Genomic DNA, 72089 nt, shown 5'->3' on the forward strand with positions numbered 1-72089 from the left:
TAATCAGGGCTCAGCTTCTCTCCCAGCACAAAGCCCCTGCACATACAGATACTGACAATACAAAACCAAACACACAAATACCTTCTCCTCCAACAGAACTCCCACTCAAACTCCCCTGTTTACAGCTCTGTTTGCTAGCTCCTGTGCCGCTGCAGCTGTCTGTTCCGCTGCCTGACTGGCTGCTTCCATTATAGGACCCCTAGTCAGTGAAGCCCCGCCCCCTAATCAGGGCTCAGCTTCTCTCCAAGCACAAAGCCCCGCCAAACCCCTACACATACAGATACTACCAATACAAAACCAAACACACACAAATACCTTCTCCTCCAACAGAACTCCAACTCAAACTCCCCTGTTTACAGCTCTGTTTGCTAGCTCCTGTGCCGCTGCCTGACTGGCTGCTACCTTTATAGGACCCCTAGTCAGGAAAGCCCCGCCCCCTAATCAGGGCTCAGCTTCTCTCCCAGCACAAAGCCCCTCCAAGCCTCTACACATACAGATACTACCAATACAAAAAAACACACAAATACCTTCTCCTCCAACAGAACTCCCACTCCAACTCCCCTGTTTACAGCTCTGTTTGCTAGCTCCTGTGCCGCTGCAGCTGTCTGAGCCGCTGCCTGACTGGCTGCTACATTCATAGGAACCCTAGTCAGTGAAGCCCCGCCCCCTAATCAGGGCTCAGCTTCTCTCCCAGCACCTAGCCACTCCAAGCCTCTACACATACAGATACTACCAATACAAAAACACACACAAATACCTTCTCCTCCAACAGAACTCCCACTCAAACTCCCCTGTTCACAGCTCTGTTTGCTAGCTCCTGTGCCACTGCCTGACTGGCTGCTACCTTCATAGACCCGTAGTCAGGGAAGCACCGCCCCCTAATCAGGGCTCAGCTTCTCTCCCAGCACGAAGCCCCTGCACATACAGATACTGACAATACAAAACCAAACGCACACAAATACCTTCTCCTCCAACAGAACTCCCACTCAAACTCCCCTGTTTACAGCTCTGTTTGCTAGCTCCTGTGCCGCTTCAGCTGTCTGTGCCGCTGCCTGACTGGCTGCTACCTTTATATGACCCCTAGTCAGTCAAGCCCCGCCCCCTAATCAGGGCTCAGCTTCTCTCCCAGCACCTAGCCCCACCAAGCCTCTACACATACAGATACTACCAATACAAAAACACACACAAATACCTTCTCCTCCAACAGAACTCCCACTCAAACTCCCCTGCTTACACCTCTGTTTGCTAGCTCCTGTGCCGCTGCCTGACTGGCTGCTACCTTTATAGGACCCCTAGTCAGGGAAGCACCGCCCCCTAATCAGGGCTCAGCTTCTCTCCCAGCACAAAGCCCCTGCACATACAGATACTGACAATACAAAACCAAACACACACAAATACCTTCTCCTCCAACAGTACTCCCACTCCAACTCCCCTGTTTACAGCTCTGTTTGCTCGCTCCTGTGCCGCTGCAGCTGTCTTTTCCGCTGCCTGACTGGCTGCTACCATTATAGGACCCCTAGTCAGTGAAGCTCCGCCCCCTAATCAGAGCTCAGCTTCTCTCCAAGCACAAAGCCCCGCCAAACCCCTACACATACAGATACTACCAATACAAAACCAAACACACACAAATACCTTCTCCTCCAACAGAACTCCAACTCAAACTCCCCTGTTTACAGCTCTGTTTGCTAGCTCCTGTGCCGCTGCCTGACTGGCTGCTACCTTTATAGGACGCCTAGTCAGGGACCCCCGCCCCCTAATCAGGGCTCAGCTTCTCTCCCAGCACAAAGCCCCTCCAAGCCTCTACACATACAGATACTACCAATACAAAAAAACACACAAATACCTTCTCCTCCAACAGAACTCCCACTCAAACTCCCCTGCTTACAGCTCTGTTTGCTAGCTCCTGTGCCGCTGCCTGACTGGCTGCTACCTTTATAGGACCCCTAGTCAGGGAAGCACCGCCCCCTAATCAGGGCTCAGCTTCTCTCCCAGCACAAAGCCCCTGCACATACAGATACTGACAATACAAAACCAAACACACACAAATACCTTCTCCTCCAACAGAACTCCAACTCCAACTCCCCTGTTTACAGCGCTGTTTGCTAGCTCCTGTGCCGCTGCCTGACTGGCTGCTACTTTTATAGGACCCCTAGTCAGTGAAGCCCCGCCCCCTAATCAGGGCTCAGCTTCTCTCCCAGCACAAAGCCCCTGCACATACAGATACTGACAATACAAAACCAAACACAAACAAATACCTTCTCCTCCAACATAACTCCCGCTCCAACTCCCCTGTTTACAGCTCTGTTTGCTAGCTCCTGTGCCGCTTCAGCTGTCTGTGCCGCTGCCTGACTGGCTGCTACCTTTATAGGACCCCTAGTCAGTCAAGCCCCGCCCCCTAATCAGGGCTCAGCTTCTCTCCCAGCACCTAGCCCCACCAAGCCTCTACACATACAGATACTACCAATACAAAACCAAACACACAAATACCTTCTCCTCCAACAGAACTCCCACTCAAACTCCCCTGTTCACAGCTCTGTTTGCTAGCTCCTGTGCCGCTGTCTGACTGGCTGCTACCTTTATAGGACCCCTAGTCAGTGAAGCTCCGCCCCCTAATCAGGGCTCAGCTTCTCTCCAAGCACAAAGCCCCGCCAAACCCCTACACATACATATACTACCAATACAAAACCAAACACACACAAATACCTTCTCCTCCAACAGAACTCCAACTCAAACTCCCCTGTTTACAGCTCTGTTTGCTAGCTCCTGTGCCGCTGCAGCTGTCTGCGCCGCTGCCTGACTGGCTGCTACCTTTATAGGACCCCTAGTCAGTGAAGCCCCGCCCCCTAATCAGGGCTCAGCTTCTCTCCCAACACAAAGCCCCTGCACATACAGATACTGACAATACAAAACCAAACACAAACAAATACCTTCTCCTCCAACAGAACTCCCACTCTAACTCCCCTGTTTACAGCTCTGTTTGCAAGCTCCTGTGCCGCTGCAGCTGTCTGAGCCGCTGCCTGACTGGCTGCTACCTTTATGGAATCCCTAGTCAGTGAAGACCCGCCCCCTAATCAGGGCTCAGCTTCTCTCCCAGCACAATGCCCCTCCAAGCCTCTACAAATACTGATACTACCAATACAAAAAAACACACAAATACCTTCTCCTCCAACAGAACTCCCACTCAAACTCCCCTGCTTACAGCTCTGTTTGCTAGCTCCTGTGCCGCTGCCTGACTGGCTGCTACTTTTATAGGACCCCTAGTCAGTGAAGCCCCGCCCCCTAATCAGGGCTCAGCTTCTCTTCCAGCACAAAGCCCCTCCAAGCCTCTACACATACAGATACTACCAATACAAAACCAAACACACACAAATACCTTCTCCTCCAACAGAACTCCAACTCAAACTCCCCTGTTTACAGCTCTGTTTGCTAGCTCCTGTGCCGCTGCAGCTGTCTGTTCCGCTGCCTGACTGGCTGCTACCATTATAGGACCCCTAGTCAGTGAAGCTCCGCCCCCTAATCAGGGCTCAGCTTCTCTGCAAGCACAAAGCCCCGCCAAACCCCTACACATACATATACTACCAATACAAAACCAAACACACACAAATACCATCTCCTCCAACAGAACTCCCACTCAAACTCCCCTGTTTACAGCTCTGTTTGCTAGCTCCTGTGCCGCTGCCTGACTGGCTGCTACCTTTATAGGACCCCTAGTCAGGGAACCACCGCCCCCTAATCAGGGCTCAGCTTCTCTCCCAGCACAAAGCCCCTGCACATACAGATACTGACAATACAAAACCAAACACACAAATACCTTCTCCTCCAACAGAACTCCCACTCAAACTCCCCTGTTTACAGCTCTGTTTGCTAGCTCCTGTGCCGCTGCAGCTGTCTGTTCCGCGGCCTGACTGGCTGCTTCCATTATAGGACCCCTAGTCAGTGAAGCCCCGCCCCCTAATCAGGGCTCAGCTTCTCTCCAAGCACAAAGCCCCGCCAAACCCCAACACATACAGATACTACCAATACAAAACCAAACACACACAAATACCTTCTCCTCCAACAGAACTCCAACTCAAACTCCCCTGTTTACAGCTCTGTTTGCTAGCTCCTGTGCCGCTGCCTGACTGGCTGCTACCTTTATAGGACCCCTAGTCAGGAAAGCCCCGCCCCCTAATCAGGGCTCAGCTTCTCTCCCAGCACAAAGCCCCTCCAAGCCTCTACACATACAGATACTACCAATACAAAACCAAACACACACAAATACCTTCTCCTCCAACAGAACTCCAACGCAAACTCCCCTGTTTACATCTCTGTTTGCTAGCTCCTGTGCCGCTGCCTGACTGGCTGCTACCTTTATAGGACGCCTAGTCAGGGACCCCCGCCCCCTAATCAGGGCTCAGCTTCTCTCCCAGCACAAAGCCCCTCCAAGCCTCTACACATACAGATACTACCAATACAAAGAAACACACAAATACCTTCTCCTCCAACAGAACTCCCACTCCAACTCCCCTGTTTACAGCTCTGTTTGCTAGCTCCTGTGCCGCTGCAGCTGTCTGAGCCGCTGCCTGACTGGCTGCTACATTCATAGGAACCCTAGTCAGTGAAGCCCCGCCCCCTAATCAGGGCTCAGCTTCTCTCCCAGCACCTAGCCACTCCAAGCCTCTACACATACAGATACTACCAATACAAAAACACACACAAATACCTTCTCCTCCAACAGAACTCCCACTCAAACTCCCCTGTTCACAGCTCTGTTTGCTAGCTCCTGTGCCACTGCCTGACTGGCTGCTACCTTCATAGGACCCGTAGTCAGGGAAGCACCGCCCCCTAATCAGGGCTCAGCTTCTCTCCCAGCACGAAGCCCCTGCACATGCAGATACTGACAATACAAAACCAAACACACACAAATACCTTCTCCTCCAACAGAACTCCCACTCAAACTCCCCTGTTTACAGCTCTGTTTGCTAGCTCCTGTGCCGCTTCAGCTGTCTGTGCCGCTGCCTGACTGGCTGCTACCTTTATATGACCCCTAGTCAGTCAAGCCCCGCCCCCTAATCAGGGCTCAGCTTCTCTCCCAGCACCTAGCCCCACCAAGCCTCTACACATACAGATACTACCAATACAAAAACACACACAAATACCTTCTCCTCCAACAGAACTCCCACTCAAACTCCCCTGTTCACAGCTCTGTTTGCTAGCTCCTGTGCCGCTGCCTGACTGGCTGCTACCTTTATGGGATCCCTAGTCAGTGAAGACCCGCCCCCTAATCAGGGCTCAGCTTCTCTCCCAGCACAAAGCCCCTCCAAGCCTCTACACATACAGATACTACCAATACAAAAAAACACAAATACCTTCTCCTCCAACAGAACTCCCACTCAAACTCCCCTGCTTACACCTCTGTTTGCTAGCTCCTGTGCCGCTGTCTGACTGGCTGCTACCTTTATAGGACCCCTAGTCAGTGAAGCCCCGCCCCCTAATCAGGGCTCAGCTTCTCTCCCAGCACAAAGCCCCTCCAAGCCTCTACACTTACAGATACTACCAATACAAAAAAACACACAAATACCTTCTCCTCCAACAGAACTCCCACTCAAACTCCCCTGCTTACACCTCTGTTTGCTAGCTCCTGTGCCGCTGCCTGACTGGCTGCTACCTTTATAGGACCCCTAGTCAGGGAAGCACCGCCCCCTAATCAGGGCTCAGCTTCTCTCCCAGCACAAAGCCCCTGCACATACAGATACTGACAATACAAAACCAAACACACACAAATACCTTCTCCTCCAACAGAACTCCAACTCCAACTCCCCTGTTTACAGCGCTGTTTGCTAGCTCCTGTGCCGCTGCCTGACTGGCTGCTACTTTTATAGGACCCCTAGTCAGTGAAGCCCCGCCCCCTAATCAGGGCTCAGCTTCTCTCCCAGCACAAAGCCCCTGCACATACAGATACTGACAAGACAAAACCAAACACAAACAAATACCTTCTCCTCCAACATAACTCCCGCTCCAACTCCCCTGTTTACAGCTCTGTTTGCTAGCTCCTGTGCCGCTTCAGCTGTCTGTGCCGCTGCCTGACTGGCTGCTACCTTTATAGGACCCCTAGTCAGTCAAGCCCCGCCCCCTAATCAGGGCTCAGCTTCTCTCCCAGCACCTAGCCCCACCAAGCCTCTACACATGCAGATACTACCAATACAAAACCAAACACACAAATACCTTCTCCTCCAACAGAACTCCCACTCAAACTCCCCTGTTCACAGCTCTGTTTGCTAGCTCCTGTGCCGCTGTCTGACTGGCTGCTACCTTTATAGGACCCCTAGTCAGTGAAGCTCCGCCCCCTAATCAGGGCTCAGCTTCTCTCCAAGCACAAAGCCCCGCCAAACCCCTACACATACATATACTACCAATACAAAACCAAACACACACAAATACCTTCTCCTCCAACAGAACTCCAACTCAAACTCCCCTGTTTACAGCTCTGTTTGCTAGCTCCTGTGCCGCTGCAGCTGTCTGCGCCGCTGCCTGACTGGCTGCTACCTTTATAGGACCCCTAGTCAGTGAAGCCCCGCCCCCTAATCAGGGCTCAGCTTCTCTCCAAGCACAAAGCCCCGCCAAACCCCTACACATACATATACTACCAATACAAAACCAAACACACACAAATACCTTCTCCTCCAACAGAACTCCCACTCAAACTCCCCTGTTCACAGCTCTGTTTGCAAGCTCCTGTGCCGCTGCCTGACTGGCTGCTACCTTTGTAGGACCCCTAGTCAGGGACCCCCGCCCCCTAATCAGGGCTCAGCTTCTCTCCCAGCACAAAGCCCCTCCAAGCCTCTACACATACAGATACTACCAATACAAAAAAACACACAAATACCTTCTCCTCCAACAGAACTCCCACTCCAACTCCCCTGTTTACAGCTCTGTTTGCTAGCTCCTGTGCCGCTTCAGCTGTCTGTGCCGCTGCCTGACTGGCTGCTACCTTTATGGAATCCCTAGTCAGTGAAGACCCGCCCCCTAATCAGGGCTCAGCTTCTCTCCCAGCACAATGCCCCTCCAAGCCTCTACAAATACTGATACTACCAATACAAAAAAACACACAAATACCTTCTCCTCCAACAGAACTCCCACTCAAACTCCCCTGCTTACAGCTCTGTTTGCTAGCTCCTGTGCCGCTGTCTGACTGGCTGCTACCTTTATAGGACCCCTAGTCAGTGAAGCCCCGCCCCTAATCAGGGCTCAGCTTCTCTCCCAGCACAAAGCCCCTCCAAGCCTCTACACATACAGATACTACCAATACAAAAAAACACACAAATACCTTCTCCTCCAACAGAACTCCCACTCAAACTCCCCTGCTTACAGCTCTGTTTGCTAGCTCCTGTGCCGCTGCCTGACTGGCTGCTACCTTTATAGGACCCTAGTCAGGGAAGCACCGCCCCCTAATCAGGGCTCAGCTTCTCTCCCAGCACAAAGCCCCTGCACATACAGATACTGACAATACAAAACCAAACACACACAAATACCTTCTCCTCCAACAGTACTCCCACTCCAACTCCCCTGTTTACAGCTCTGTTTGCTAGCTCCTGTGCCGCTGCCTGACTGGCTGCTACTTTTATAGGACCCCTAGTCAGTGAAGCCCCGCCCCCTAATCAGGGCTCAGCTTCTCTTCCAGCACAAAGCCCCTCCAAGCCTCTACACATACAGATACTACCAATACAAAACCAAACACACACAAATACCTTCTCCTCCAACAGAACTCCAACTCAAACTCCCCTGTTTACAGCTCTGTTTGCTAGCTCCTGTGCCGCTGCAGCTGTCTGTTCCGCTGCCTGACTGGCTGCTACCATTATAGGACCCCTAGTCAGTGAAGCTCCGCCCCCTAATCAGGGCTCAGCTTCTCTCCACGCACAAAGCCCCGCCAAACCCCTACACATACATATACTACCAATACAAAACCAAACACACACAAATACCATCTCCTCCAACAGAACTCCCACTCAAACTCCCCTGTTTACAGCTCTGTTTGCTAGCTCCTGTGCCGCTGCCTGACTGGCTGCTACCTTTATAGGACCCCTAGTCAGGGAAGCACCGCCCCCTAATCAGGGCTCAGCTTCTCTCCCAGCACAAAGCCCCTGCACATACAGATACTGACAATACAAAACCAAACACACAAATACCTTCTCCTCCAACAGAACTCCCACTCAAACTCCCCTGTTTACAGCTCTGTTTGCTAGCTCCTGTGCCGCTGCAGCTGTCTGTTCCGCTGCCTGACTGGCTGCTTCCATTATAGGACCCCTAGTCAGTGAAGCCCCGCCCCCTAATCAGGGCTCAGCTTCTCTCCAAGCACAAAGCCCCGCCAAACCCCTACACATACAGATACTACCAATACAAAACCAAACACACACAAATACCTTCTCCTCCAACAGAACTCCAACTCAAACTCCCCTGTTTACAGCTCTGTTTGCTAGCTCCTGTGCCGCTGCCTGACTGGCTGCTACCTTTATAGGACCCCTAGTCAGGAAAGCCCCGCCCCCTAATCAGGGCTCAGCTTCTCTCCCAGCACAAAGCCCCTCCAAGCCTCTACACATACAGATACTACCAATACAAAACCAAACACACACAAATACCTTCTCCTCCAACAGAACTCCAACGCAAACTCCCCTGTTTACATCTCTGTTTGCTAGCTCCTGTGCCGCTGCCTGACTGGCTGCTACCTTTATAGGACGCCTAGTCAGGGACCCCCGCCCCCTAATCAGGGCTCAGCTTCTCTCCCAGCACAAAGCCCCTCCAAGCCTCTACACATACAGATACTACCAATACAAAAAAACACACAAATACCTTCTCCTCCAACAGAACTCCCACTCCAACTCCCCTGTTTACAGCTCTGTTTGCTAGCTCCTGTGCCGCTGCAGCTGTCTGAGCCGCTGCCTGACTGGCTGCTACATTCATAGGAACCCTAGTCAGTGAAGCCCCGCCCCCTAATCAGGGCTCAGCTTCTCTCCCAGCACCTAGCCACTCCAAGCCTCTACACATACAGATACTACCAATACAAAAACACACACAAATACCTTCTCCTCCAACAGAACTCCCACTCAAACTCCCCTGTTCACAGCTCTGTTTGCTAGCTCCTGTGCCACTGCCTGACTGGCTGCTACCTTCATAGACCCGTAGTCAGGGAAGCACCGCCCCCTAATCAGGGCTCAGCTTCTCTCCCAGCACGAAGCCCCTGCACATACAGATACTGACAATACAAAACCAAACGCACACAAATACCTTCTCCTCCAACAGAACTCCCACTCCAACTCCCCTGTTTACAGCTCTGTTTGCTAGCTCCTGTGCCGCTTCAGCTGTCTGTGCCGCTGCCTGACTGGCTGCTACCTTTATAGGACCCCTAGTCAGTCAAGCCCCGCCCCCTAATCAGGGCTCAGCTTCTCTCCCAGCACCTAGCCCCACCAAGCCTCTACACATACAGATACTACCAATACAAAACCAAACACACAAATACCTTCTCCTCCAACAGAACTCCCACTCAAACTCCCCTGTTCACAGCTCTGTTTGCTAGCTCCTGTGCCGCTGTCTGACTGGCTGCTACCTTTATAGGACCCCTAGTCAGTGAAGCTCCGCCCCCTAATCAGGGCTCAGCTTCTCTCCAAGCACAAAGCCCCGCCAAACCCCTACACATACATATACTACCAATACAAAACCAAACACACACAAATACCTTCTCCTCCAACAGAACTCCAACTCAAACTCCCCTGTTTACAGCTCTGTTTGCTAGCTCCTGTGCCGCTGCAGCTGTCTGCGCCGCTGCCTGACTGGCTGCTACCTTTATAGGACCCCTAGTCAGTGAAGCCCCGCCCCCTAATCAGGGCTCAGCTTCTCTCCCAGCACAAAGCCCCTGCACATACAGATACTGACAATACAAAACCAAACACAAACAAATACCTTCTCCTCCAACAGAACTCCCACTCCAACTCCCCTGTTTACAGCTCTGTTTGCAAGCTCCTGTGCCGCTGCAGCTCTCTGAGCCGCTGCCTGACTGGCTGCTACCTTTATAGGACCCCTAGTCAGGAAAGCCCCGCCGCCTAATCAGGGCTCAGCTTCTCTCCCAGCACAAAGCCCCTCCAAGCCTCTACACATACAGATACTACCAATACAAAACCAAACACACACAAATACCTTCTCCTCCAACAGAACTCCAACTCAAACTCCCCTGTTTACATCTCTGTTTGCTAGCTCCTGTACCGCTGCCTGACTGGCTGCTACCTTTATAGGACCCCTAGTCAGGGACCCCCGCCCCCTAATCAGGGCTCAGCTTCTCTCCCAGCACAAAGCCCCTCCAAGCCTCTACACATACAGATACTACCAATACAAAAAAACACACAAATACCTTCTCCTCCAACAGAACTCCCACTCCAACTCCCCTGTTTACAGCTCTGTTTGCTAGCTCCTGTGCCGCTGCAGCTGTCTGAGCCGCTGCCTGACTGGCTGCTACATTCATAGGAACCCTAGTCAGTGAAGCCCCGCCCCCTAATCAGGGCTCAGCTTCTCTCCCAGCACCTAGCCCCTCCAAGCCTCTACACATACAGATACTACCAATACAAAAACACACACAAATACCTTCTCCTCCAACAGAACTCCCACTCAAACTCCCCTGCTTACAGCTCTGTTTGCTAGCTCCTGTGCCGCTGTCTGACTGGCTGCTACCTTTATAGGACCCCTAGTCAGTGAAGCCCCGCCCCCTAATCAGGGCTCAGCTTCTCTCCCAGCACAAAGCCCCTCCAAGCCTCTACACATACAGATACTACCAATACAAAAACACACACAAATACCTTCTCCTCCAACAGAACTCCCACTCAAACTCCCCTGCTTACAGCTCTGTTTGCTAGCTCCTGTGCCGCTGCCTGACTGGCTGCTACCTTTATAGGACCCCTAGTCAGGGAAGCACCGCCCCCTAATCAGGGCTCAGCTTCTCTCCCAGCACAAAGCCCCTGCACATACAGATACTGACAATACAAAACCAAACACACACAAATACCTTCTCCTCCAACAGTACTCCCACTCCAACTCCCCTGTTTACAGCTCTGTTTGCTCGCTCCTGTGCCGCTGCAGCTGTCTTTTCCGCTGCCTGACTGGCTGCTACCATTATAGGACCCCTAGTCAGTGAAGCTCCGCCCCCTAATCAGAGCTCAGCTTCTCTCCAAGCACAAAGCCCCGCCAAACCCCTACACATACAGATACTACCAATACAAAACCAAACACACACAAATACCATCTCCTCAAACAGAACTCCCACTCAAACTCCCCTGTTTACAGCTCTGTTTGCTAGCTCCTGTGCCGCTGCCTGACTGGCTGCTACATTTATAGGACCCCTAGTCAGGGAAGCACCGCCCCAAAAACAGGGCTCAGCTTCTCTCCCAGCACAAAGCCCCTGCACATACAGATACTACCAATACAAAACCAAACACACACAAATACCTTCTCCTCCAACAGAACTCCAACTCAAACTCCCCTGTTTACAGCTCTGTTTGCTAGCTCCTGTGCCGCTGCCTGACTGGCTGCTACCTTTATAGGACCCCTAGTCAGGGACCCCCGCCCCCTAATCAGGGCTCAGCTTCTCTCCCAGCACCTAGCCCCTCCAAGCCTCTACACATACAGATACTACCAATACAAAAACACACACAAATACCTTCTCCTCCAACAGAACTCCCACTCAAACTCCCCTGTTCACAGCTCTGTTTGCTAGCTCCTGTGCCGCTGCAGCTGTCTGTTCCGCTGCCTGACTGGCTGCTTCCATTATAGGACCCCTAGTCAGTGAAGCCCCGCCCCCTAATCAGGGCTCAGCTTCTCTCCAAGCACAAAGCCCCGCCAAACCCCTACACATACAGATACTACCAATACAAAACCAAACACACACAAATACCTTCTCCTCCAACAGAACTCCAACTCAAACTCCCCTGTTTACAGCTCTGTTTGCTAGCTCCTGTGCCGCTGCCTGACTGGCTGCTACCTTTATAGGACCCCTAGTCAGGAAAGCCCCGCCCCCTAATCAGGGCTCAGCTTCTCTCCCAGCACAAAGCCCCTCCAAGCCTCTACACATACAGATACTACCAATACAAAACCAAACACACACAAATACCTTCTCCTCCAACAGAACTCCAACTCAAACTCCCCTGTTTACAGCTCTGTTTGCTAGCTCCTGTGCCGCTGCCTGACTGGCTGCTACCTTTATAGGACCCCTAGTCAGGGACCCCCGCCCCCTAATCAGGGCTCAGCTTCTCTCCCAGCACAAAGCCCCTCCAAGCCTCTACACATACAGATACTACCAATACAAAAAAACACACAAATACCTTCTCCTCCAACAGAACTCCCACTCCAACTCCCCTGTTTACAGCTCTGTTTGCTAGCTCCTGTGCCGCTGCAGCTGTCTGAGCCGCTGCCTGACTGGCTGCTACATTCATAGGACCCCTAGTCAGTGAAGCCCCGCCCCCTAATCAGGGCTCAGCTTCTCTCCCAGCACCTAGCCCCTCCAAGCCTCTACACATACAGATACTACCAATACAAAAACACACACAAATACCTTCTCCTCCAACAGAACTCCCACTCAAACTCCCCTGCTTACACCTCTGTTTGCTAGCTCCTGTGCCGCTGTCTGACTGGCTGCTACCTTTATAGGACCCCTAGTCCGTAAAGCCCCGCCCCCTAATCAGGGCTCAGCTTCTCTCCCAGCACAAAGCCCCTGCACATACAGATACTGACAATACAAAACCAAACACACAAATACCTTCTCCTCCAACAGAACTCCCACTCAAACTCCCCTGTTTACAGCTCTGTTTGCTAGCACCTGTGCCGCTGCAGCTGTCTGAGCCGCTGCCTGACTGGCTGCTACCTTTATATGACCCCTAGTCAGTCAAGCCCCGTCCCCTAATCAGGGCTCAGCTTCTCTCCCAGCACAAAGCCCCTCCAAGCCTCTACACATACAGATACTACCAATACAAAAAAACACACAAATACCTTCTCCTCCAACAGAACTCCCACTCAAACTCCCCTGCTTACAGCTCTGTTTGCTAGCTCCTGTGCCGCTGTCTGACTGGCTGCTGCCTTTATAGGACCCCTAGTCAGTCAAGCCCCGCCCCCTAATCAGGGCTCAGCTTCTCTTCCAGCACAAAGCCCCTCCAAGCCTCTACACATACAGATACTACCAATACAAAACCAAACACACACAAATACCTTCTCCTCCAACAGAACTCCCACTCAAACTCCCCTGTTTACAGCTCTGTTTGCTAGCTCCTGTGCCGCTGCAGCTGTCTGTTCCGCTGCCTGACTGGCTGCTTCCATTATAGGACCCCTAGTCAGTGAAGCCCCGCCCCCTAATCAGGGCTCAGCTTCTCTCCAAGCACAAAGCCCCGCCAAACCCCTACACATACAGATACTACCAATACAAAACCAAACACACACAAATACCTTCTCCTCCAACAGAACTCCAACTCAAACTCCCCTGTTTACAGCTCTGTTTGCTAGCTCCTGTGCCGCTGCAGCTGTCTGTTCCGCTGCCTGACTGGCTGCTGCCATTATAGGACCCCTAGTCAGTGAAGCTCCGCGCCCTAATCAGGGCTCAGCTTCTCTCCAAGCACAAAGCCCCGCCAAACCCCTACACATACATATACTACCAATACAAAACCACACACACACAAATACCTTCTCCTCCAACAGAACTCCAACTCAAACTCCCCTGTTTACAGCTCTGTTTGCTAGCTCCTGTGCCGCTGCAGCTGTCTGCGCCGCTGCCTGACTGGCTGCTACCTTTATAGGACCCCTAGTCAGTGAAGCCCCGCCCCCTAATCAGGGCTCAGCTTCTCTCCCAACACAAAGCCCCTGCACATACAGATACTGACAATACAAAACCAAACACAAACAAATACCTTCTCCTCCAACAGAACTCCCACTCAAACTCCCCTGTTTACAGCTCTGTTTGCAAGCTCCTGTGCCGCTGCAGCTGTCTGAGCCGCTGCCTGACTGGCTGCTACCTTTATAGGAACCCTAGTCAGTCAAGCCCCGCCCCCTAATCAGGGCTCAGCTTCTCTCCCAACACCTAGCCCCTCCAAGCCTCTACACATACAGGTACTACCAATACAAAAACACACACAAATACCTTCTCCTCCAACAGAACTCCCACTCAAACTCCCCTGTTTACAGCTCTGTTTGCTAGCTCCTGTGCCGCTGCCTGACTGGCTGCTACCTTTATAGGACCCCTAGTCAGGAAAGCCCCGCCCCCTAATCAGGGCTCAGCTTCTCTCCCAGCACCTAGCCCCTCCAAGCCTCTACACATACAGATACTACCAATACAAAAACACACACAAATACCTTCTCCTCCAACAGAACTCCCACTCAAACTCCCCTGTTCACAGCTCTGTTTGCTAGCTCCTGTGCCGCTGCAGCTGTCTGTTCCGCTGCCTGACTGGCTGCTTCCATTATAGGACCCCTAGTCAGTGAAGCCCCGCCCCCTAATCAGGGCTCAGCTTCTCTCCAAGCACAAAGCCCCGCCAAACCCCTACACATACCGATACTACCAATACAAAACCAAACACACACAAATACCTTCTCCTCCAACAGAACTCCAACTCAAACTCCCCTGTTTACAGCTCTGTTTGCTAGCTCCTGTGCCGCTGCCTGACTGGCTGCTACCTTTATAGGACCCCTAGTCAGGAAAGCCCCGCCCCCTAATCAGGGCTCAGCTTCTCTCCCAGCACAAAGCCCCTCCAAGCCTCTACACATACAGATACTACCAATACAAAACCAAACACACACAAATACCTTCTCCTCCAACAGAACTCCAACTCAAACTCCCCTGTTTACAGCTCTGTTTGCTAGCTCCTGTGCCGCTGCCTGACTGGCTGCTACCTTTATAGGACCCCTAGTCAGGGACCCCCGCCCCCTAATCAGGGCTCAGCTTCTCTCCCAGCACAAAGCCCCTCCAAGCCTCTACACATACAGATACTAAAAATACAAAAAAACACACAAATACCTTCTCCTCCAACAGAACTCCAACTCCAACTCCCCTGTTTACAGCTCTGTTTGCTAGCTCCTGTGCCGCTGCAGCTGTCTGAGCCGCTGCCTGACTGGCTGCTACATTCATAGGACCCCTAGTCAGTGAAGCCCCGCCCCCTAATCAGGGCTCAGCTTCTCTCCCAGCACCTAGCCCCTCCAAGCCTCTACACATACAGATACTACCAATACAAAAACACACACAAATACCTTCTCCTCCAACAGAACTCCCACTCAAACTCCCCTGCTTACACCTCTGTTTGCTAGCTCCTGTGCCGCTGTCTGACTGGCTGCTACCTTTATAGGACCCCTAGTCCGTGAAGCCCCGCCCCCTAATCAGGGCTCAGCTTCTCTCCCAGCACAAAGCCCCTGCACATACAGATACTGACAATACAAAACCAAACACACAAATACCTTCTCCTCCAACAGAACTCCCACTCAAACTCCCCTGTTTACAGCTCTGTTTGCTAGCACCTGTGCCGCTGCAGCTGTCTGAGCCGCTGCCTGACTGGCTGCTACCTTTATATGACCCCTAGTCAGTCAAGCCCCGTCCCCTAATCAGGGCTCAGCTTCTCTCCCAGCACAAAGCCCCTCCAAGCCTCTACACATACAGATACTACCAATACAAAAAAACACACAAATACCTTCTCCTCCAACAGAACTCCCACTCAAACTCCCCTGCTTACAGCTCTGTTTGCTAGCTCCTGTGCCGCTGTCTGACTGGCTGCTGCCTTTATAGGACCCCTAGTCAGTCAAGCCCCGCCCCCTAATCAGGGCTCAGCTTCTCTTCCAGCACAAAGCCCCTCCAAGCCTCTACACATACAGATACTACCAATACAAAACCAAACACACACAAATACCTTCTCCTCCAACAGAACTCCCACTCAAACTCCCCTGTTTACAGCTCTGTTTGCTAGCTCCTGTGCCGCTGCAGCTGTCTGTTCCGCTGCCTGACTGGCTGCTTCCATTATAGGACCCCTAGTCAGTGAAGCCCCGCCCCCTAATCAGGGCTCAGCTTCTCTCCAAGCACAAAGCCCCGCCAAACCCCTACACATACAGATACTACCAATACAAAACCAAACACACACAAATACCTTCTCCTCCAACAGAACTCCAACTCAAACTCCCCTGTTTACAGCTCTGTTTGCTAGCTCCTGTGCCGCTGCCTGACTGGCTGCTACCTTTATAGGACCCCTAGTCAGGGACCCCCGCCCCCTAATCAGGGCTCAGCTTCTCTCCCAGCACAAAGCCCCTCCAAGCCTCTACACATACAGATACTACCAATACAAAAAAACACACAAATACCTTCTCCTCCAACAGAACTCCCACTCCAACTCCCCTGTTTACAGCTCTGTTTGCTAGCTCCTGTGCCGCTGCAGCTGTCTGAGCCGCTGCCTGACTGGCTGCTACATTCATAGGAACCCTAGTCAGTGAAGCCCCGCCCCCTAATCAGGGCTCAGCTTCTCTCCCAGCACCTAGCCCCTCCAAGCCTCTACACATACAGATACTACCAATACAAAAACACACACAAATACCTTCTCCTCCAACAGAACTCCCACTCAAACTCCCCTGTTCACAGCTCTGTTTGCTAGCTCCTGTGCCACTGCCTGACTGGCTGCTACCTTCATAGGACCCCTAGTCAGGGAAGCACCGCCCCCTAACCAGGGCTCAGCTTCTCTCCCAACACGAAGCCCCTGCACATACAGATACTGACAATACAAAACCAAACACACACAAATACCTTCTCCTCCAACAGAACTCCCACTCAAACTCCCCTGTTTACAGCTCTGTTTGCTAGCTCCTGTGCCGCTTCAGCTGTCTGTGCCGCTGCCTGACTGGCTGCTACCTTTATGGGATCCCTAGTCAGTGAAGACCCGCCCCCTAATCAGGGCTCAGCTTCTCTCCCAGCACAATGCCCCTCCAAGCCTCTACAAATACTGATACTACCAATACAAAAAAACACACAAATACCTTCTCCTCCAACAGAACTCCCACTCAAACTCCCCTGCTTACAGCTCTGTTTGCTAGCTCCTGTGCCGCTGTCTGACTGGCTGCTACCTTTATAGGACCCCTAGTCAGTGAAGCCCCGCCCCTAATCAGGGCTCAGCTTCTCTCCCAGCACAAAGCCCCTCCAAGCCTCTACACATACAGATACTACCAATACAAAAAAACAAACAAATACCTTCTCCTCCAACAGAACTCCCACTCAAACTCCCCTGCTTACAGCTCTGTTTGCTAGCTCCAGTGCCGCTGCCTGACAGGCTGCTACTTTTAGAGGACCCCTAGTCAGTGAAGCCCCGCCCCCTAATCAGGGCTCAGCTTCTCTTCCAGCACAAAGCCCCTCCAAGCCTCTACACATACAGATACTACCAATACAAAACCAAACACACACAAATACCTTCTCCTCCAACAGAACTCCCACTCAAACTCCCCTGTTTACAGCTCTGTTTGCTAGCTCCTGTGCCGCTGCCTGACTGGCTGCTACCTTTATAGGACCCCTAGTCAGGGAAGCCCCGCCCCCTAATCAGGGCTCAGCTTCTCTCCCAGCACAAAGCCCCTCCAAGCCTCTACACATACAGATACTACCAATACAAAACCAAACACACACAAATACCTTCTCCTCCAACAGAACTCCCACCCCAACTCCCCTGTTTACAGCTCTGTTTGCTAGCTCCTGTGCCGCTGCAGCTGTCTGAGCCGCTGCCTGACTGGCTGCTACATTCATAGGAACCCTAGTCAGTGAAGCCCCGCCCCCTAATCAGGGCTCAGCTTCTCTCCCAGCATCTAGCCCCTCCAAGCCTCTACACATACAGATACTACCAATACAAAAAAACACACAAATACCTTCTCCTCCAACAGAACTCCCACTCAAACTCCCCTGTTTACAGCTCTGTTTGCTAGCTCCTGTGCCGCTGCCTGACTGGCTGCTACTTTTATAGGACCCCTAGTCAGTGAAGCCCCGCCCCCTAATCAGGGCTCAGCTTCTCTTCCAGCACAAAGCCCCTCCAAGCCTCTACACATACAGATACTACCAATACAAAAAAACACACAAATACCTTCTCCTCCAACAGAACTCCCACTCAAACTCCCCTGCTTACACCTCTGTTTGCTAGCTCCTGTGCCGCTGTCTGACTGGCTGCTACCTTTATAGGACCCCTAGTCAGTGAAGCCCCGCCCCCTAATCAGGGCTCAGCTTCTCTCCCAGCACAAAGCCCCTCCAAGCCTCTACACTTACAGATACTACCAATACAAAAAAACACACAAATACCTTCTCCTCCAACAGAACTCCCACTCAAACTCCCCTGCTTACAGCTCTGTTTGCTAGCTCCTGTGCCGCTGCCTGACTGGCTGCTACCTTTATAGGACCCCTAGTCAGGGAAGCACCGCCCCCTAATCAGGGCTCAGCTTCTCTCCCAGCACAAAGCCCCTGCACATACAGATACTGACAATACAAAACCAAACACACACAAATACCTTCTCCTCCAACAGAACTCCAACTCCAACTCCCCTGTTTACAGCGCTGTTTGCTAGCTCCTGTGCCGCTGCCTGACTGGCTGCTACTTTTATAGGACCCCTAGTCAGTGAAGCCCCGCCCCCTAATCAGGGCTCAGCTTCTCTCCCAGCACAAAGCCCCTGCACATACAGATACTGACAAGACAAAACCAAACACAAACAAATACCTTCTCCTCCAACATAACACCCGCTCCAACTCCCCTGTTTACAGCTCTGTTTGCTAGCTCCTGTGCCGCTTCAGCTGTCTGTGCCGCTGCCTGACTGGCTGCTACCTTTATAGGACCCCTAGTCAGTCAAGCCCCGCCCCCTAATCAGGGCTCAGCTTCTCTCCCAGCACCTAGCCCCACCAAGCCTCTACACAAACAGATACTACCAATACAAAACCAAACACACACAAATACCTTCTCCTCCAACAGAACTCCAACTCAAACTCCCCTGTTTACATCTCTGTTTGCTAGCTCCTGTACCGCTGCCTGACTGGCTGCTACCTTTATAGGACCCCTAGTCAGGGACCCCCGCCCCCTAATCAGGGCTCAGCTTCTCTCCCAGCACAAAGCCCCTCCAAGCCTCTACACATACAGATACTACCAATACAAAAAAACACACAAATACCTTCTCCTCCAACAGAACTCCCACTCCAACTCCCCTGTTTACAGCTCTGTTTGCTAGCTCCTGTGCCGCTGCAGCTGTCTGAGCCGCTGCCTGACTGGCTGCTACATTCATAGGAACCCTAGTCAGTGAAGCCCCGCCCCCTAATCAGGGCTCAGCTTCTCTCCCAGCACCTAGCCCCTCCAAGCCTCTACACATACAGATACTACCAATACAAAAACACACACAAATACCTTCTCCTCCAACAGAACTCCCACTCAAACTCCCCTGCTTACAGCTCTGTTTGCTAGCTCCTGTGCCGCTGTCTGACTGGCTGCTACCTTTATAGGACCCCTAGTCAGTGAAGCCCCGCCCCCTAATCAGGGCTCAGCTTCTCTCCCAGCACAAAGCCCCTCCAAGCCTCTACACATACAGATACTACCAATACAAAAACACACACAAATACCTTCTCCTCCAACAGAACTCCCACTCAAACTCCCCTGCTTACAGCTCTGTTTGCTAGCTCCTGTGCCGCTGCCTGACTGGCTGCTACCTTTATAGGACCCCTAGTCAGGGAAGCACCGCCCCCTAATCAGGGCTCAGCTTCTCTCCCAGCACAAAGCCCCTGCACATACAGATACTGACAATACAAAACCAAACACACAAATACCTTCTCCTCCAACAGTACTCCCACTCCAACTCCCCTGTTTACAGCTCTGTTTGCTCGCTCCTGTGCCGCTGCAGCTGTCTTTTCCGCTGCCTGACTGGCTGCTACCATTATAGGACCCCTAGTCAGTGAAGCTCCGCCCCCTAATCAGAGCTCAGCTTCTCTCCAAGCACAAAGCCCCGCCAAACCCCTACACATACAGATACTACCAATACAAAACCAAACACACACAAATACCATCTCCTCAAACAGAACTCCCACTCAAACTCCCCTGTTTACAGCTCTGTTTGCTAGCTCCTGTGCCGCTGCCTGACTGGCTGCTACATTTATAGGACCCCTAGTCAGGGAAGCACCGCCCGAAAAACAGGGCTCAGCTTCTCTCCCAGCACAAAGCCCCTGCACATACAGATACTACCAATACAAAACCAAACACACACAAATACCTTCTCCTCCAACAGAACTCCAACTCAAACTCCCCTGTTTACAGCTCTGTTTGCTAGCTCCTGTGCCGCTGCCTGACTGGCTGCTACCTTTATAGGACCCCTAGTCAGGGACCCCCGCCCCCTAATCAGGGCTCAGCTTCTCTCCCAGCACCTAGCCCCTCCAAGCCTCTACACATACAGATACTACCAATACAAAAACACACACAAATACCTTCTCCTCCAACAGAACTCCCACTCAAACTCCCCTGTTCACAGCTCTGTTTGCTAGCTCCTGTGCCGCTGCAGCTGTCTGTTCCGCTGCCTGACTGGCTGCTTCCATTATAGGACCCCTAGTCAGTGAAGCCCCGCCCCCTAATCAGGGCTCAGCTTCTCTCCAAGCACAAAGCCCCGCCAAACCCCTACACATACAGATACTACCAATACAAAACCAAACACACACAAATACCTTCTCCTCCAACAGAACTCCAACTCAAACTCCCCTGTTTACAGCTCTGTTTGCTAGCTCCTGTGCCGCTGCCTGACTGGCTGCTACCTTTATAGGACCCCTAGTCAGGAAAGCCCCGCCCCCTAATCAGGGCTCAGCTTCTCTCCCAGCACAAAGCCCCTCCAAGCCTCTACACATACAGATACTACCAATACAAAACCAAACACACACAAATACCTTCTCCTCCAACAGAACTCCAACTCAAACTCCCCTGTTTACAGCTCTGTTTGCTAGCTCCTGTGCCGCTGCCTGACTGGCTGCTACCTTTATAGGACCCCTAGTCAGGGACCCCCGCCCCCTAATCAGGGCTCAGCTTCTCTCCCAGCACAAAGCCCCTCCAAGCCTCTACACATACAGATACTACCAATACAAAAAAACACACAAATACCTTCTCCTCCAACAGAACTCCCACTCCAACTCCCCTGTTTACAGCTCTGTTTGCTAGCTCCTGTGCCGCTGCAGCTGTCTGAGCCGCTGCCTGACTGGCTGCTACATTCATAGGACCCCTAGTCAGTGAAGCCCCGCCCCCTAATCAGGGCTCAGCTTCTCTCCCAGCACCTAGCCCCTCCAAGCCTCTACACATACAGATACTACCAATACAAAAACACACACAAATACCTTCTCCTCCAACAGAACTCCCACTCAAACTCCCCTGCTTACACCTCTGTTTGCTAGCTCCTGTGCCGCTGTCTGACTGGCTGCTACCTTTATAGGACCCCTAGTCCGTGAAGCCCCGCCCCCTAATCAGGGCTCAGCTTCTCTCCCAGCACAAAGCCCCTGCACATACAGATACTGACAATACAAAACCAAACACACAAATACCTTCTCCTCCAACAGAACTCCCACTCAAACTCCCCTGTTTACAGCTCTGTTTGCTAGCACCTGTGCCGCTGCAGCTGTCTGAGCCGCTGCCTGACTGGCTGCTACCTTTATATGACCCCTAGTCAGTCAAGCCCCGTCCCCTAATCAGGGCTCAGCTTCTCTCCCAGCACAAAGCCCCTCCAAGCCTCTACACATACAGATACTACCAATACAAAAAAACACACAAATACCTTCTCCTCCAACAGAACTCCCACTCAAACTCCCCTGCTTACAGCTCTGTTTGCTAGCTCCTGTGCCGCTGTCTGACTGGCTGCTGCCTTTATAGGACCCCTAGTCAGTCAAGCCCCGCCCCCTAATCAGGGCTCAGCTTCTCTTCCAGCACAAAGCCCCTCCAAGCCTCTACACATACAGATACTACCAATACAAAACCAAACACACACAAATACCTTCTCCTCCAACAGAACTCCCACTCAAACTCCCCTGTTTACAGCTCTGTTTGCTAGCTCCTGTGCCGCTGCAGCTGTCTGTTCCGCTGCCTGACTGGCTGCTTCCATTATAGGACCCCTAGTCAGTGAAGCCCCGCCCCCTAATCAGGGCTCAGCTTCTCTCCAAGCACAAAGCCCCGCCAAACCCCTACACATACAGATACTACCAATACAAAACCAAACACACACAAATACCTTCTCCTCCAACAGAACTCCAACTCAAACTCCCCTGTTTACAGCTCTGTTTGCTAGCTCCTGTGCCGCTGCAGCTGTCTGTTCCGCTGCCTGACTGGCTGCTGCCATTATAGGACCCCTAGTCAGTGAAGCTCCGCGCCCTAATCAGGGCTCAGCTTCTCTCCAAGCACAAAGCCCCGCCAAACCCCTACACATACATATACTACCAATACAAAACCACACACACACAAATACCTTCTCCTCCAACAGAACTCCAACTCAAACTCCCCTGTTTACAGCTCTGTTTGCTAGCTCCTGTGCCGCTGCAGCTGTCTGCGCCGCTGCCTGACTGGCTGCTACCTTTATAGGACCCCTAGTCAGTGAAGCCCCGCCCCCTAATCAGGGCTCAGCTTCTCTCCCAACACAAAGCCCCTGCACATACAGATACTGACAATACAAAACCAAACACAAACAAATACCTTCTCCTCCAACAGAACTCCCACTCAAACTCCCCTGTTTACAGCTCTGTTTGCAAGCTCCTGTGCCGCTGCAGCTGTCTGAGCCGCTGCCTGACTGGCTGCTACCTTTATAGGAACCCTAGTCAGTCAAGCCCCGCCCCCTAATCAGGGCTCAGCTTCTCTCCCAGCACCTAGCCCCTCCAAGCCTCTACACATACAGATACTACCAATACAAAAACACACACAAATACCTTCTCCTCCAACAGAACTCCCACTCAAACTCCCCTGTTCACAGCTCTGTTTGCTAGCTCCTGTGCCACTGCCTGACTGGCTGCTACCTTCATAGGACCCCTAGTCAGGGAAGCACCGCCCCCTAACCAGGGCTCAGCTTCTCTCCCAACACGAAGCCCCTGCACATACAGATACTGACAATACAAAACCAAACACACACAAATACCTTCTCCTCCAACAGAACTCCCACTCAAACTCCCCTGTTTACAGCTCTGTTTGCTAGCTCCTGTGCCGCTTCAGCTGTCTGTGCCGCTGCCTGACTGGCTGCTACCTTTATGGGATCCCTAGTCAGTGAAGACCCGCCCCCTAATCAGGGCTCAGCTTCTCTCCCAGCACAATGCCCCTCCAAGCCTCTACAAATACTGATACTACCAATACAAAAAAACACACAAATACCTTCTCCTCCAACAGAACTCCCACTCAAACTCCCCTGCTTACAGCTCTGTTTGCTAGCTCCTGTGCCGCTGTCTGACTGGCTGCTACCTTTATAGGACCCCTAGTCAGTGAAGCCCCGCCCCTAATCAGGGCTCAGCTTCTCTCCCAGCACAAAGCCCCTCCAAGCCTCTACACATACAGATACTACCAATACAAAAAAACACACAAATACCTTCTCCTCCAACAGAACTCCCACTCAAACTCCCCTGCTTACAGCTCTGTTTGCTAGCTCCAGTGCCGCTGCCTGACAGGCTGCTACTTTTAGAGGACCCCTAGTCAGTGAAGCCCCGCCCCCTAATCAGGGCTCAGCTTCTCTTCCAGCACAAAGCCCCTCCAAGCCTCTACACATACAGATACTACCAATACAAAACCAAACACACACAAATACCTTCTCCTCCAACAGAACTCCCACTCAAACTCCCCTGTTTACAGCTCTGTTTGCTAGCTCCTGTGCCGCTGCCTGACTGGCTGCTACCTTTATAGGACCCCTAGTCAGGGAAGCCCCGCCCCCTAATCAGGGCTCAGCTTCTCTCCCAGCACAAAGCCCCTCCAAGCCTCTACACATACAGATACTACCAATACAAAACCAAACACACACAAATACCTTCTCCTCCAACAGAACTCCCACCCCAACTCCCCTGTTTACAGCTCTGTTTGCTAGCTCCTGTGCCGCTGCAGCTGTCTGAGCCGCTGCCTGACTGGCTGCTACATTCATAGGAACCCTAGTCAGTGAAGCCCCGCCCCCTAATCAGGGCTCAGCTTCTCTCCCAGCATCTAGCCCCTCCAAGCCTCTACACATACAGATACTACCAATACAAAAAAACACACAAATACCTTCTCCTCCAACAGAACTCCCACTCAAACTCCCCTGTTTACAGCTCTGTTTGCTAGCTCCTGTGCCGCTGCCTGACTGGCTGCTACTTTTATAGGACCCCTAGTCAGTGAAGCCCCGCCCCCTAATCAGGGCTCAGCTTCTCTTCCAGCACAAAGCCCCTCCAAGCCTCTACACATACAGATACTACCAATACAAAAAAACACACAAATACCTTCTCCTCCAACAGAACTCCCACTCAAACTCCCCTGCTTACACCTCTGTTTGCTAGCTCCTGTGCCGCTGTCTGACTGGCTGCTACCTTTATAGGACCCCTAGTCAGTGAAGCCCCGCCCCCTAATCAGGGCTCAGCTTCTCTCCCAGCACAAAGCCCCTCCAAGCCTCTACACTTACAGATACTACCAATACAAAAAAACACACAAATACCTTCTCCTCCAACAGAACTCCCACTCAAACTCCCCTGCTTACAGCTCTGTTTGCTAGCTCCTGTGCCGCTGCCTGACTGGCTGCTACCTTTATAGGACCCCTAGTCAGGGAAGCACCGCCCCCTAATCAGGGCTCAGCTTCTCTCCCAGCACAAAGCCCCTGCACATACAGATACTGACAATACAAAACCAAACACACACAAATACCTTCTCCTCCAACAGAACTCCAACTCCAACTCCCCTGTTTACAGCGCTGTTTGCTAGCTCCTGTGCCGCTGCCTGACTGGCTGCTACTTTTATAGGACCCCTAGTCAGTGAAGCCCCGCCCCCTAATCAGGGCTCAGCTTCTCTCCCAGCACAAAGCCCCTGCACATACAGATACTGACAAGACAAAACCAAACACAAACAAATACCTTCTCCTCCAACATAACACCCGCTCCAACTCCCCTGTTTACAGCTCTGTTTGCTAGCTCCTGTGCCGCTTCAGCTGTCTGTGCCGCTGCCTGACTGGCTGCTACCTTTATAGGACCCCTAGTCAGTCAAGCCCCGCCCCCTAATCAGGGCTCAGCTTCTCTCCCAGCACCTAGCCCCACCAAGCCTCTACACAAACAGATACTACCAATACAAAACCAAACACACAAATACCTTCTCCTCCAACAGAACTCCCACTCAAACTCCCCTGTTCACAGCTCTGTTTGCTAGCTCCTGTGCCGCTGTCTGACTGGCTGCTACCTTTATAGGACCCCTAGTCAGTGAAGCTCCGCCCCCTAATCAGGGCTCAGCTTCTCTCCAAGCACAAAGCCCCGCCAAACCCCTACACATACATATACTACCAATACAAAACCAAACACACACAAATACCTTCTCCTCCAACAGAACTCCAACTCAAACTCCCCTGTTTACAGCTCTGTTTGCTAGCTCCTGTGCCGCTGCAGCTGTCTGCGCCGCTGCCTTACTGGCTGCTACCTTTATAGGACCCCTAGTCAGTGAAGCCCCGCCCCCTAATCAGGGCTCAGCTTCTCTCCCAGCACAAAACCCCTGCACATACAGATACTGACAATACAAAACCAAACACAAACAAATACCTTCTCCTCCAACAGAACTCCCACTCCAACTCCCCTGTTTACAGCTCTGTTTGCAAGCTCCTGTGCCGCTGCCTGACTGGCTGCTACCTTTGTAGGACCCCTAGTCAGGGACCCCCGCCCCCTAATCAGGGCTCAGCTTCTCTCCCAGCACAAAGCCCCTCCAAGCCTCTACACATACAGATACTACCAATACAAAAAAACACACAAATACCTTCTCCTCCAACAGAACTCCCACTCCAACTCCCCTGTTTACAGCTCTGTTTGCTAGCTCCTGTGCCGCTTCAGCTGTCTGTGCCGCTGCCTGACTGGCTGCTACCTTTATGGAATCCCTAGTCAGTGAAGACCCGCCCCCTAATCAGGGCTCAGCTTCTCTCCCAGCACAATGCCCCTCCAAGCCTCTACAAATACTGATACTACCAATACAAAAAAACACACAAATACCTTCTCCTCCAACAGAACTCCCACTCAAACTCCCCTGCTTACAGCTCTGTTTGCTAGCTCCTGTGCCGCTGTCTGACTGGCTGCTACCTTTATAGGACCCCTAGTCAGTGAAGCCCCGCCCCTAATCAGGGCTCAGCTTCTCTCCCAGCACAAAGCCCCTCCAAGCCTCTACACATACAGATACTACCAATACAAAAAAACACACAAATACCTTCTCCTCCAACAGAACTCCCACTCAAACTCCCCTGCTTACAGCTCTGTTTGCTAGCTCCTGTGCCGCTGCCTGACTGGCTGCTACCTTTATAGGACCCTAGTCAGGGAAGCACCGCCCCCTAATCAGGGCTCAGCTTCTCTCCCAGCACAAAGCCCCTGCACATACAGATACTGACAATACAAAACCAAACACACACAAATACCTTCTCCTCCAACAGTACTCCCACTCCAACTCCCCTGTTTACAGCTCTGTTTGCTAGCTCCTGTGCCGCTGCCTGACTGGCTGCTACTTTTATAGGACCCCTAGTCAGTGAAGCCCCGCCCCCTAATCAGGGCTCAGCTTCTCTTCCAGCACAAAGCCCCTCCAAGCCTCTACACATACAGATACTACCAATACAAAACCAAACACACACAAATACCTTCTCCTCCAACAGAACTCCAACTCAAACTCCCCTGTTTACAGCTCTGTTTGCTAGCTCCTGTGCCGCTGCAATTGTCTGTTCCGCTGCCTGACTGGCTGCTACCATTATAGGACCCCTAGTCAGTGAAGCTCCGCCCCCTAATCAGGGCTCAGCTTCTCTCCAAGCACAAAGCCCCGCCAAACCCCTACACATACATATACTACCAATACAAAACCAAACACACACAAATACCATCTCCTCCAACAGAACTCCCACTCAAACTCCCCTGTTTACAGCTCTGTTTGCTAGCTCCTGTGCCGCTGCCTGACTGGCTGCTACCTTTATAGGACCCCTAGTCAGGGAAGCACCGCCCCCTAATCAGGGCTCAGCTTCTCTCCCAGCACAAAGCCCCTGCACATACAGATACTGACAATACAAAACCAAACACACAAATACCTTCTCCTCCAACAGAACTCCCACTCAAACTCCCCTGTTTACAGCTCTGTTTGCTAGCTCCTGTGCCGCTGCAGCTGTCTGTTCCGCTGCCTGACTGGCTGCTTCCATTATAGGACCCCTAGTCAGTGAAGCCCCGCCCCCTAATCAGGGCTCAGCTTCTCTCCAAGCACAAAGCCCCGCCAAACCCCTACACATACAGATACTACCAATACAAAACCAAACACACACAAATACCTTCTCCTCCAACAGAACTCCAACTCAAACTCCCCTGTTTACAGCTCTGTTTGCTAGCTCCTGTGCCGCTGCCTGACTGGCTGCTACCTTTATAGGACCCCTAGTCAGTGAAGCCCCGCCCCCTAATCAGGGCTCAGCTTCTCTCCCAGCACAAAGCCCCTGCACATACAGATACTGACAAGACAAAACCAAACACAAACAAATACCTTCTCCTCCAACATAACACCCGCTCCAACTCCCCTGTTTACAGCTCTGTTTGCTAGCTCCTGTGCCGCTTCAGCTGTCTGTGCCGCTGCCTGACTGGCTGCTACCTTTATAGGACCCCTAGTCAGTCAAGCCCCGCCCCCTAATCAGGGCTCAGCTTCTCTCCCAGCACCTAGCCCCACCAAGCCTCTACACAAACAGATACTACCAATACAAAACCAAACACACAAATACCTTCTCCTCCAACAGAACTCCCACTCAAACTCCCCTGTTCACAGCTCTGTTTGCTAGCTCCTGTGCCGCTGTCTGACTGGCTGCTACCTTTATAGGACCCCTAGTCAGTGAAGCTCCGCCCCCTAATCAGGGCTCAGCTTCTCTCCAAGCACAAAGCCCCGCCAAACCCCTACACATACATATACTACCAATACAAAACCAAACACACACAAATACCTTCTCCTCCAACAGAACTCCAACTCAAACTCCCCTGTTTACAGCTCTGTTTGCTAGCTCCTGTGCCGCTGCAGCTGTCTGCGCCGCTGCCTGACTGGCTGCTACCTTTATAGGACCCCTAGTCAGTGAAGCCCCGCCCCCTAATCAGGGCTCAGCTTCTCTCCCAGCACAAAACCCCTGCACATACAGATACTGACAATACAAAACCAAACACAAACAAATACCTTCTCCTCCAACAGAACTCCCACTCCAACTCCCCTGTTTACAGCTCTGTTTGCAAGCTCCTGTGCCGCTGCCTGACTGGCTGCTACCTTTGTAGGACCCCTAGTCAGGGACCCCCGCCCCCTAATCAGGGCTCAGCTTCTCTCCCAGCACAAAGCCCCTCCAAGCCTCTACACATACAGATACTACCAATACAAAAAAACACACAAATACCTTCTCCTCCAACAGAACTCCCACTCCAACTCCCCTGTTTACAGCTCTGTTTGCTAGCTCCTGTGCCGCTTCAGCTGTCTGTGCCGCTGCCTGACTGGCTGCTACCTTTATGGAATCCCTAGTCAGTGAAGACCCGCCCCCTAATCAGGGCTCAGCTTCTCTCCCAGCACAATGCCCCTCCAAGCCTCTACAAATACTGATACTACCAATACAAAAAAACACACAAATACCTTCTCCTCCAACAGAACTCCCACTCAAACTCCCCTGCTTACAGCTCTGTTTGCTAGCTCCTGTGCCGCTGTCTGACTGGCTGCTACCTTTATAGGACCCCTAGTCAGTGAAGCCCCGCCCCTAATCAGGGCTCAGCTTCTCTCCCAGCACAAAGCCCCTCCAAGCCTCTACACATACAGATACTACCAATACAAAAAAACACACAAATACCTTCTCCTCCAACAGAACTCCCACTCAAACTCCCCTGCTTACAGCTCTGTTTGCTAGCTCCTGTGCCGCTGCCTGACTGGCTGCTACCTTTATAGGACCCTAGTCAGGGAAGCACCGCCCCCTAATCAGGGCTCAGCTTCTCTCCCAGCACAAAGCCCCTGCACATACAGATACTGACAATACAAAACCAAACACACACAAATACCTTCTCCTCCAACAGTACTCCCACTCCAACTCCCCTGTTTACAGCTCTGTTTGCTAGCTCCTGTGCCGCTGCCTGACTGGCTGCTACTTTTATAGGACCCCTAGTCAGTGAAGCCCCGCCCCCTAATCAGGGCTCAGCTTCTCTTCCAGCACAAAGCCCCTCCAAGCCTCTACACATACAGATACTACCAATACAAAACCAAACACACACAAATACCTTCTCCTCCAACAGAACTCCAACTCAAACTCCCCTGTTTACAGCTCTGTTTGCTAGCTCCTGTGCCGCTGCAATTGTCTGTTCCGCTGCCTGACTGGCTGCTACCATTATAGGACCCCTAGTCAGTGAAGCTCCGCCCCCTAATCAGGGCTCAGCTTCTCTCCAAGCACAAAGCCCCGCCAAACCCCTACACATACATATACTACCAATACAAAACCAAACACACACAAATACCATCTCCTCCAACAGAACTCCCACTCAAACTCCCCTGTTTACAGCTCTGTTTGCTAGCTCCTGTGCCGCTGCCTGACTGGCTGCTACCTTTATAGGACCCCTAGTCAGGAAAGCCCCGCCCCCTAATCAGGGCTCAGCTTCTCTCCCAGCACAAAGCCCCTCCAAGCCTCTACACATACAGATACTACCAATACAAAACCAAACACACACAAATACCTTCTCCTCCAACAGAACTCCAACGCAAACTCCCCTGTTTACATCTCTGTTTGCTAGCTCCTGTGCCGCTGCCTGACTGGCTGCTACCTTTATAGGACGCCTAGTCAGGGACCCCCGCCCCCTAATCAGGGCTCAGCTTCTCTCCCAGCACAAAGCCCCTCCAAGCCTCTACACATACAGATACTACCAATACAAAAAAACACACAAATACCTTCTCCTCCAACAGAACTCCCACTCCAACTCCCCTGTTTACAGCTCTGTTTGCTAGCTCCTGTGCCGCTGCAGCTGTCTGAGCCGCTGCCTGACTGGCTGCTACATTCATAGGAACCCTAGTCAGTGAAGCCCCGCCCCCTAATCAGGGCTCAGCTTCTCTCCCAGCACCTAGCCACTCCAAGCCTCTACACATACAGATACTACCAATACAAAAACACACACAAATACCTTCTCCTCCAACAGAACTCCCACTCAAACTCCCCTGTTCACAGCTCTGTTTGCTAGCTCCTGTGCCACTGCCTGACTGGCTGCTACCTTCATAGACCCGTAGTCAGGGAAGCACCGCCCCCTAATCAGGGCTCAGCTTCTCTCCCAGCACGAAGCCCCTGCACATACAGATACTGACAATACAAAACCAAACGCACACAAATACCTTCTCCTCCAACAGAACTCCCACTCAAACTCCCCTGTTTACAGCTCTGTTTGCTAGCTCCTGTGCCGCTTCAGCTGTCTGTGCCGCTGCCTGACTGGCTGCTACCTTTATATGACCCCTAGTCAGTCAAGCCCCGCCCCCTAATCAGGGCTCAGCTTCTCTCCCAGCACCTAGCCCCACCAAGCCTCTACACATACAGATACTACCAATACAAAAACACACACAAATACCTTCTCCTCCAACAGAACTCCCACTCAAACTCCCCTGCTTACACCTCTGTTTGCTAGCTCCTGTGCCGCTGCCTGACTGGCTGCTACCTTTATAGGACCCCTAGTCAGGGAAGCACCGCCCCCTAATCAGGGCTCAGCTTCTCTCCCAGCACAAAGCCCCTGCACATACAGATACTGACAATACAAAACCAAACACACACAAATACCTTCTCCTCCAACAGAACTCCAACTCCAACTCCCCTGTTTACAGCGCTGTTTGCTAGCTCCTGTGCCGCTGCCTGACTGGCTGCTACTTTTATAGGACCCCTAGTCAGTGAAGCCCCGCCCCCTAATCACGGCTCAGCTTCTCTCCCAGCACAAAGCCCCTGCACATACAGATACTGACAATACAAAACCAAACACAAACAAATACCTTCTCCTCCAACATAACTCCCGCTCCAACTCCCCTGTTTACAGCTCTGTTTGCTAGCTCCTGTGCCGCTTCAGCTGTCTGTGCCGCTGCCTGACTGGCTGCTACCTTTATAGGACCCCTAGTCAGTCAAGCCCCGCCCCCTAATCAGGGCTCAGCTTCTCTCCCAGCACCTAGCCTCACCAAGCCTCTACACATACAGATACTACCAATACAAAACCAAACACACAAATACCTTCTCCTCCAACAGAACTCCCACTCAAACTCCCCTGTTCACAGCTCTGTTTGCTAGCTCCTGTGCCGCTGTCTGACTGGCTGCTACCTTTATAGGACCCCTAGTCAGTGAAGCTCCGCCCCCTAATCAGGGCTCAGCTTCTCTCCAAGCACAAAGCCCCGCCAAACCCCTACACATACATATACTACCAATACAAAACCAAACACACACAAATACCTTCTCCTCCAACAGAACTCCAACTCAAACTCCCCTGTTTACAGCTCTGTTTGCTAGCTCCTGTGCCGCTGCAGCTGTCTGCGCCGCTGCCTGACTGGCTGCTACCTTTATAGGACCCCTAGTCAGTGAAGCCCCGCCCCCTAATCAGGGCTCAGCTTCTCTCCCAGCACAAAGCCCCTCCAAGCCTCTACACATACAGATACTACCAATACAAAAACACACACAAATACCTTCTCCTCCAACAGAACTCCCACTCAAACTCCCCTGCTTACAGCTCTGTTTGCTAGCTCCTGTGCCGCTGCCTGACTGGCTGCTACCTTTATAGGACCCCTAGTCAGGGAAGCACCGCCCCCTAATCAGGGCTCAGCTTCTCTCCCAGCACAAAGCCCCTGCACATACAGATACTGACAATACAAAACCAAACACACACAAATACCTTCTCCTCCAACAGTACTCCCACTCCAACTCCCCTGTTTACAGCTCTGTTTGCTCGCTCCTGTGCCGCTGCAGCTGTCTTTTCCGCTGCCTGACTGGCTGCTACCATTATAGGACCCCTAGTCAGTGAAGCTCCGCCCCCTAATCAGAGCTCAGCTTCTCTCCAAGCACAAAGCCCCGCCAAACCCCTACACATACAGATACTACCAATACAAAACCAAACACACACAAATACCATCTCCTCAAACAGAACTCCCACTCAAACTCCCCTGTTTACAGCTCTGTTTGCTAGCTCCTGTGCCGCTGCCTGACTGGCTGCTACATTTATAGGACCCCTAGTCAGGGAAGCACCGCCCCATAAACAGGGCTCAGCTTCTCTCCCAGCACAAAGCCCCTGCACATACAGATACTACCAATACAAAACCAAACACACAAATACCTTCTCCTCCAACAGAACTCCCACTCAAACTCCCCTGTTTACAGCTCTGTTTGCTAGCTCCTGTGCCGCTGCAGCTGTCTGTTCCGCTGCCTGACTGGCTGCTTCCATTATAGGACCCCTAGTCAGTGAAGCCCCGCCCCCTAATCAGGGCTCAGCTTCTCTCCAAGCACAAAGCCCCGCCAAACCCCTACACATACAGATACTACCAATACAAAACCAAACACACACAAATACCATCTCCTCCAACAGAACTCCCACTCAAACTCCCCTGTTTACAGCTCTGTTTGCTAGCTCCTGTGCCGCTGCCTGACTGGCTGCTACCTTTATAGGACGCCTAGTCAGGGACCCCCGCTCCCTAATCAGGGCTCAGCTTCTCTCCCAGCACAAAGCCCCTCCAAGCCTCTACACATACAGATACTACCAATACAAAAAAACACACAAATACCTTCTCCTCCAACAGAACTCCCACTCAAACTCCCCTGCTTACAGCTCTGTTTGCTAGCTCCTGTGCCGCTGCCTGACTGGCTGCTACCTTTGTAGGACCCCTAGTCAGGGAAGCACCGCCCCCTAATCAGGGCTCAGCTTCTCTCCCAGCACAAAGCCCCTGCACATACAGATACTGACAATACAAAACCAAACACACACAAATACCTTCTCCTCCAACAGAACTCCAACTCCAACTCCCCTGTTTACAGCGCTGTTTGCTAGCTCCTGTGCCGCTGCCTGACTGGCTGCTACTTTTATAGGACCCCTAGTCAGTGAAGCCCCGCCCCCTAATCAGGGCTCAGCTTCTCTCCCAGCACAAAGCCCCTGCACATACAGATACTGACAATACAAAACCAAACACAAACAAATACCTTCTCCTCCAACATAACTCCCGCTCCAACTCCCCTGTTTACAGCTCTGTTTGCTAGCTCCTGTGCCGCTTCAGCTGTCTGTGCCGCTGCCTGACTGGCTGCTACCTTTATAGGACCCCTAGTCAGTCAAGCCCCGCCCCCTAATCAGGGCTCAGCTTCTCTCCCAGCACCTAGCCCCACCAAGCCTCTACACATACAGATACTACCAATACAAAACCAAACACACAAATACCTTCTCCTCCAACAGAACTCCCACTCAAACTCCCCTGTTCACAGCTCTGTTTGCTAGCTCCTGTGCCGCTGTCTGACTGGCTGCTACCTTTATAGGACCCCTAGTCAGTGAAGCTCCGCCCCCTAATCAGGGCTCAGCTTCTCTCCAAGCACAAAGCCCCGCCAAACCCCTACACATACATATACTACCAATACAAAACCAAACACACACAAATACCTTCTCCTCCAACAGAACTCCAACTCAAACTCCCCTGTTTACAGCTCTGTTTGCTAGCTCCTGTGCCGCTGCAGCTGTCTGCGCCGCTGCCTGACTGGCTGCTACCTTTATAGGACCCCTAGTCAGTGAAGCCCCGCCCCCTAATCAGGGCTCAGCTTCTCTCCCAGCACAAAGCCCCTGCACATACAGATACTGACAATACAAAACCAAACACAAACAAATACCTTCTCCTCCAACAGAACTCCCACTCCAACTCCCCTGTTTACAGCTCTGTTTGCAAGCTCCTGTGCCGCTGCAGCTCTCTGAGCCGCTGCCTGACTGGCTGCTACCTTTATAGGACCCCTAGTCAGTCAAGCCCCGCCCCCTAATCAGGGCTCAGCTTCTCTCCCAGCACAAAGCCCCTGCACATACAGATACTGACAATACAAAACCGAACACAAACAAATACCTTCTCCTCCAACAGAACTCCCACTCAAACTCCCCTGTTTACAGCTCTGTTTGCTAGCTCCTGTGCCGCTGCCTGACTGGCTGCTACCTTTATAGGACCCCTAGTCAGGAAAGCCCCGCCGCCTAATCAGGGCTCAGCTTCTCTCCCAGCACAAAGCCCCTCCAAGCCTCTACACATACAGATACTACCAATACAAAACCAAACACACACAAATACCTTCTCCTCCAACAGAACTCCCACTCCAACTCCCCTGTTTACAGCTCTGTTTGCTAGCTCCTGTGCCGCTGCAGCTGTCTGAGCCGCTGCCTGACTGGCTGCTACATTCATAGGAACCCTAGTCAGTGAAGCCCCGCCCCCTAATCAGGGCTCAGCTTCTCTCCCAGCACCTAGCCCCTCCAAGCCTCTACACATACAGATACTACCAATACAAAAACACACACAAATACCTTCTCCTCCAACAGAACTCCCATTCAAACTCCCCTGTTCACAGCTCTGTTTGCTAGCTCCTGTGCCACTGCCTGACTGGCTGCTACCTTCATAGGACCCCTAGTCAGGGAAGCACCGCCCCCTAATCAGGGCTCAGCTTCTCCCCCAACACGAAGCCCCTGCACATACAGATACTGACAATACAAAACCAAACACACACAAATACCTTCTCCTCCAACAGAACTCCCACTCAAACTCCCCTGTTCACAGCTCTGTTTGCTAGCTCCTGTGCCGCTGCCTGACTGGCTGCTACCTTTATGGGATCCCTAGTCAGTGAAGCCCCGCCCCCTAATCAGGGCTCAGCTTCTCTCCCAGCACAAAGCCCCTCCAAGCCTCTACACATAAAGATACTACCAATACAAAAAAACACACAAATACCTTCTCCTCCAACAGAACTCCCACTCAAACTCCCCTGCTTACAGCTCTGTTTGCTAGCTCCTGTGCCGCTGCCTGACTGGCTGCTACCTTTATAGGACCCCTAGTCAGGGAAGCACCGCCCCCTAATCAGGGCTCAGCTTCTCTCCCAGCACAAAGCCCCTGCACATACAGATACTGACAATACAAAACCAAACACACACAAATACCTTCTCCTCCAACAGAACTCCCACTCAAACTCCCCTGTTTACAGCTCTGTTTGCTAGCTCCTGTGCCGCTGCAGCTGTCTGTTCCGCTGCCTGACTGGCTGCTTCCATTATAGGACCCCTAGTCAGTGAAGCCCCGCCCCCTAATCAGGGCTCAGCTTCTCTCCAAGCACAAAGCCCCGCCAAACCCCTACACATACAGATACTACCAATACAAAACCAAACACACACAAATACCTTCTCCTCCAACAGAACTCCAACTCAAACTCCCCTGTTTACAGCTCTGTTTGCTAGCTCCTGTGCCGCTGCAGCTGTCTGTTCCGCTGCCTGACTGGCTGCTGCCATTATAGGACCCCTAGTCAGTGAAGCTCCGCGCCCTAATCAGGGCTCAGCTTCTCTCCAAGCACAAAGCCCCGCCAAACCCCTACACATACATATACTACCAATACAAAACCACACACACACAAATACCTTCTCCTCCAACAGAACTCCAACTCAAACTCCCCTGTTTACAGCTCTGTTTGCTAGCTCCTGTGCCGCTGCAGCTGTCTGCGCCGCTGCCTGACTGGCTGCTACCTTTATAGGACCCCTAGTCAGTGAAGCCCCGCCCCCTAATCAGGGCTCAGCTTCTCTCCCAACACAAAGCCCCTGCACATACAGATACTGACAATACAAAACCAAACACAAACAAATACCTTCTCCTCCAACAGAACTCCCACTCAAACTCCCCTGTTTACAGCTCTGTTTGCAAGCTCCTGTGCCGCTGCAGCTGTCTGAGCCGCTGCCTGACTGGCTGCTACCTTTCTAGGACCCCTAGTCAGTCAAGCCCCGCCCCCTAATCAGGGCTCAGCTTCTCTCCCAGCACAAAGCCCCTGCACATACAGATACTGACAATACAAAACCAAACACAAACAAATACCTTCTCCTCCAACAGAACTCCCACTCCAACTCCCCTGTTTACAGCTCTGTTTGCAAGCTCCTGTGCCGCTGCCTGACTGGCTGCTACCTTTGTAGGACCCCTAGTCAGGGACCCCCGCCCCCTAATCAGGGCTCAGCTTCTCTCCCAGCACAAAGCCCCTCCAAGCCTCTACACATACAGATACTACCAATACAAAAAAACACACAAATACCTTCTCCTCCAACAGAACTCCCACTCCAACTCCCCTGTTTACAGCTCTGTTTGCTAGCTCCTGTGCCGCTTCAGCTGTCTGTGCCGCTGCCTGACTGGCTGCTACCTTTATGGAATCCCTAGTCAGTGAAGACCCGCCCCCTAATCAGGGCTCAGCTTCTCTCCCAGCACAATGCCCCTCCAAGCCTCTACAAATACTGATACTACCAATACAAAAAAACACACAAATACCTTCTCCTCCAACAGAACTCCCACTCAAACTCCCCTGCTTACAGCTCTGTTTGCTAGCTCCTGTGCCGCTGTCTGACTGGCTGCTACCTTTATAGGACCCCTAGTCAGTGAAGCCCCGCCCCTAATCAGGGCTCAGCTTCTCTCCCAGCACAAAGCCCCTCCAAGCCTCTACACATACAGATACTACCAATACAAAAAAACACACAAATACCTTCTCCTCCAACAGAACTCCCACTCAAACTCCCCTGCTTACAGCTCTGTTTGCTAGCTCCTGTGCCGCTGCCTGACTGGCTGCTACCTTTATAGGACCCTAGTCAGGGAAGCACCGCCCCCTAATCAGGGCTCAGCTTCTCTCCCAGCACAAAGCCCCTGCACATACAGATACTGACAATACAAAACCAAACACACACAAATACCTTCTCCTCCAACAGTACTCCCACTCCAACTCCCCTGTTTACAGCTCTGTTTGCTAGCTCCTGTGCCGCTGCCTGACTGGCTGCTACTTTTATAGGACCCCTAGTCAGTGAAGCCCCGCCCCCTAATCAGGGCTCAGCTTCTCTTCCAGCACAAAGCCCCTCCAAGCCTCTACACATACAGATACTACCAATACAAAACCAAACACACACAAATACCTTCTCCTCCAACAGAACTCCAACTCAAACTCCCCTGTTTACAGCTCTGTTTGCTAGCTCCTGTGCCGCTGCAGCTGTCTGTTCCGCTGCCTGACTGGCTGCTACCATTATAGGACCCCTAGTCAGTGAAGCTCCGCCCCCTAATCAGGGCTCAGCTTCTCTCCAAGCACAAAGCCCCGCCAAACCCCTACACATACATATACTACCAATACAAAACCAAACACACACAAATACCATCTCCTCCAACAGAACTCCCACTCAAACTCCCCTGTTTACAGCTCTGTTTGCTAGCTCCTGTGCCGCTGCCTGACTGGCTGCTACCTTTATTGGACCCCTAGTCAGGGAAGCACCGCCCCCTAATCAGGGCTCAGCTTCTCTCCCAGCACAAAGCCCCTGCACATACAGATACTGACAATACAAAACCAAACACACAAATACCTTCTCCTCCAACAGAACTCCCACTCAAACTCCCCTGTTTACAGCTCTGTTTGCTAGCCCCTGTGCCGCTGCAGCTGTCTGTTCCGCTGCCTGACTGGCTGCTTCCATTATAGGACCCCTAGTCAGTGAAGCCCCGCCCCCTAATCAGGGCTCAGCTTCTCTCCAAGCACAAAGCCCCGCCAAACCCCTACACATACAGATACTACCAATACAAAACCAAACACACACAAATACCTTCTCCTCCAACAGAACTCCAACTCAAACTCCCCTGTTTACAGCTCTGTTTGCTAGCTCCTGTGCCGCTGCCTGACTGGCTGCTACCTTTATAGGACCCCTAGTCAGGAAAGCCCCGCCCCCTAATCAGGGCTCAGCTTCTCTCCCAGCACAAAGCCCCTCCAAGCCTCTACACATACAGATACTACCAATACAAAACCAAACACACACAAATACCTTCCCCTCCAACAGAACTCCAACGCAAACTCCCCTGTTTACATCTCTGTTTGCTAGCTCCTGTGCCGCTGCCTGACTGGCTGCTACCTTTATAGGACGCCGAGTCAGGGACCCCCGCCCCCTAATCAGGGCTCAGCTTCTCTCCCAGCACAAAGCCCCTCCAAGCCTCTACACATACAGATACTACCAATACAAAAAAACACACAAATACCTTCTCCTCCAACAGAACTCCCACTCCAACTCCCCTGTTTACAGCTCTGTTTGCTAGCTCCTGTGCCGCTGCAGCTGTCTGAGCCGCTGCCTGACTGGCTGCTACATTCATAGGAACCCTCGTCAGTGAAGCCCCGCCCCCTAATCAGGGCTCAGCTTCTCTCCCAGCACCTAGCCACTCCAAGCCTCTACACATACAGATACTACCAATACAAAAACACACACAAATACCTTCTCCTCCAACAGAACTCCCACTCAAACTCCCCTGTTCACAGCTCTGTTTGCTAGCTCCTGTGCCACTGCCTGACTGGCTGCTACCTTCATAGACCCGTAGTCAGGGAAGCACCGCCCCCTAATCAGGGCTCAGCTTCTCTCCCAGCACGAAGCCCCTGCACATACAGATACTGACAATACAAAACCAAACGCACACAAATACCTTCTCCTCCAACAGAACTCCCACTCAAACTCCCCTGTTTACAGCTCTGTTTGCTAGCTCCTGTGCCGCTTCAGCTGTCTGTGCCGCTGCCTGACTGGCTGCTACCTTTATATGACCCCTAGTCAGTCAAGCCCCGCCCCCTAATCAGGGCTCAGCTTCTCTCCCAGCACCTAGCCCCACCAAGCCTCTACACATACAGATACTACCAATACAAAAACACACACAAATACCTTCTCCTCCAACAGAACTCCCACTCAAACTCCCCTGCTTACACCTCTGTTTGCTAGCTCCTGTGCCGCTGCCTGACTGGCTGCTACCTTTATAGGACCCCTAGTCAGGGAAGCACCGCCCCCTAATCAGGGCTCAGCTTCTCTCCCAGCACAAAGCCCCTGCACATACAGATACTGACAATACAAAACCAAACACACACAAATACCTTCTCCTCCAACAGAACTCCAACTCCAACTCCCCTGTTTACAGCGCTGTTTGCTAGCTCCTGTGCCGCTGCCTGACTGGCTGCTACTTTTATAGGACCCCTAGTCAGTGAAGCCCCGCCCCCTAATCAGGGCTCAGCTTCTCTCCCAGCACAAAGCCCCTGCACATACAGATACTGACAATACAAAACCAAACACAAACAAATACCTTCTCCTCCAACATAACTCCCGCTCCAACTCCCCTGTTTACAGCTCTGTTTGCTAGCTCCTGTGCCGCTTCAGCTGTCTGTGCCGCTGCCTGACTGGCTGCTACCTTTATAGGACCCCTAGTCAGTCAAGCCCCGCCCCCTAATCAGGGCTCAGCTTCTCTCCCAGCACCTAGCCCCACCAAGCCTCTACACATACAGATACTACCAATACAAAACCAAACACACAAATACCTTCTCCTCCAACAGAACTCCCACTCAAACTCCCCTGTTCACAGCTCTGTTTGCTAGCTCCTGTGCCGCTGTCTGACTGGCTGCTACCTTTATAGGACCCCTAGTCAGTGAAGCTCCGCCCCCTAATCAGGGCTCAGCTTCTCTCCAAGCACAAAGCCCCGCCAAACCCCTACACATACATATACTACCAATACAAAACCAAACACACACAAATACCTTCTCCTCCAACAGAACTCCAACTCAAACTCCCCTGTTTACAGCTCTGTTTGCTAGCTCCTGTGCCGCTGCAGCTGTCTGCGCCGCTGCCTGACTGGCTGCTACCTTTATAGGACCCCTAGTCAGTGAAGCCCCGCCCCCTAATCAGGGCTCAGCTTCTCTCCCAGCACAAAGCCCCTGCACATACAGATACTGACAATACAAAACCAAACACAAACAAATACCTTCTCCTCCAACAGAACTCCCACTCCAACTCCCCTGTTTACAGCTCTGTTTGCAAGCTCCTGTGCCGCTGCAGCTCTCTGAGCCGCTGCCTGACTGGCTGCTACCTTTATAGGACCCCTAGTCAGGAAAGCCCCGCCGCCTAATCAGGGCTCAGCTTCTCTCCCAGCACAAAGCCCCTCCAAGCCTCTACACATACAGATACTACCAATACAAAACCAAACACACACAAATACCTTCTCCTCCAACAGAACTCCAACTCAAACTCCCCTGTTTACATCTCTGTTTGCTAGCTCCTGTACCGCTGCCTGACTGGCTGCTACCTTTATAGGACCCCTAGTCAGGGACCCCCGCCCCCTAATCAGGGCTCAGCTTCTCTCCCAGCACAAAGCCCCTCCAAGCCTCTACACATACAGATACTACCAATACAAAAAAACACACAAATACCTTCTCCTCCAACAGAACTCCCACTCCAACTCCCCTGTTTACAGCTCTGTTTGCTAGCTCCTGTGCCGCTGCAGCTGTCTGAGCCGCTGCCTGACTGGCTGCTACCTTTATAGGACCCCTAGTCAGTGAAGCCCCGCCCCCTAATCAGGGCTCAGCTTCTCTCCCAGCACAAAGCCCCTCCAAGCCTCTACACATACAGATACTACCAATACAAAAACACACACAAATACCATCTCCTCAAACAGAACTCCCACTCAAACTCCCCTGTTTACAGCTCTGTTTGCTAGCTCCTGTGCCGCTGCCTGACTGGCTGCTACATTTATAGGACCCCTAGTCAGGGAAGCACCGCCCCATAAACAGGGCTCAGCTTCTCTCCCAGCACAAAGCCCCTGCACATACAGATACTACCAATACAAAACCAAACACACAAATACCTTCTCCTCCAACAGAACTCCCACTCAAACTCCCCTGTTTACAGCTCTGTTTGCTAGCTCCTGTGCCGCTGCAGCTGTCTGTTCCGCTGCCTGACTGGCTGCTTCCATTATAGGACCCCTAGTCAGTGAAGCCCCGCCCCCTAATCAGGGCTCAGCTTCTCTCCAAGCACAAAGCCCCGCCAAACCCCTACACATACAGATACTACCAATACAAAACCAAACACACACAAATACCTTCTCCTCCAACAGAACTCCAACTCAAACTCCCCTGTTTACAGCTCTGTTTGCTAGCTCCTGTGCCGCTGCCTGACTGGCTGCTACCTTTATAGGACGCCTAGTCAGGGACCCCCGCCCCCTAATCAGGGCTCAGCTTCTCTCCCAGCACAAAGCCCCTCCAAGCCTCTACACATACAGATACTACCAATACAAAAAAACACACAAATACCTTCTCCTCCAACAGAACTCCCACTCCAACTCCCCTGTTTACAGCGCTGTTTGCTAGCTCCTGTGCCGCTGCCTGACTGGCTGCTACCTTTGTAGGACCCCTAGTCAGGGAAGCCCCGCCCCCTAATCAGGGCTCAGCTTCTCTCCCAGCACAAAGCCCCTGCACATACAGATACTGACAATACAAAACCAAACACAAACAAATACCTTCTCCTCCAACAGAACTCCCACTCAAACTCCCCTGTTCACAGCTCTGTTTGCTAGCTCCTGTGCCGCTGTCTGACTGGCTGCTACCTTTATAGGACCCCTAGTCAGTGAAGCTCCGCCCCCTAATCAGGGCTCAGCTTCTCTCCAAGCACAAAGCCCCGCCAAATCCCTACACATACATATACTACCAATACAAAACCAAACACACACAAATACCTTCTCCTCCAACAGAACTCCAACTCAAACTCCCCTGTTTACAGCTCTGTTTGCTAGCTCCTGTGCCGCTTCAGCTGTCTGTGCCGCTGCCTGACTGGCTGCTACCTTTATAGGACCCCTAGTCAGTCAAGCCCCGCCCCCTAATCAGGGCTCAGCTTCTCTCCCAGCACCTAGCCCCACCAAGCCTCTACACATACAGATACTACCAATACAAAACCAAACACACAAATACCTTCTCCTCCAACAGAACTCCCACTCAAACTCCCCTGTTCACAGCTCTGTTTGCTAGCTCCTGTGCCGCTGTCTGACTGGCTGCTACCTTTATAGGACCCCTAGTCAGTGAAGCTCCGCCCCCTAATCAGGGCTCAGCTTCTCTCCAAGCACAAAGCCCCGCCAAACCCCTACACATACATATACTACCAATACAAAACCAAACACACACAAATACCTTCTCCTCCAACAGAACTCCAACTCAAACTCCCCTGTTTACAGCTCTGTTTGCTAGCTCCTGTGCCGCTGCAGCTGTCTGCGCCGCTGCCTGACTGGCTGCTACCTTTATAGGACCCCTAGTCAGTGAAGCCCCGCCCCCTAATCAGGGCTCAGCTTCTCTCCCAGCACAAAGCCCCTGCACATACAGATACTGACAATACAAAACCAAACACAAACAAATACCTTCTCCTCCAACAGAACTCCCACTCCAACTCCCCTGTTTACAGCTCTGTTTGCAAGCTCCTGTGCCGCTGCAGCTGTCTGAGCCGCTGCCTGACTGGCTGCTACCTTTATAGGACCCCTAGTCAGTCAAGCCCCGCCCCCTAATCAGGGCTCAGCTTCTCTCCCAGCACAAAGCCCCTGCACATACAGATACTGACAATACAAAACCGAACACAAACAAATACCTTCTCCTCCAACAGAACTCCCACTCAAACTCCCCTGTTTACAGCTCTGTTTGCTAGCTCCTGTGCCGCTGCCTGACTGGCTGCTACCTTTATAGGACCCCTAGTCAGGAAAGCCCCGCCGCCTAATCAGGGCTCAGCTTCTCTCCCAGCACAAAGCCCCTCCAAGCCTCTACACATACAGATACTACCAATACAAAACCAAACACACACAAATACCTTCTCCTCCAACAGAACTCCCACTCCAACTCCCCTGTTTACAGCTCTGTTTGCTAGCTCCTGTGCCGCTGCAGCTGTCTGAGCCGCTGCCTGACTGGCTGCTACATTCATAGGAACCCTAGTCAGTGAAGCCCCGCCCCCTAATCAGGGCTCAGCTTCTCTCCCAGCACCTAGCCCCTCCAAGCCTCTACACATACAGATACTACCAATACAAAAACACACACAAATACCTTCTCCTCCAACAGAACTCCCATTCAAACTCCCCTGTTCACAGCTCTGTTTGCTAGCTCCTGTGCCACTGCCTGACTGGCTGCTACCTTCATAGGACCCCTAGTCAGGGAAGCACCGCCCCCTAATCAGGGCTCAGCTTCTCCCCCAACACGAAGCCCCTGCACATACAGATACTGACAATACAAAACCAAACACACACAAATACCTTCTCCTCCAACAGAACTCCCACTCAAACTCCCCTGTTTACAGCTCTGTTTGCTAGCTCCTGTGCCGCTGCCTGACTGGCTGCTACCTTTATAGGACCCCTAGTCAGGGAAGCACCGCCCCATAAACAGGGCTCAGCTTCTCTCCCAGCACAAAGCCCCTGCACATACAGATACTACCAATACAAAACCAAACACACACAAATACCTTCTCCTCCAACAGAACTCCAACTCAAACTCCCCTGTTTACAGCTCTGTTTGCTAGCTCCTGTGCCGCTGCCTGACTGGCTGCTACCTTTATAGGACCCCTAGTCAGGGACCCCCGCCCCCTAATCAGGGCTCAGCTTCTCTCCCAGCACCTAGCCCCTCCAAGCCTCTACACATACAGATACTACCAATACAAAAACACACACAAATACCTTCTCCTCCAACAGAACTCCCACTCAAACTCCCCTGTTCACAGCTCTGTTTGCTAGCTCCTGTGCCGCTGCAGCTGTCTGTTCCGCTGCCTGACTGGCTGCTTCCATTATAGGACCCCTAGTCAGTGAAGCCCCGCCCCCTAATCAGGGCTCAGCTTCTCTCCAAGCACAAAGCCCCGCCAAACCCCTACACATACAGATACTACCAATACAAAACCAAACACACACAAATACCTTCTCCTCCAACAGAACTCCAACTCAAACTCCCCTGTTTACAGCTCTGTTTGCTAGCTCCTGTGCCGCTGCCTGACTGGCTGCTACCTTTATAGGACCCCTAGTCAGGAAAGCCCCGCCCCCTAATCAGGGCTCAGCTTCTCTCCCAGCACAAAGCCCCTCCAAGCCTCTACACATACAGATACTACCAATACAAAACCAAACACACACAAATACCTTCTCCTCCAACAGAACTCCAACTCAAACTCCCCTGTTTACAGCTCTGTTTGCTAGCTCCTGTGCCGCTGCCTGACTGGCTGCTACCTTTATAGGACCCCTAGTCAGGGACCCCCGCCCCCTAATCAGGGCTCAGCTTCTCTCCCAGCACAAAGCCCCTCCAAGCCTCTACACATACAGATACTACCAATACAAAAAAACACACAAATACCTTCTCCTCCAACAGAACTCCCACTCCAACTCCCCTGTTTACAGCTCTGTTTGCTAGCTCCTGTGCCGCTGCAGCTGTCTGAGCCGCTGCCTGACTGGCTGCTACATTCATAGGACCCCTAGTCAGTGAAGCCCCGCCCCCTAATCAGGGCTCAGCTTCTCTCCCAGCACCTAGCCCCTCCAAGCCTCTACACATACAGATACTACCAATACAAAAACACACACAAATACCTTCTCCTCCAACAGAACTCCCACTCAAACTCCCCTGCTTACACCTCTGTTTGCTAGCTCCTGTGCCGCTGTCTGACTGGCTGCTACCTTTATAGGACCCCTAGTCCGTGAAGCCCCGCCCCCTAATCAGGGCTCAGCTTCTCTCCCAGCACAAAGCCCCTGCACATACAGATACTGACAATACAAAACCAAACACACAAATACCTTCTCCTCCAACAGAACTCCCACTCAAACTCCCCTGTTTACAGCTCTGTTTGCTAGCACCTGTGCCGCTGCAGCTGTCTGAGCCGCTGCCTGACTGGCTGCTACCTTTATATGACCCCTAGTCAGTCAAGCCCCGTCCCCTAATCAGGGCTCAGCTTCTCTCCCAGCACAAAGCCCCTCCAAGCCTCTACACATACAGATACTACCAATACAAAAAAACACACAAATACCTTCTCCTCCAACAGAACTCCCACTCAAACTCCCCTGCTTACAGCTCTGTTTGCTAGCTCCTATGCCGCTGTCTGACTGGCTGCTGCCTTTATAGGACCCCTAGTCAGTCAAGCCCCGCCCCCTAATCAGGGCTCAGCTTCTCTTCCAGCACAAAGCCCCTCCAAGCCTCTACACATACAGATACTACCAATACAAAACCAAACACACACAAATACCTTCTCCTCCAACAGAACTCCAACTCAAACTCCCCTGTTTACAGCTCTGTTTGCTAGCTCCTGTGCCGCTGCAGCTGTCTGTTCCGCTGCCTGACTGGCTGCTGCCATTATAGGACCCCTAGTCAGTGAAGCCCCGCCCCCTAATCAGGGCTCAGCTTCTCTCCCAGCACAAAGCCCCTGCACATACAGATACTGACAATACAAAACCAAACACAAACAAATACCTTCTCCTCCAACATAACTCCCGCTCCAACTCCCCTGTTTACAGCTCTGTTTGCTAGCTCCTGTGCCGCTTCAGCTGTCTGTGCCGCTGCCTGACTGGCTGCTACCTTTATAGGACCCCTAGTCAGTCAAGCCCCGCCCCCTAATCAGGGCTCAGCTTCTCTCCCAGCACCTAGCCCCACCAAGCCTCTACACATACAGATACTACCAATACAAAACCAAACACACAAATACCTTCTCCTCCAACAGAACTCCCACTCAAACTCCCCTGTTCACAGCTCTGTTTGCTAGCTCCTGTGCCGCTGTCTGACTGGCTGCTACCTTTATAGGACCCCTAGTCAGTGAAGCTCCGCCCCCTAATCAGGGCTCAGCTTCTCTCCAAGCACAAAGCCCCGCCAAACCCCTACACATACATATACTACCAATACAAAACCAAACACACACAAATACCTTCTCCTCCAACAGAACTCCAACTCAAACTCCCCTGTTTACAGCTCTGTTTGCTAGCTCCTGTGCCGCTGCAGCTGTCTGCGCCGCTGCCTGACTGGCTGCTACCTTTATAGGACCCCTAGTCAGTGAAGCCCCGCCCCCTAATCAGGGCTCAGCTTCTCTCCCAGCACAAAGCCCCTGCACATACAGATACTGACAATACAAAACCAAACACAAACAAATACCTTCTCCTCCAACAGAACTCCCACTCCAACTCCCCTGTTTACAGCTCTGTTTGCAAGCTCCTGTGCCGCTGCAGCTGTCTGAGCCGCTGCCTGACTGGCTGCTACCTTTATAGGACCCCTAGTCAGTCAAGCCCCGCCCCCTAATCAGGGCTCAGCTTCTCTCCCAGCACAAAGCCCCTGCACATACAGATACTGACAATACAAAACCGAACACAAACAAATACCTTCTCCTCCAACAGAACTCCCACTCAAACTCCCCTGTTTACAGCTCTGTTTGCTAGCTCCTGTGCCGCTGCCTGACTGGCTGCTACCTTTATAGGACCCCTAGTCAGGAAAGCCCCGCCGCCTAATCAGGGCTCAGCTTCTCTCCCAGCACAAAGCCCCTCCAAGCCTCTACACATACAGATACTACCAATACAAAACCAAACACACACAAATACCTTCTCCTCCAACAGAACTCCCATTCAAACTCCCCTGTTCACAGCTCTGTTTGCTAGCTCCTGTGCCACTGCCTGACTGGCTGCTACCTTCATAGGACCCCTAGTCAGGGAAGCACCGCCCCCTAATCAGGGCTCAGCTTCTCCCCCAACACGAAGCCCCTGCACATACAGATACTGACAATACAAAACCAAACACACACAAATACCTTCTCCTCCAACAGAACTCCCACTCAAACTCCCCTGTTCACAGCTCTGTTTGCTAGCTCCTGTGCCGCTGCCTGACTGGCTGCTACCTTTATGGGATCCCTAGTCAGTGAAGCCCCGCCCCCTAATCAGGGCTCAGCTTCTCTCCCAGCACAAAGCCCCTCCAAGCCTCTACACATAAAGATACTACCAATACAAAAAAACACACAAATACCTTCTCCTCCAACAGAACTCCCACTCAAACTCCCCTGCTTACAGCTCTGTTTGCTAGCTCCTGTGCCGCTGCCTGACTGGCTGCTACCTTTATAGGACCCCTAGTCAGGGAAGCACCGCCCCCTAATCAGGGCTCAGCTTCTCTCCCAGCACAAAGCCCCTGCACATACAGATACTGACAATACAAAACCAAACACACACAAATACCTTCTCCTCCAACAGTACTCCCACTCCAACTCCCCTGTTTACAGCTCTGTTTGCTCGCTCCTGTGCCGCTGCAGCTGTCTTTTCCGCTGCCTGACTGGCTGCTACCATTATAGGACCCCTAGTCAGTGAAGCTCCGCCCCCTAATCAGAGCTCAGCTTCTCTCCAAGCACAAAGCCCCGCCAAACCCCTACACATACAGATACTACCAATACAAAACCAAACACACACAAATACCATCTCCTCCAACAGAACTCCCACTCAAACTCCCCTGTTTACAGCTCTGTTTGCTAGCTCCTGTGCCGCTGCCTGACTGGCTGCTACCTTTATAGGACCCCTAGTCAGGGAAGCACCGCCCCATAAACAGGGCTCAGCTTCTCTCCCAGCACAAAGCCCCTGCACATACAGATACTACCAATACAAAACCAAACACACACAAATACCTTCTCCTCCAACAGAACTCCAACTCAAACTCCCCTGTTTACAGCTCTGTTTGCTAGCTCCTGTGCCGCTGCCTGACTGGCTGCTACCTTTATAGGACCCCTAGTCAGGGACCCCCGCCCCCTAATCAGGGCTCAGCTTCTCTCCCAGCACCTAGCCCCTCCAAGCCTCTACACATACAGATACTACCAATACAAAAACACACACAAATACCTTCTCCTCCAACAGAACTCCCACTCAAACTCCCCTGTTCACAGCTCTGTTTGCTAGCTCCTGTGCCGCTGCAGCTGTCTGTTCCGCTGCCTGACTGGCTGCTTCCATTATAGGACCCCTAGTCAGTGAAGCCCCGCCCCCTAATCAGGGCTCAGCTTCTCTCCAAGCACAAAGCCCCGCCAAACCCCTACACATACAGATACTACCAATACAAAACCAAACACACACAAATACCTTCTCCTCCAACAGAACTCCAACTCAAACTCCCCTGTTTACAGCTCTGTTTGCTAGCTCCTGTGCCGCTGCCTGACTGGCTGCTACCTTTATAGGACCCCTAGTCAGGAAAGCCCCGCCCCCTAATCAGGGCTCAGCTTCTCTCCCAGCACAAAGCCCCTCCAAGCCTCTACACATACAGATACTACCAATACAAAACCAAACACACACAAATACCTTCTCCTCCAACAGAACTCCAACTCAAACTCCCCTGTTTACAGCTCTGTTTGCTAGCTCCTGTGCCGCTGCCTGACTGGCTGCTACCTTTATAGGACCCCTAGTCAGGGACCCCCGCCCCCTAATCAGGGCTCAGCTTCTCTCCCAGCACAAAGCCCCTCCAAGCCTCTACACATACAGATACTACCAATACAAAAAAACACACAAATACCTTCTCCTCCAACAGAACTCCCACTCCAACTCCCCTGTTTACAGCTCTGTTTGCTAGCTCCTGTGCCGCTGCAGCTGTCTGAGCCGCTGCCTGACTGGCTGCTACATTCATAGGACCCCTAGTCAGTGAAGCCCCGCCCCCTAATCAGGGCTCAGCTTCTCTCCCAGCACCTAGCCCCTCCAAGCCTCTACACATACAGATACTACCAATACAAAAACACACACAAATACCTTCTCCTCCAACAGAACTCCCACTCAAACTCCCCTGCTTACACCTCTGTTTGCTAGCTCCTGTGCCGCTGTCTGACTGGCTGCTACCTTTATAGGACCCCTAGTCCGTGAAGCCCCGCCCCCTAATCAGGGCTCAGCTTCTCTCCCAGCACAAAGCCCCTGCACATACAGATACTGACAATACAAAACCAAACACACAAATACCTTCTCCTCCAACAGAACTCCCACTCAAACTCCCCTGTTTACAGCTCTGTTTGCTAGCACCTGTGCCGCTGCAGCTGTCTGAGCCGCTGCCTGACTGGCTGCTACCTTTATATGACCCCTAGTCAGTCAAGCCCCGTCCCCTAATCAGGGCTCAGCTTCTCTCCCAGCACAAAGCCCCTCCAAGCCTCTACACATACAGATACTACCAATACAAAAAAACACACAAATACCTTCTCCTCCAACAGAACTCCCACTCAAACTCCCCTGCTTACAGCTCTGTTTGCTAGCTCCTGTGCCGCTGTCTGACTGGCTGCTGCCTTTATAGGACCCCTAGTCAGTCAAGCCCCGCCCCCTAATCAGGGCTCAGCTTCTCTTCCAGCACAAAGCCCCTCCAAGCCTCTACACATACAGATACTACCAATACAAAACCAAACACACACAAATACCTTCTCCTCCAACAGAACTCCAACTCAAACTCCCCTGTTTACAGCTCTGTTTGCTAGCTCCTGTGCCGCTGCAGCTGTCTGTTCCGCTGCCTGACTGGCTGCTGCCATTATAGGACCCCTAGTCAGTGAAGCCCCGCCCCCTAATCAGGGCTCAGCTTCTCTCCAAGCACAAAGCCCCGCCAAACCCCTACACATACAGATACTACCAATACAAAACCAAACACACACAAATACCTTCTCCTCCAACAGAACTCCAACTCAAACTCCCCTGTTTACAGCTCTGTTTGCTAGCTCCTGTGCCGCTGCAGCTGTCTGTTCCGCTGCCTGACTGGCTGCTGCCATTATAGGACCCCTAGTCAGTGAAGCTCCGCGCCCTAATCAGGGCTCAGCTTCTCTCCAAGCACAAAGCCCCGCCAAACCCCTACACATACATATACTACCAATACAAAACCACACACACACAAATACCTTCTCCTCCAACAGAACTCCAACTCAAACTCCCCTGTTTACAGCTCTGTTTGCTAGCTCCTGTGCCGCTGCAGCTGTCTGCGCCGCTGCCTGACTGGCTGCTACCTTTATAGGACCCCTAGTCAGTGAAGCCCCGCCCCCTAATCAGGGCTCAGCTTCTCTCCCAACACCTAGCCCCTCCAAGCCTCTACACATACAGGTACTACCAATACAAAAACACACACAAATACCTTCTCCTCCAACAGAACTCCCACTCAAACTCCCCTGTTTACAGCTCTGTTTGCTAGCTCCTGTGCCGCTGCCTGACTGGCTGCTACCTTTATAGGACCCCTAGTCAGGAAGCCCCGCCCCCTAATCAGGGCTCAGCTTCTCTCCCAGCACAAAGCCCCTCCAAGCCTCTACACATACAGATACTACCAATACAAAACCAAACACACACAAATACCTTCTCCTCCAACAGAACTCCAACTCAAACTCCCCTGTTTACATCTCTGTTTGCTAGCTCCTGTGCCGCTGCCTGACTGGCTGCTACCTTTATAGGACCCCTAGTCAGGGACCCCCGCCCCCTAATCAGGGCTCAGCTTCTCTCCCAGCACAAAGCCCCTCCAAGCCTCTACACATACAGATACTACCAATACAAAAAAACACACAAATACCTTCTCCTCCAACAGAACTCCCACTCCAACTCCCCTGTTTACAGCTCTGTTTGCTAGCTCCTGTGCCGCTGCAGCTGTCTGAGCCGCTGCCTGACTGGCTGCTACATTCATAGGAACCCTAGTCAGTGAAGCCCCGCCCCCTAATCAGGGCTCAGCTTCTCTCCCAGCACCTAGCCCCTCCAAGCCTCTACACATACAGATACTACCAATACAAAAACACACACAAATACCTTCTCCTCCAACAGAACTCCCACTCAAACTCCCCTGTTCACAGCTCTGTTTGCTAGCTCCTGTGCCACTGCCTGACTGGCTGCTACCTTCATAGGACCCCTAGTCAGGGAAGCACCGCCCCCTAATCAGGGCTCAGCTTCTCTCCCAACACGAAGCCCCTGCACATACAGATACTGACAATACAAAACCAAACACACACAAATACCTTCTCCTCCAACAGAACTCCCACTCAAACTCCCCTGTTTACAGCTCTGTTTGCTAGCTCCTGTGCCGCTTCAGCTGTCTGTGCCGCTGCCTGACTGGCTGCTACCTTTATGGGATCCCTAGTCAGTGAAGACCCGCCCCCTAATCAGGGCTCAGCTTCTCTCCCAGCACAATGCCCCTCCAAGCCTCTACAAATACTGATACTACCAATACAAAAAAACACACAAATACCTTCTCCTCCAACAGAACTCCCACTCAAACTCCCCTGCTTACAGCTCTGTTTGCTAGCTCCTGTGCCGCTGTCTGACTGGCTCCTACCTTTATAGGACCCCTAGTCAGTGAAGCCCCGCCCCTAATCAGGGCTCAGCTTCTCTCCCAGCACAAAGCCCCTCCAAGCCTCTACACATACAGATACTACCAATACAAAAAAACACACAAATACCTTCTCCTCCAACAGAACTCCCACTCAAACTCCCCTGCTTACAGCTCTGTTTGCTAGCTCCAGTGCCGCTGCCTGACAGGCTGCTACTTTTAGAGGACCCCTAGTCAGTGAAGCCCCGCCCCCTAATCAGGGCTCAGCTTCTCTTCCAGCACAAAGCCCCTCCAAGCCTCTACACATACAGATACTACCAATACAAAACCAAACACACACAAATACCTTCTCCTCCAACAGAACTCCCACTCAAACTCCCCTGTTTACAGCTCTGTTTGCTAGCTCCTGTGCCGCTGCCTGACTGGCTGCTACCTTTATAGGACCCCTAGTCAGGGAAGCCCCGCCCCCTAATCAGGGCTCAGCTTCTCTCCCAGCACAAAGCCCCTCCAAGCCTCTACACATACAGATACTACCAATACAAAACCAAACACACACAAATACCTTCTCCTCCAACAGAACTACCACTCAAACTCCCCTGTTTACAGCTCTATTTGCTAGCTCCAGTCCCGCTGCAGCTGTCTGTGCCGCTGCCTGACTGGCTGGTAAATTTATAGGACCCCTAGTCAGGGAAGCCCCGCCCCCTAATCAGGGCTCAGCTTCTCTTCCAGCACAAAGCCCCTCCAAGCCTCTACACATACAGATACTACCAATACAAAACCAAACAAACACAAATACCTTCTCCTCCAACAGAACTCCCACTCAAACTCCCCTGTTACAGCTCTGTTTGCGAGCTCCTGTGCCGCTGCAGCTGTCTGTTCCGCTGCCTGACTGGCTGCTACCATTATAGGACCCCTAGTCAGTGAAGCTCCGCCCCCTAATCAGGGCTCAGCTTCTCTCCAAGCACAAAGCCCCGCCAAACCCCTACACATACATATACTACCAATACAAAACCAAACACACACAAATACCTTCTCCTCCAACAGAACTACCACTCAAACTCCCCTGTTTACAGCTCTATTTGCTAGCTCCAGTCCCGCTGCAGCTGTCTGTGCCGCTGCCTGACTGGCTGGTAAATTTATAGGACCCCTAGTCAGGGAAGCCCCGCCCCCTAATCAGGGCTCAGCTTCTCTCCCAGCACAAATCCCCTCCAAGCCTCTACACATACAGATACTACCAATACAAAACCAAACACACACAAATACCTTCTCTTCCAACAGAACTCCCACTCAAACTCCCCTGTTCACAGCTCTGTTTGCTAGCTCCTGTGCCGCTGCCTGACTGGCTGCTACCTTTATAGGACCCCTAGTCAGGGAAGCCCCGCCCCCTAATCAGGGCTCAGCTTCTCTCCCAGCACAAAGCCCCTGCACATACAGATACTGACAATACAAAACCAAACACACACAAATACCTTCTCCTCCAACAGAACTCCCACACAAACTCCCCTGTTTACAGTTCTGTTTGCTAGCTCCTGTGCCGCTGCAGCTGTCTGAGCCGCTGCCTGACTGGCTGCTACCTTTATATGACCCCTAGTCAGTCAAGCCCCGTCCCCTAATCAGGGCTCAGCTTCTCTCCCAGCACAAAGCCCCTCCAAGCCTCTACACATACAGATACTACCAATACAAAAAAACACACAAATACCTTCTCCTCCAACAGAACTCCCACTCAAACTCCCCTGCTTACAGCTCTGTTTGCTAGCTCCTGTGCCGCTGTCTGACTGGCTGCTGCCTTTATAGGACCCCTAGTCAGTCAAGCCCCGCCCCCTAATCAGGGCTCAGCTTCTCTTCCAGCACAAAGCCCCTCCAAGCCTCTACACATACAGATACTACCAATACAAAACCAAACACACACAAATACCTTCTCCTCCAACAGAACTCCAACTCAAACTCCCCTGTTTACAGCTCTGTTTGCTAGCTCCTGTGCCGCTGCAGCTGTCTGTTCCGCTGCCTGACTGGCTGCTGCCATTATAGGACCCCTAGTCAGTGAAGCCCCGCCCCCTAATCAGGGCTCAGCTTCTCTCCAAGCACAAAGCCCCGCCAAACCCCTACACATACAGATACTACCAATACAAAACCAAACACACACAAATACCTTCTCCTCCAACAGAACTCCAACTCAAACTCCCCTGTTTACAGCTCTGTTTGCTAGCTCCTGTGCCGCTGCAGCTGTCTGTTCCGCTGCCTGACTGGCTGCTGCCATTATAGGACCCCTAGTCAGTGAAGCTCCGCGCCCTAATCAGGGCTCAGCTTCTCTCCAAGCACAAAGCCCCGCCAAACCCCTACACATACATATACTACCAATACAAAACCACACACACACAAATACCTTCTCCTCCAACAGAACTCCAACTCAAACTCCCCTGTTTACAGCTCTGTTTGCTAGCTCCTGTGCCGCTGCAGCTGTCTGCGCCGCTGCCTGACTGGCTGCTACCTTTATAGGACCCCTAGTCAGTGAAGCCCCGCCCCCTAATCAGGGCTCAGCTTCTCTCCCAACACCTAGCCCCTCCAAGCCTCTACACATACAGGTACTACCAATACAAAAACACACACAAATACCTTCTCCTCCAACAGAACTCCCACTCAAACTCCCCTGTTTACAGCTCTGTTTGCTAGCTCCTGTGCCGCTGCCTGACTGGCTGCTACCTTTATAGGACCCCTAGTCAGGAAGCCCCGCCCCCTAATCAGGGCTCAGCTTCTCTCCCAGCACAAAGCCCCTCCAAGCCTCTACACATACAGATACTACCAATACAAAACCAAACACACACAAATACCTTCTCCTCCAACAGAACTCCAACTCAAACTCCCCTGTTTACATCTCTGTTTGCTAGCTCCTGTGCCGCTGCCTGACTGGCTGCTACCTTTATAGGACCCCTAGTCAGGGACCCCCGCCCCCTAATCAGGGCTCAGCTTCTCTCCCAGCACAAAGCCCCTCCAAGCCTCTACACATACAGATACTACCAATACAAAAAAACACACAAATACCTTCTCCTCCAACAGAACTCCCACTCCAACTCCCCTGTTTACAGCTCTGTTTGCTAGCTCCTGTGCCGCTGCAGCTGTCTGAGCCGCTGCCTGACTGGCTGCTACATTCATAGGAACCCTAGTCAGTGAAGCCCCGCCCCCTAATCAGGGCTCAGCTTCTCTCCCAGCACCTAGCCCCTCCAAGCCTCTACACATACAGATACTACCAATACAAAAACACACACAAATACCTTCTCCTCCAACAGAACTCCCACTCAAACTCCCCTGTTCACAGCTCTGTTTGCTAGCTCCTGTGCCACTGCCTGACTGGCTGCTACCTTCATAGGACCCCTAGTCAGGGAAGCACCGCCCCCTAATCAGGGCTCAGCTTCTCTCCCAACACGAAGCCCCTGCACATACAGATACTGACAATACAAAACCAAACACACACAAATACCTTCTCCTCCAACAGAACTCCCACTCAAACTCCCCTGTTTACAGCTCTGTTTGCTAGCTCCTGTGCCGCTTCAGCTGTCTGTGCCGCTGCCTGACTGGCTGCTACCTTTATGGGATCCCTAGTCAGTGAAGACCCGCCCCCTAATCAGGGCTCAGCTTCTCTCCCAGCACAATGCCCCTCCAAGCCTCTACAAATACTGATACTACCAATACAAAAAAACACACAAATACCTTCTCCTCCAACAGAACTCCCACTCAAACTCCCCTGCTTACAGCTCTGTTTGCTAGCTCCTGTGCCGCTGTCTGACTGGCTCCTACCTTTATAGGACCCCTAGTCAGTGAAGCCCCGCCCCTAATCAGGGCTCAGCTTCTCTCCCAGCACAAAGCCCCTCCAAGCCTCTACACATACAGATACTACCAATACAAAAAAACACACAAATACCTTCTCCTCCAACAGAACTCCCACTCAAACTCCCCTGCTTACAGCTCTGTTTGCTAGCTCCAGTGCCGCTGCCTGACAGGCTGCTACTTTTAGAGGACCCCTAGTCAGTGAAGCCCCGCCCCCTAATCAGGGCTCAGCTTCTCTTCCAGCACAAAGCCCCTCCAAGCCTCTACACATACAGATACTACCAATACAAAACCAAACACACACAAATACCTTCTCCTCCAACAGAACTCCCACTCAAACTCCCCTGTTTACAGCTCTGTTTGCTAGCTCCTGTGCCGCTGCCTGACTGGCTGCTACCTTTATAGGACCCCTAGTCAGGGAAGCCCCGCCCCCTAATCAGGGCTCAGCTTCTCTCCCAGCACAAAGCCCCTCCAAGCCTCTACACATACAGATACTACCAATACAAAACCAAACACACACAAATACCTTCTCCTCCAACAGAACTACCACTCAAACTCCCCTGTTTACAGCTCTATTTGCTAGCTCCAGTCCCGCTGCAGCTGTCTGTGCCGCTGCCTGACTGGCTGGTAAATTTATAGGACCCCTAGTCAGGGAAGCCCCGCCCCCTAATCAGGGCTCAGCTTCTCTTCCAGCACAAAGCCCCTCCAAGCCTCTACACATACAGATACTACCAATACAAAACCAAACAAACACAAATACCTTCTCCTCCAACAGAACTCCCACTCAAACTCCCCTGTTACAGCTCTGTTTGCGAGCTCCTGTGCCGCTGCAGCTGTCTGTTCCGCTGCCTGACTGGCTGCTACCATTATAGGACCCCTAGTCAGTGAAGCTCCGCCCCCTAATCAGGGCTCAGCTTCTCTCCAAGCACAAAGCCCCGCCAAACCCCTACACATACATATACTACCAATACAAAACCAAACACACACAAATACCTTCTCCTCCAACAGAACTACCACTCAAACTCCCCTGTTTACAGCTCTATTTGCTAGCTCCAGTCCCGCTGCAGCTGTCTGTGCCGCTGCCTGACTGGCTGGTAAATTTATAGGACCCCTAGTCAGGGAAGCCCCGCCCCCTAATCAGGGCTCAGCTTCTCTCCCAGCACAAATCCCCTCCAAGCCTCTACACATACAGATACTACCAATACAAAACCAAACACACACAAATACCTTCTCTTCCAACAGAACTCCCACTCAAACTCCCCTGTTCACAGCTCTGTTTGCTAGCTCCTGTGCCGCTGCCTGACTGGCTGCTACCTTTATAGGACCCCTAGTCAGGGAAGCCCCGCCCCCTAATCAGGGCTCAGCTTCTCTCCCAGCACAAAGCCCCTGCACATACAGATACTGACAATACAAAACCAAACACACACAAATACCTTCTCCTCCAACAGAACTCCCACACAAACTCCCCTGTTTACAGTTCTGTTTGCTAGCTCCTGTGCCGCTGCAGCTGTCTGCCGCTGCCTGACTGGCTGCTACCTTTATAGGACCCCTAGTCAGTGAAGCCCCGCCCCCTAATCAGGGCTCAGCTTCTCTCCCAGCACAAAGCCCCTCCAAGCCTCTACATATACAGATACTACCAATACAAAACCAAACACACACAAACACCTTCTCCTCAAACAGAACTCCCACACAAACTCCCCTGTTTACAGCTCTGTTTGCTAGCTCCTGTGCCGCTGCAGCTGTCCGTGCCGCCGCCTGACTGGCTGCTCCCTTTATAGGACCCCTAATCCGTGAAGCCCCGCCCCCTAATCAGGGCTCAGCTTCTCTCCCAGCACAAAGCCCCTACACATACAGATGCTACCAATACAAAACCAAACACACACAAATATCTTCTCCTCCAACAGAACTCCCACTCAAACTCCCCTGTTTACAGCTCTATTTGCTAGCTCCTGTGCCCCTGCAGCTGTCTGTGACGCTGCCTGACTGGCTGCTACCTTTATAGGACGCCTAGTCAGGGAAGCCCCGTCCCCTAATCAGGGCTCAGCTTCTCTGTCAGCACAAAGCCCCTCCAAGCCTCTACACATACATATACTACCAATACAAAACCAAACAGACACAAATACCTTCTCCTCCAACAGAACTCCCACTCAAACTCCCCTGTTTACAGCTCTGTTTGCTAGCTCCTGTGCTGCTGCCTGACTGGCTCCTACCTCTATAGAAACCCTAGTCAGTGAAGCCCCGCCCCCTAATCAGGGCTCAGCTTCGCTCCCAGCACAAAGCCCCTCCAAGCCTCTACACATACAGATACTACCAATACAAAACCAAACACACACAAATACCTTCTCCTCCAACAGAACTCCCACTCAAACTCCCCTGTTTACAGCTCTATTTGCTAGCTCCAGTCCCGCTGCAGCTGTCTGTGCCGCTGCCTGACTGGCTGGTAAATTTATAGGACCCCTAGTCAGGGAAGCCCCGCCCCCTAATCAGGGCTCAGCTTCTCTCCCAGCACAAATCCCCTCCAAGCCTCTACACATACAGATACTACCAATACAAAACCAAACACACACAAATACCTTCTCTTCCAACAGAACTCCCACTCAAACTCCCCTGTTTACAGCTCTGTTTGCTAGCTCCTGTGCCGCTGCCTGACTGGCTGCTACCTTTCTAGGACCCCTAGTCAGTGAAGCCCCGCCCCCTAATCAGGGCTCAGCTTCTCTCCCAGCACAAAGCCCCTCCAAGCCTCTACACATACAGATACTACCAATACAATACCAAACACACACAAAAACCTTCTCCTCCAACAGAACTCCCACTCAAACTCCCCTGTTTACAGCTCTGTCTGCTAGTTCCTGTACCGCTGCATCTGTCTGTGTCGCTGCCTGACTGGCTGCTCCCTTTATAGGACCCCTCGTCAGTGAAGGCCCGCCCCCTAATCAGGGCTACGCTTCTCTCCCAGCACAAAGCCCCTACACATACAGATGCTACCAATACAAAACCAAACACACACAAATACCTTCTCCTCCAACAGAACTCCCACTCAAACTACCCTGTTTACAGCTCTATTTGCTAGCTCCTGTGCCCCTGCAGCTGTCTGTGCCGCTGCCTGACTGGCTGCTACCTTTATAGGACCCCTAGTCAGGGAAGCCCCGCCCCCTAATCAGGGCTCAGCTTCTCTGTCAGCACAAAGCCCCTCCAAGCCTCTACACATACAGATACTACCAATACAAAACCAAACACACACACAAATACCTTCTCCTCAAACAGAACTCCCACTCAAACTCCCCTGTTTACAGCTCTGTTTGCTAGCTCCTGTGCCGCTGCCTGACTGGCTCCTACCTTTATAGGACCCCTAGTCAGTGAAGCCCCGCCCCCTAATCAGGGCTCAACTTCTCTCCCAGCACAAAGCCCCTCCAAGCCTATACACATACAGATACCACCAATACAAAACCAAACACACACACAAATACCTTCTCCTCAAACAGAACTGCCACTCAAACTCCCCTGTTTACAGCTCTATTTGCTAGCTCCAGTGCCGCTGCAGCTGTCTGTGCCGCTGCCTGACTGGCTGGTACCTTTATAGGACCCCTAGTCAGGGAAGCCCCGCCCCCTAATCAGGGCTCAGCTTCTCTCCCAGCACAAAGCCCCTCCAAGCCTCTACACATACAGATACTACCAATAAAAAACCAAACACACACACAAATACCTTCTCCTCCAACAGAACTCCCACTCAAACTCCCCTGTTTACAGCTCTGTTTGCTAGCTCCTGTGCCGCTGCCTGACTGGCTGCTACCTTTATAGGACCCCTAGGCAGTGAATCCCCGCCCCCTAATCAGGGCTCAGCTTCTCTCCCAGCACAAAGCCCCTCCAAGCCTCTACACATACAGATACTACCAATAAGAAACCAAACACACACACAAATACCTTCTCCTCCAACAGAACTCCCACTCAAACTCCCCTGTTTACAGCTCTCTTTGCTAGCTCCTGTGCCACTGCAGCTGTCTGTGCCGCTGCCTGACTGGCTGCTGCCTTTATAGGACCCCTAGTCAGTGAAGCCCCGACCCCTAATCAGGGCTCAGCTTCTCTCCCAGCACAAAGCCCCTACACATACAGATACTACCAATACAAAACCAAACACACACAAACACCTTCTCCTCCAACAGAACTCCCACACAAACTCCCCTGTTTACAGCTCTGTTTGCTAGCTTCTGTGCCGCTGCAGCTGTCCATGCCGCCGCCTGACTGGCTGCTCCCTTTATAGGACCCCTAATCCGTGAAGCCCCGCCCCCTAATCAGGGCTCAGCTTCTCTCCCAGCACAAAGCCCCTACACATACAGATGCTACCAATACAAAACCAAACACACACAAAAACCTTCTCCTCCAACAGAACTCAAACACAAACTCCCCTGTTTACAGCTCTGTTTGCTAGCTCCTGTGCCGCCGCCTGACTGGCTGCTACTTTTCTAGGACCCCTCGTCAGTGAAGCCCCGCCCCCTAATCAGGGCTCAGCTTCTCTCCCAGCACAAAGCCCCTACACATACAGATACTACCAATACAAAACCAAACACACACAAACACCTTCTCCTCCAACAGAACTCCCACACAAACTCCCCTGTTTACAGCTCTGTTTGCTAGCTTCTGTGCCGCTGCAGCTGTCCATGCCGCCGCCTGACTGGCTGCTCCCTTTATAGGACCCCTAATCCGTGAAGCCCCGCCCCCTAATCAGGGCTCAGCTTCTCTCCCAGCACAAAGCCCCTACACATACAGATGCTACCAATACAAAACCAAACACACACAAAAACCTTCTCCTCCAACAGAACTCAAACACAAACTCCCCTGTTTACAGCTCTGTTTGCTAGCTCCTGTGCCGCCGCCTGACTGGCTGCTACTTTTCTAGGACCCCTCGTCAGTGAAGCCCCGCCCCCTAATCAGGGCTCAGCTTCTCTCCCAGCACAAAGCCCCTACACATACAGATGCTACCAATACAAAACCAAACACACACAAAAACCTTCTCCTCCAACAGAACTCAAACACAAACTCCCCTGTTTACAGCTCTGTTTGCTAGCTCCTGTGCCGCCGCCTGACTGGCTGCTACTTTTCTAGGACCCCTCGTCAGTGAAGCCCCGCCCCCTAATCAGGGCTCAGCTTCTCTCCCAGCACAAAGCCCCTACACATACAGATGCTACCAATACAAAACCAAACACACACAAAAACCTTCTCCTCCAACAGAACTCCCACTCAAACTCCCCTGTTTACAGCTCTGTTTGCTGGCTCCTGTGCCCCTGCAGCTGTCTGTGACGCTCCCTGACTGGCTCCTACAATCATAGGACCCCTAGTCAGCGAAGCCCCGCCCCCTAATCAGGGCTCAGCTTCTCTCCAGCACAGAGACCCTCCAAGCCTATACACATCCAGATACCACCAAAAGAAAACCAAACACACACACAAATACCTTCTCCTCCAACAGAACTCCCACTCAAACTCCCCTGTTTACAGCTCTATTTGCTAGCTCCAGTCCCGCTGCAGCTGTCTGTGCCGCTGCCTGACTTGCTGCTACCTTTATAGGACCCCTAGTCAGGGAAGCCCCGCCCCCTAATCAGGGCTCAGCTTCTCTCCCAGCACAAAGCCCTTACACATACAGATACTACCAATACAAAACCAAACACACACAAATACCTTCTCCTCCAACAGAACTCCCACTCAAACTCCCCTGTTTACAGCTCTGTTTGCTAGCTCCTGTGCAGCTGCCTGACTGGCTGCAACCTTTATAGAACCCCTAGTCAGTGAAGCCCCGCCCACTAATCAGGGCTCAGCTTCGCTCCCAGCACAAAGCCCCTACACATATAGATACTACCAATACAAAACCAAACACACACAAATACCTTCTCCTCCAACAGAACTCCCACTCAAACTCCCCTGTTTACAGCTCTGTTTGATAGCTCCTGTGCCGCTGCCTGACTGGCTGCAACCTTTATAGGACCCCTAGTCAGGGAAGCCCCGCCCCCTATTCAGGGCTCAGCTTCTCTCCCAGGACAAAGCCCCTACACATACAGATACCACCAAAAGAAAACCAAACACACACACAAATACCTTCTCCTCCAACAGAACTCCCACTCAAACGCCCCTGTTTAAAGCTCTCTTGGCTAGCTCCTGTGCAGCTGCCTGACTGGCTGCAACCTTTATAGGACCCCTAGTCATGGAAGCCCCGCCCCCTAATCCCGGCTCAGCTTCTCTCCCAGCACAAAGCCCCTCCAAGCCTCTACACATACAGACACTACCAATACTAACCAAACACACACAAATACCTTCTCCTCCAACAGAACTCCCACTCAAACTCCCCTGTTTACAGCTCTGTTTGCTAGCTCCTGTGCCACTGCAGCTGTCTGTGCCGCTGCCTGACTGGCTGCTACCTTTATAGGACCCCTAGTCAGTGAAGCCCCGCCCCCTAATCAGGGCTCAACTTCTCTCCCAGCACAAAGCCCCTGCACATACAGATACTAACAATACAAAACCAAACACACACACACACAAATACCTTCTCCTCCAACAGAACTCCCACTCAAACTCCCCTGTTTACAGCTCTGTTTGCTAGCTCCTGTGCAGCTGCCTGACTGGCTGCAACCTTTATAGAACCCCTAGTCAGTGAAGCCCCGCCCACTAATCAGGGCTCAGCTTCGCTCCCAGCACAAAGCCCCTACACATATAGATACTACCAATACAAAACCAAACACACACAAATACCTTCTCCTCCAACAGAACTCCCACTCAAACTCCCCTGTTTACAGCTCTGTTTGATAGCTCCTGTGCCGCTGCCTGACTGGCTGCAACCTTTATAGGACCCCTAGTCAGGGAAGCCCCGCCCCCTATTCAGGGCTCAGCTTCTCTCCCAGGACAAAGCCCCTACACATACAGATACCACCAAAAGAAAACCAAACACACACACAAATACCTTCTCCTCCAACAGAACTCCCACTCAAACGCCCCTGTTTAAAGCTCTCTTGGCTAGCTCCTGTGCAGCTGCCTGACTGGCTGCAACCTTTATAGGACCCCTAGTCATGGAAGCCCCGCCCCCTAATCCCGGCTCAGCTTCTCTCCCAGCACAAAGCCCCTCCAAGCCTCTACACATACAGACACTACCAATACTAACCAAACACACACAAATACCTTCTCCTCCAACAGAACTCCCACTCAAACTCCCCTGTTTACAGCTCTGTTTGCTAGCTCCTGTACCGCTGCAGCTGTCTGTGTCGCTGCCTAACTGGCTTCTCCCTTTATTGGACCCCTAGTCTGTGGAGCCCCGCCCCCTAATCAGGGCTCAGCTTCTCTCCCAGCACAAAGCCCCTACACATACAGATGCTACCAATACAAAACCAAACACACACAAAAACCTTCTCCTCCAACAGAACTCCCACTCAAACTCCCCTGTTTACAGCTCTGTTTGCTAGCTCCTGTGCAGCTGCCTGACTGGCTGCAACCTTTATAGAACCCCTAGTCAGTGAAGCCCCGCCCACTAATCAGGGCTCAGCTTCTCTCCCAGCACAAAGCCCCTCCAAGCCTCTACACATACAGATACCACCAATCCAAAACCAAACACACACACAAATACCTTTTCCTCCAACAGAACTCCCACTCAAACTCCCCTGTTTACAGCTCTGTTTGCTAGCTCCTGTGCCACTGCAGCTGTCTGTGCCGCTGTCTGACTGGCTGCTACCTTTATAGGACCCCTAGTCAGTGAAGCCTGCCCCCTAATCAGGGCTCAGCTTCGCTCCCAGCACAAAGCCCCTCCAAGCCTCTACACATACAGATACTACCAATACAATACCAAACACACACAAATACCTTCTCCTCCAACAGAACTCCCACTCAAACTCCCCTGTTTACAGCTCTGTTTGCTAGCTTCTGTGCCCCTTCAGCTGTCTGTGACGCTGCCTGACTGGCTGCAACCTTTATAGGACCCCTAGTCAGGGAAGCCCCGCCCCCTATTCAGGGCTCAGCTTCTCTCCCAGGACAAAGCCCCTACACATACAGATACCACCAAAAGAAAACCAAACACACAAACAAATACCTTCTCCTCCAACAGAACTCCCACTCAAACGCCCCTGTTTACAGCTCTCTTGGCTAGCTCCTGTGCAGCTGCCTGACTGGCTGCAACCTTTATAGGACCCCTAGTCATGGAAGCCCCGCCCCCTAATCCCGGCTCAGCTTCTCTCCCAGCACAAAGTCCCTCCAAGCCTCTACACATACAGACACTACCAATACTAACCAAACACACACAAATACCTTCTCCTCCAACAGAACTCCCACTCAAACTCCCCTGTTTACAGCTCTGTTTGCTGGCTCCTGTGCCCCTGCAGCTGTCTGTGACGCTGCCTGACTGGCTGCTACAATCATAGGACCCCTAGTCAGCGAAGCCCCGCCCCCTAATCAGGGCTCAGCTTCTCTCCCAGCACAAAGACCCTCCAAGCCTATACACATACAGATACCACCAATACAAAATCAAACACACACACAAATACCTTCTCCTCAAACAGAACTCCCACTCAAATTCCCCTGTTTACATCTCTATTTGCTAGCTCCAGTCCCGCTGCAGCTGTCTGTGCCGCTGCCTGACTTGCTGCTACCTTTATAGGACCCCTAGTCAGGGAAGCCCCGCCCCCTAATCAGGGCTCAGCTTCTCTCCCAGCACAAAGCCCCTACACATACAGATACTACCAATACAAAACCAAACACACACAAATACCTTCTCCTCCAACAGAACTCCCACTCAAACTCCCCTGTTTACAGCTCTGTTTGCTAGCTCCTGTGCAGCTGCCTGACTGGCTGCAACCTTTATAGAACCCCTAGTCAGTGAAGCCCCGCCCACTAATCAGGGCTCAGCTTCTCTCCCAGCACAAAGCCCCTCCAAGCCTCTACACATACAGATACCACCAATACAAAACCAAACACACACACAAATACCTTTTCCTCCAACAGAACTCCCACTCAAACTCCCCTGTTTACAGCTCTGTTTGCTAGCTCCTGTGCCACTGCAGCTGTCTGTGCCGCTGTCTGACTGGCTGCTACCTTTATAGGACCCCTAGTCAGTGAAGCCTGCCCCCTAATCAGGGCTCAGCTTCGCTCCCAGCACAAAGCCCCTCCAAGCCTCTACACATACAGATACTACCAATACAATACCAAACACACACAAATACCTTCTCCTCCAACAGAACTCCCACTCAAACTCCCCTGTTTACAGCTCTGTTTGCTAGCTTCTGTGCCCCTTCAGCTGTCTGTGACGCTGCGTGACTGGCTGCTACCTTCATAGGACCCCTAGTAAGCGAAGCCCCGCCCCCTAATCAGGGCTCATCTTCTCTCCCAGCACAAAGCCCCTCCAAGCCTCTACACATACAGATACCACCAATACAAAACCAAACACACACAAATACCTTCTCCTCCAACAGAACTCCAACTCAAACTCCCCTGTTTACAGCTCTGTTTGATAGCTCCTGTGCCGCTGCCTGACTGGCTGCAACCTTTATAGGACCCCTAGTCAGGGAAGCCCCGCCCCCTATTCAGGGCTCAGCTTCTCTCCCAGGACAAAGCCCCTACACATACAGATACCACCAAAAGAAAACCAAACACACACACAAATACCTTCTCCTCCAACAGAACTCCCACTCAAACGCCCCTGTTTACAGCTCTCTTGGCTAGCTCCTGTGCAGCTGCCTGACTGGCTGCAACCTTTATAGGACCCCTAGTCATGGAAGCCCCGCCCCCTAATCCCGGCTCAGCTTCTCTCCCAGCACAAAGCCCCTCCAAGCCTCTACACATACAGACACTACCAATACTAACCAAACACACACAAATACCTTCTCCTCCAACAGAACTCCCACTCAAACTCCCCTGTTTACAGCTCTGTTTGCTAGCTCCTGTGCCACTGCAGCTGTCTGTGCCGCTGACTGACTGCTACCTTTATAGGACCCCTAGTCAGTGAAGCCCCGCCCCCTAATCAGGGCTCAACTTCTCTCCCAGCACAAAGCCCCTGCACATACAGATACTAACAATACAAAACCAAACACACACACACACAAATACCTTCTCCTCCAACAGAACTCCCACTCAAACTCCCCTGTTTACAGCTCTGTTTGCTAGCTCCTGTGCCGCTGCAGGTGTCCGTGCCGCCGCCTGACTGGCTGCTCCCTTTATAGGAACCCTAGTCAGCGAAGCCTCGCCCCCTAATCAGGGCTCATCTTCTCTCCCAGCACAAAGCCCCTCCAAGCCTCTACACATACAGATACTACCAATACAAAACCAAACACACACAAATACCTTCTCCTCCAACAGAACTCCAACTCAAACTCCCCTGTTTACAGCTCTGTTTGCTAGCTCCTGTGCCGCTGCCTGACTGGCTGCTACCTTTATAGGACCCCTAGTCAGGGAAGCCCCGCCCCCTATTCAGGGCTCAGCTTCTCTCCCAGCACAAAGCCCCTACACATACAGATACCACCAAAAGAAAACCAAACACACACACAAATACCTTCTCCTCCAACAGAACTCCCACTCAAACGCCCCTGTTTACACCTCTCTTGGCTAGCTCCTGTGCCACTGCAGCTGTCTGTGCCGCTGCCTGACTGGCTGCTGCCATTATAGGACCCCTAGTCAGTGAAGCTCCGCCCCCTATTCAGGGCTCAGCTTCTCTCCCAGCACAAAGCCCCTACACATAGATACTAACAACACAAAACCAAACACAGAAATACCTTTTCCTCCTACAGAACTCCCACTCAAACTCCTTTGTTTACAGCTGTGTTTGCTAGCTCCTGTGCCGCTGCAGCTGTCTGTGCCGCTGTCTGACTGGCTGCTACCTTTATAGGACCTGTAGTCAGTGAAGCCCCGCCCCCTAATCAGGGCTCAGCTTCTCTCCCAGCACAAAGCCCCTCCAAGCCCCTACACATACAGATTTACCAATACAAAACCAAACACACACAAATACCTTCCCCTCCAACAGAACTCCCACTCTAACTCCCCTGTTTACAGCTCTGTTTGCTAGCTCCTGTACCGCTGCCTGACCAGTTGCTACCTTTACAGGACCCGTAGTCAGTGAAGCCCCATCCCCTAATCAGGGCTCAGCTTCTCTCCCAGCACAAAGCCCCTGCACATACAGATACCACCAATACAAAACCAAACACACACAAATACCTTCTACTCCAACAGAACTCCCACTCAAACTCCCCTGTTTACAGCTCTGTTTGCTAGCTCCTGTGCCGCTGCCTGACTGGCTGCTACCTTTATACGACCCCTAGTCAGGGAAGCCCCCCCCCCCAATCAGGGCTCAGCTTCTCTCCCAGCACAAAGCCCCTGCACATACAGATACCACCAATACAAAACCCAACACACAAATACCTTCTCCTCCAACAGAACTCCCACTCAAACTCCCCTGTTTACAGCTCTGTTTGCTAGCTCCTGTGCCGCTGCCTGACTGGCTGCTACCTTTATAGGACCCCTAGTCAGTGAAGCCTGCCCCCTAATCAGGGCTCAGCTTCGCTCCCAGCACAAAGCCCCTCCAAGCCTCTACACATACAGATACTACCAATACAATACCAAACACACACAAATACCTTCTCCTCCAACAGAACTCCCACTCAAACTCCCCTGTTTACAGCTCTGTTTGCTAGCTTCTGTGCCCCTTCAGCTGTCTGTGACGCTGCGTGACTGGCTGCTACCTTCATAGGACCCCTAGTCAGCGAAGCCCCGCCCCCTAATCAGGGCTCATCTTCTCTCCCAGCACAAAGCCCCTCCAAGCCTCTACACATACAGATACCACCAATACAAAACCAAACACACACAAATACCTTCTCCTCCAACGAACTCCAACTCAAACTCCCCTGTTTACAGCTCTGTTTGATAGCTCCTGTGCCGCTGCCTGACTGGCTGCAACCTTTATAGGACCCCTAGTCAGGGAAGCCCAGCCCCCTATTCAGGGCTCAGCTTCTCTCCCAGGACAAAGCCCCTACACATACAGATACCACCAAAAGAAAACCAAACACACACACAAATACCTTCTCCTCCAACAGAACTCCCACTCAAACGCCCCTGTTTACAGCTCTCTTGGCTAGCTCCTGTGCCACTGCAGCTGTCTGTGCCGCTGCCTGACTGGCTGCTACATTTATAGGACCCCTAGTCAGTGAAGCCCCGCCCCCTAATCAGGGCTCAACTTCTCTCCCAGCACAAAGCCCCTGCACATACAGATACTAACAATACAAAACCAAACACACACACACACAAATACCTTCTCCTCCAACGGAACTCCCACTCAAACTCCCCTGTTTACAGCTCTGTTTGCTAGCTCCTGTGCCGCTGCAGGTGTCTGTGCCGCCGCCTGACTGGCTGCTCCCTTTATAGGAACCCTAGTCAGCGAAGCCTCGCCCCCTAATCAGGGCTCATCTTCTCTCCCAGCACAAAGCCCCTCCAAGCCTCCACACATACAGATACCACCAATACAAAACCAAACACACACACAAATGCCTTCTCCTCCAAACAGAACTCCCACTCAAACTCCCCTGTTTACAGCTCTGTTTGCTAGCTCCTGTGCCGCTGCAGCTGTCTGTGCCGCTGCCTGACTGGCTGCTGCCATTATAGGACCCCTAGTCAGTGAAGCTCCGCCCCCTAATCAGGGCTCAGCTTCTCTCCCAGCACAAAGCCCCTACACATACAGATACCACCAATACAAAACCAAACACACACAAATACCTTCTCCTCCAACAACTCCCACGCAGACTCCCCTGTTTACAGCTCTGTTGTCTAGCTCCTGTGCCGCTGCCTGACTGGCTGCTACCTTTATAGGACCCCTAGCCATGGAAGCCCCGCCCCCTAATCAGGGCTCAGCTTCTCTCCCAGCACAAAGCCCCTACACATACAGATACCACCAATACAAAACCAAACACACACAAATACCTTCTCCTCCAACAGAACTCCCACTCAAACTCCCCTGTTTACAGCTCTGTTTGCTAGCTCCTGTACCGCTGCAGCTGTCTGTGTCGCTGCCTAACTGCCTGCTCCCTTTATTGGACCCCTAGTCTGTGGAGCCCCGCCCCCTAATCAGGGCTCAGCTTCTCTCCCAGCACAAAGCCCCTACACATACAGATACTAACAACACAAAACCAAACACACAAATACCTTTTCCTCCTACAGAACTCCCACTCAAACTCCCCTGTTTACAGCTGTGTTTGCTAGCTCCTGTGCCGCTGCAGCTGTCTGTGCCGCTGTCTGACTGGCTGCTACCTTTATAGGACCCGTAGTCAGTGAAGCCCCGCCCCCTAATCAGGGCTCAGTTTCTCTCCCAGCACAAAGCCCCTCCAAGCCCCTACACATACAGATTATACCAATACAAAACCAAACACACACAAATACCTTCTCCTCCAACAGAACTCCCACTCAAACTCCCCTGTTTACAGCTCTGTTTGCTAGCTCCTGTGCCGCTGCAGCTGTCTGTGCCGCTGCCTGACTGGCTGATACCTTTATAGGACCCCTAGTCAGTAAAGCCCCGCTCCCAATCACGGCACAGCTTCTCTCCCAGCACAAAGCCCCTGCACATACAGATACCACCAATACAAAACCAAACACAAACACATACCTTCTACTCCAACAGAACTCCCACTCAAACTCCCCTGTTTACAGCTCTGTTTGGTAGCTCCTGTGCCGCTGCCTGACTGGCTAATACCTTTATAGGACCCCTAGTCAGGGAAGCCCCGCCCCCTAATCAGGGCTCAGCTTCTCTCCCAACACAAAGCCCCTACACATACAGATACCACCAATACAAAACCAAACACACACAAATACCTTCTCCTCCAACAGAACTCCCACTCAAACTCCCCTGTTTACAGCTCTGTTTGCTTGCGCCTGTGCCGCTGCCTGATTGGCTGCAACCTTTATAGGACCCCTAGTCAGGGAAGCCCCGCCCCCTAATCAGGGCTCAGCTTCTCTCCCAGCACAAAGCCCCTGCACATACAGATACTACCAAAACAAAACCAAACACACACAAATACCTTCTCCTCCAACAGAACTCCCACTCAAACTCCCCTGTTTACAGCTCTGTTTGCTAGCTCCTGTGCCGCTGCAGCTGTCTGTGCCGCTGCCTGACTGGCTGATACCTTTATAGGACCCCTAGTCAGTAAAGCCCCGCTCCCAATCACGGCACAGCTTCTCTCCCAGCACAAAGCCCCTACACATACAGATACTACCAATACAAAACCAAACACGCACACAAATACCTTCTACTCCAACAGAACTCCCACTCAAACTCCCCTGTTTACAGCTCTGTTTGATAGCTCCTGTGCCGCTGCCTGACTGGCTGCTACCTTTATAGGACCCCTAGTCAGGGAAGCCCCGCCCCCTAATCAGGGCTCTGCTTCGTTCCCAGCACAAAGCCCCTCCAAGCCTCTACACATACAGATACTACCAATACAAAACCAAACACACACAAATACCTTCTACTCCAACAGAACTCCCACTCAAAATCCCCTTTTTACAGCTCTGTTTGATAGCTCCTGTACCGCTGCAGCTGTCTGTGTCGCTGCCTGACTGGCTGCTCCCTTTATAGGACCCCTAGTCAGTGAAGCCCCGCCCCCTAACCAGGGCTCAGCTTCTCTCCCAGCACAAAGCCCCTGCACATACAGATACCACCAATACAAAACCAAACACAGACAAATACCTTCTCCTCCAACAGAACTCCCACTCAAACTCCCCTGTTTACAGCTCTGTTTGCTAGCTCCTGTGCCGCTGCCTGACTGGCTGCTCCCTTTATAGGACCCCTAGTCAGTGAAGCCCCGCCCCCTAATCGGGGCTCAGCTTCTCTCCCAGCACAAAGCCCCTCCAAGCCTCGACACATACTTATACTACCAATACAAAAGCAAACACACACAAATACCTTCTCCTCCAAGTGAACTCCCACTCAAACTCCCATGTTTACAGCTCTGTTTGCTAGCTCCTCTGCCACTGCAGCTGTCTGTGCCGCTGCCTGACTGGCTGCTGCCTTTATAGGACCCCTAGTCAGTGAAGCCCCGCCCCCTGATCAGGGCTCAGCTTCTCTCCCAGCACAAAGCCCCTCCAAGACTCTACACATCCATATACCACCAATACAAAACCAAACACACAAATACCTTCTCCTCCAACAGAACTCCCACTCAAACTCCCCCGTTTACAGCTCTGTTTGCTAGCTGTCTGTGCCGCTGCCTGACCAGCTGCTACCTTTACAGGACCGGTAGTCAGTCAAGCCCCATCCCCTAATCAGGGCTCAGCTTCTCTCCGAATACAAAGCCCCCACAAGCCTCTACACATACAGATACTACCAATGCAAAACCAAACACACACAAACACCTTCTCCTCCAACAGAACTCCCACTCAAACTCCCCTGTTTACAGCTCTGTTTGCTGGCTCCTGTGCCGCTGCAGGTGTCTGTGCCGCCGCCTGACTGGCTGCTCCCTTTATAGGAACCCTAGTCAGCGAAGCCTCGCCCCCTAATCAGGGCTCATCTTCTCTCCCAGCACAAAGCCCCTCCAAGCCTCCACACATACAGATACCACCAATACAAAACCAAACACACACACAAATGCCTTCTCCTCCAAACAGAACTCCCACTCAAACTCCCCTGTTTACAGCTCTGTTTGCTAGCTCCTGTGCCGCTGCAGCTGTCTGTGCCGCTGCCTGACTGGCTGCTGCCATTATAGGACCCCTAGTCAGTGAAGCTCCGCCCCCTAATCAGGGCTCAGCTTCTCTCCCAGCACAAAGCCCCTACACATACAGATACCACCAATACAAAACCAAACACACACAAATACCTTCTCCTCCAACAACTCCCACGCAGACTCCCCTGTTTACAGCTCTGTTGGCTAGCTCCTGTGCCGCTGCCTGACTGGCTGCTACCTTTATAGGACCCCTAGCCAGGGAAGCCCCGCCCCCTAATCAGGGCTCAGCTTCTCTCCCAGCACAAAGCCCCTACACATACAGATACCACCAATACAAAACCAAACACACACAAATACCTTCTCCTCCAACAGAACTCCCACTCAAACTCCCCTGTTTACAGCTGTGTTTCCTAGCTCCTGTGCCGCTGCAGCTGTCTGTGCCGCTGTCTGACTGGCTGCTACCTTTATAGGACCCGTAGTCAGTGAAGCCCCGCCCCCTAATCAGGGCTCAGTTTCTCTCCCAGCACAAAGCCCCTCCAAGCCCCTACACATACAGATTATACCAATACAAAACCAAACACACACAAATACCTTCTCCTCCAACAGAACTCCCACTCAAACCCCCCTGTTTACAGTTCTGTTTGCTAGCTCCTGTACCGCTGCAGCTGTCTGTGTCGCTGCCTAACTGGCTGCTCCCTTTATTGGACCCCTAGTCTGTGGAGCCCCGCCCCTAATCAGGGCTCAGCTTCACTCCCAGCACAAAGCCCCTGCACATACAGATACCACCAATACAAAACCAAACACAAACACATACCTTCTACTCCAACAGAACTCCCACTCAAACTCCCCTGTTTACAGCTCTGTTTGGTAGCTCCTGTGCCGCTGCCTGACTGGCTAATACCTTTATAGGACCCCTAGTCAGGGAAGCCCCGCCCCCTAATCAGGGCTCAGCTTCTCTCCCAGCACAAAGCCCCTGCACATACAGATACTACCAAAACAAAACCAAACACACACAAATACCTTCTCCTCCAACAGAACTCCCACTCAAACTCCCCTGTTTACAGCTCTGTTTGCTAGCTCCTGTGCCGCTGCAGCTGTCTGTGCCGCTGCCTGACTGGCTGATACCTTTATAGGACCCCTAGTCAGTAAAGCCCCGCTCCCAATCACGGCACAGCTTCTCTCCCAGCA

Source organism: Lepidochelys kempii, chromosome 25 (genome assembly GCF_965140285.1).
Source record: "Lepidochelys kempii isolate rLepKem1 chromosome 25, rLepKem1.hap1, whole genome shotgun sequence".
NCBI lineage: Eukaryota > Metazoa > Chordata > Testudines > Cheloniidae > Lepidochelys > Lepidochelys kempii.